The sequence below is a fragment of the Triticum aestivum genome, chromosome 5B, assembly GCF_018294505.1.
Source record: "Triticum aestivum cultivar Chinese Spring chromosome 5B, IWGSC CS RefSeq v2.1, whole genome shotgun sequence".
In the NCBI taxonomy this organism is placed as follows: Eukaryota; Viridiplantae; Streptophyta; class Magnoliopsida; order Poales; family Poaceae; genus Triticum; species Triticum aestivum.
This window is the reverse complement of record NC_057807.1, coordinates 682935526-683007614: the sequence shown is the minus strand read 5'-3', so window position 1 is coordinate 683007614 and position 72089 is coordinate 682935526. Positions and strand designations below refer to the sequence as shown.

At 44.9% G+C, this 72089-nt stretch overlaps 2 protein-coding genes across 2 annotated transcripts; one reads left to right on the top strand and one right to left on the bottom strand.

Annotated features, from left to right (window-relative positions):
• Positions 1-7621: 7621 nt before the first annotated feature.
• LOC123117638 (transcription factor btd-like) lies at positions 7622-9015 on the top strand. The gene is made up of 2 exons (XM_044538353.1): positions 7622-8782; positions 8872-9015. The coding sequence occupies exons 1-2, from the start codon at positions 7677-7679 to the stop codon at positions 8918-8920; spliced, it is 1155 nt and encodes a 384-aa protein (XP_044394288.1). The 5' UTR covers positions 7622-7676; the 3' UTR covers positions 8921-9015.
• A 38520-nt stretch (positions 9016-47535) lies between these two features.
• LOC123115276 (transcription factor bHLH18) lies at positions 47536-49841 on the bottom strand. Its single transcript, XM_044536475.1, has 3 exons — positions 49371-49841; positions 49047-49298; positions 47536-47622 (listed from the first exon to the last, which is right to left on the bottom strand). The coding sequence occupies exons 1-3, from the start codon at positions 49839-49841 to the stop codon at positions 47536-47538; spliced, it is 810 nt and encodes a 269-aa protein (XP_044392410.1).
• Between the last annotated feature and the right edge of the window lie 22248 nt (positions 49842-72089).

The window sequence follows — 72089 nt, the reverse complement described above, 5'->3', positions numbered from 1 at the left end:
CCCCCCTCACGTGTGACTCCCTCAGGCCTAAATGTGGACCTACAGTGGGATGCAATTTAATTGCACTAGCCGGGTCTTGAACTCGAGACCTCTTGGCTCTGGTATCATGTAGAAGTGCATGCTCTAGCCAATGCAACCAAAAGACCGATCTGATGAAAGAGACTAGGCAGCACATTATACATCAACAATAAGTATAACACAATCGTTTTAGCTTGTATAACATGTGCTATAGTTAGGGCGGCTAGCTAGTGCTCCAACCTATCGGCTTCCCAATATTTTGCATTCCAGATGATTTAGATGATATTTTCCAATCAAATGCTACCACCTTTCGGCCAAAATGACCAAACGTCTATACATACAACAAAAAATAACGAGGAAACACATTATCTTTTGCAAGGAAATAACGCGGAAACTGTGTCTGCAGTTCTTGCAATGATACGTGCATGGATCAAGCATGGCAACTTCAGCACGTAGATACTCCACTATGTAAATTTTATATACACATACATTTCAGCTACGTGTGAACAATGCTTACGTACGAGAGAGTAGCTGCTCACAACGTGATGTGTACGCAAGAATCCTACTAGCTTAGTATATCTACTAGGATGTAAAGGGATGCTTCTGTAGCTATCTAGTATAGGATGTTACGTCCTTGTCAGCTGCAAGCAAATTGATGACCGTGCATGGCAGCAAAATAAATGCATGCTTGCTTACAGAAGAAGGAGAAATTGTCCATTGTGGAAATTATTCCGAAAAAGGGTTTCCCCCGCTTTAGATTATAAAACAACCAACATCCACAACCAAGCCATCGATACAAACGCACATCACACACACCCAAGACGAGATACAAGGATGCCGGGCACCGACACACACCCTCAACGACTACCACACACCCACAGGATGCCCAATGAACCGGGAAGAAGTGTGACGGACCACGCCGGACCGAGGGCTCCAAGACGATGCCTCCAAGAAGGGGTACGACCACGGAATGTCGCCACCGTCCGATCTGAAGATCAAGCTTTCACCCGGAGCTAGAAGGAAGGAGAAGGAGCACCACGACGAAGCCTACAGGGAGGAACACGACATCCGCGGACGCTATCATCGTCGGCCAGAGCGCGTACTGGGCAAGTGATGTACTCCGGTGCTTCAACTCTTCCGTCGCCTCCCCGGTCCGACATCCACCCGCAGCTAAGCCACCCGAGCGGCCATAGATGCCCGCCCGCATCCGAGCCGCGCAGTCCGTCCACGACCACCGCGTCTCCCACCGCCAGGGCCGCCGCCCTGCCACCAGACCACCGCGAGAACTCCCAAAGGACACGACTTTGACCAGATCCACGCCCCCAACCGCCTCCTGGAGTCGCCGGCGGGCGCTGCCTCGAGACGAACCGCGACAAGACGCTGCCCGGGGGAAGGGGGAGGTGGGGGAACGGCCAATGGCCAAAGACGCTCATCCCCCAACCAGCCTCCCCCCCGAAACCACCTGTTTCGCCCCCTAAGCCGAAGGGCCGGACCCGCCGGAGAGCAGCCACCGCCACCCGATGTCGAGGAAGACGGATGAGATGGCAGATATGCCGCCGCCGCAGCCATGGGAGGCCATCAGGGAGGTCTTCCCGCGCCGAGCTCCGCCGTCCAGCCGCAAGGGCCCGACTGGACGGGGGCGCCCACCACCACCGCTGCCGCGCCGCCCCTCCACCAGAGAGCCGCGGCGAGAGGGGCCGCCCGCGACCCGGTCGCACACGACCCGCAGCGCCAAGGGAGGCTCGCCGGAGCTGCCGAGAAGCAACCGCCGCCAAAACCCGCCCGCCGGCCTGCACCACCACGCGCCTTGCCACCCATCACGCAGCCGCCACGCCACCGTCGTCGGCCCCCGCCGGAGCGCCGCTGCGCCGCCGCGCCCGACAACCAGCGCCGCGTCCCGGCACGCGAGATCCGGCCCGCGCCGAGATCCCCGCGCGAGGAGATGAGGGGGACCCCGCCGCCGCCGGCGACGACCGGGCTTCGCCCGCTCGCGCCCCTCGGCCGCGGCGAGGGGGAGGGAGAGGAGGGGGGGAGGAGAGGCGGCGGCGCTAGGGTTTCCTCCCGGACGCTCGCGGGAGCGTGGCGGGAGGAGGGGAGGAGGGGGACAAAGCTAGGGACCAACGGAACATCCATTGTGGAAATTATTAATCTGGACGTGTCCAAATGCGCCGAGCCCTCCTTTTGTGCATAGCTGACTTACTTCTAAATTTCAAAAAACAAATGTGAAAGAAACTTCATGCATACGAGTATTGTGTTGAAATTTGAAACAAGGCACTCTTCCAGGTTTCACACAAATTTTTATACTATACTTTGAAATCCCAGAATGATTATACAACATGAGCTACAGTAGGTATAAGTTGCCCAACTTGCACTCTGAGCGCGCGCGCGCGCGTGTGTGTGATTTAGAGCCATGCGATATACTAGGTTCACAAGCTAATAAACATCGCATGCCATTCACGTATAATCGGATGGATGATGTATTTGACCAATTCAGTTTTCGAGCATGCCATTAAATAATGAGCTTCCCAAATCAGTTCATTGATAGTCCACGAACCAGGATTTTCTAACGGCTACTACCTTGGAGAGCAGGAAAAGAACCATTGAGGCTCGGCGACGCCAGGGGCATCAAAAACCCTAGCCGCCAGCCCACATTTGATCCTTCCCCGGCTGCCGCTGCCGCCGGCAACGGCCGCGGTGGCAATGGGCCCGGTGCCAAAGGCTCTTGGGCAGGTGGTCGCGGCGGGATCTCGCATGAGGTGGAGGGGGCGTTTCATGCGGGGATGTCGGAGGCAGTAGATAGGGTGGCGCCCCTATTGCACGGCGGCGATCGAGGCTCCATTGTAGGCGGAGTGGTCGACTTGGAGATAGATGGTGGCGGTGGCGGCGCTCCATTCACCGAGGTGCCTATGCATGCAAATTGGCGGCAACGATGGTTGCGGATCCGGTGCCCCACCCAGAACCGTCTTGGTGTGGCTTTGGCCGGCCGGTGGCGCGAGGAGGGACCTTTGAGGGGTGGCTAGAGGCTCCCTACCAGTGTGCCGACAGCGGCTTCTGTCTTCATGGTGACGCTCCGTACAGTTCCAGTCAGCAGCGGGACTGGGGGGACGCGACTTCCGGTGAAAACCGCGCCGACTACGGTCATGGCGGACGATGGCGGCGTATGTGACGTTGTTCCCTTCTCGAGGCATCGTTGTTGCAGGTTGCAGAACCATGCTCGGGGTGCTCCAGGGGAAACCCTAGATCTGGGTCTTGTCTTCCCAGATCAGATGATGACGGCATCTCCAATGTCGTTTTCCCTCCTGGGTGCATCGTTTTGAAGCGGGTGCTGACGAGAGGGACCCAGAGGTGGATCAGTGTTACATCTTCTGCATCAATGACGGGGATATCGGTGGCATGGCGCACTGGAGTCTCGGCGTCTGATGCGTGTTGATGGACTCGTGTAGGAGGAGGGTGTTGTCTGGCGTCATTGGTGGCATCGATGGCGGAGAGGCCTGGCAAGGTCGTAGCAGTGATCCCTCCTGAAGATGGAGTAGCGGAAGGTGGCGGCAGCAGGGCGCATGCGGTGTGCACTGAGCGTCTATTACAAATGGTTGGTTCTCTAGACTCGTCGGCTGACAGTTTGGGGACGCCATCGGATTAGATGGTGCTTTGGCGCGAGGTCAGGAACTTCATCAAGCTTGTCCATATAACCCACAGAGGTTGTCAAATAGGTGGCTTTGGGTTCATCAATGTATTTGCTTTGTTAGACTATGTTGAATAAGTTAATAAAAATGGCTCTGTGCATCCTTTGGTGCAGAGGCCGGGGGTTTCAACCTCCCTTTCGAAATAAAAAACCATTGATGTTACTCACTTTGAGCTTGGTGAGGTATTTGGATATTTTTCCAATACAATGCATTTAAAAAGCTATTTTAGGAAATACATATAATATCAAAAATAATATATCGATGGTTTTTAGATGTATTTTAAAAAAAAATATAAGAAATTTAATGACTTGAAAACAAAAAATAAAATTTAGAAATTGTGAAAAAGTCTGAACTACTAGTTTCCCATTTTTAATAATATGATGTAATATAAATATTTGTCTGAAATAATTGAAACTTGTGTGAAATTTTTCAATAATGTATTAAACTATGAATAAAATATTTGGAATGTGGGGAAAAATGAATTTATATTTGTAGGCTGCTAGAAATAATGAATTGTTTTTTCCTATATGAAATGTTTCTGAAATCTTTTGAATAATATGACTTGGCTAGTTGAAATACGTGTCAAATGTTTCAGAAATTGATTTAAATATGACTAAAATAATTGAGATTCATGTGAAATGTATGTTGAGTGTTTTTGAAATTATCTTCAATATGTTTAAATGTTTATAAAATTGATGTGAACCATCATTGATTCTCAGTAGAGAAGAAAGAATGAACTCATGTTGGAATATTCTTTGAAAGTGGAAATTAATTGGAAGAGTGAGATGATATTTGATACCTACATGAAGAAAAAGATTATGAAAGTTGAACTTTCAATATAAATGCATTTTCTATTATTTTTTTTAATATTTGTTTCTTGAAGCCTTTGGGGGCTTTTGTGATTTTGAATTCTTTGATTTTTTTTGGCAAAAAATATTTGGATTTTACTAAAATATTATTTTTGGTATTTACCTATCTACTAATACAAAATCCAAAAAATAGAAAATTTGGAAATACTAGGAATACTGAATTAGATGAAAAGATTCCCCGTGAGGACATCCACTGTCTAGCACCTTCTTTTCGGCCCTTCGGATAGATACATACGTTACAATGCCTTTTTCCCTAGTTTGTACAGATATCCACTAGTAGCCAGAGAACCCGTACGTGTATATAGCCAATCATTCAATCAGCAATTAAGTAGAGGGCACACGCAGGGATGGGAGGGACTGCACTTGAAGGCTCGATGATATAGACCATTGATCATCTTTTTATAGCCAAAGTTCGTTCGTCTTCTCTGTCAATGTCAATGGGTCCATGAAAGGGTTGAAGAAATCATGCACGTCTATACCTAGACCACCTGTACTATCTTCACGTGGTTGATTGATGGGTCTATCGCTTTACCGAGTCAGTTTTTGCAGCAGGACAAAGGAGTTGGCCATATTTGAAACGACCAGCATGTATTTGACTTCCTTTGCGTCCACGTGCTAATGCATGTATTATACTTGGCTTTGCATATGTCCATGTGCAAATGTTTATGGCTACTACATGCATGCTACTCCCTCCGTTCCTAAATATTTGTCTTTCTAGAGATTTCAACAAGTAATTACATACGGAGCAAAATGAGTGAATCTACACTCTAAAATATGTCTATATACATCCGTATGCGATAGTTCATTTGAAATCTCTAAAAAGACAAATATTTAGGAACGAAGGGAGTAGATGCATGTTCTGGTCTCCCCGCAAAAATAAAAAATAAAAGCATGATCTTATTTTTTAGGAAAAAATGCATGTTCGGGTTTTGATGTAAATTTTCTTCTCCTTGTTCCAACAGTCGTACTAGAACTTCCAGAAGAAAAAAAGGCAGTGTAAGCAAATTGAGTTGATATGTTTGAATTTTTGTTGTGGTTTTGCTGAATAAAAGTGACTTAAAATATTATTTATGTTTATGGTACATGTCCCGAAGAGCCGTATGCCCTGACCATTTTGACGTAAGAAATCTTATAGTACTAGTAAACTTGTATGTACCTGCACCATTTTTATTTTTTTTTCTTTTGAAACGAGGCAAAAGACTTGTCATTTTTATTAATTAAGAAGAACAGAATTGCCCGGTTAATTAACGGAAAATCGGGCTAAAACCGATACAGCCCAATTCATATGACATGGGTACCTCCGGCCAACCTGGCCACCGACATGAAACACGAAGCTGCAAAGAAGAAAGACATCCGCCGAGGAGTCGCGAGCATCATCGTCATCATCGGTTGCCTCGAACGGGCGACTCCGACTTCATCGTAGAGCTCCATCATCGAAGCCACCCACAAACAGCTGTCGAAACCATGGCGGCACATGCCAACAAATGGCCATACGCGCAAGCGACCGACAGCTCCGACTTTGACGACGAGCGTCGCAAGGGAAATATGCAGGACTTGAGCCGAACGTTCCTCCGCAAACCACTGAAGAGCACCTTGGACACACCGGGAAGAGCCGACTACCGAAGTCCAAGCCGCGACCCAAGCTCCTCGCGACGCCATCATCGTTGCCAAACAGAAACCAATGCCCCGCCTCAGCAAACCACGCAGCGAAGATGCCGCCCATCCACGGCGAAGATGCCGCCTTCCACCGGTCTCCCAGTCATAGCCGGCTCCGAGACGATGCCCCCAAGGAGGAGAAAGACACGAAGATGCCTCCATCGCCCGATCCAGCGGATCTGAGGTTTCCCTCCGGAGCCAAAGCCGTGTGGAGGAGGAGCACACCTCCACGGTGATGCTTTCGAGAAAGATCATGGCACTCGCGGGCGCGTCGTCGCCGGCTCCGAAGAGGACCGGAGCAAGGATTTCTCCAGGAGATGACCACCTACAGCCACCGACCGCCGCCCATCGACCACCACCTGTGAGGCCGACCTCACTCCGGCCACGAGATCCCACGATCCACCATGACCAGACACACTCACCACCTCCCTGGCCGTAGCCGCCGTCCACCACCGCAGCACCACCGCGAGCACCACTGCGAGCACCACCACCGCAGCCACCAAAGCCGCAACGCGAAGTGCGGCACCTAGATTGAAGAGCTAGTTCACACTAGATCCAGATCGGAGCCGCACCAACAGAGCAGCAGCGCAGACGATCAGCTCCTCCATCGGCAGCGCACCTCGCGCTCTAGAGCAGCACACTCGCCACGCCCGCCGCGCGCGAGCTGCTGCCGCGCCCCACACACGCATCCGGAACCGAGCGCCGCTGCGCGCACACACGCCGTCCACGCCCAAGCCACCCTCGATCCCGGACTGAGGCCGCCGCACCGGAGTCCCATCCGCCACCCGCAGCCGACGCTAGCACCACATGCCGCCCGCCATCCGTCGCCCTCCGCTGCGAGCTCCCCCTCGCGAGAGACGGCACGGGAAGAAGAGGTCCCGCCGCCACCGGGTCCGCGCGGGCTTCGCCCGGCGGAGCCCCCCGGCAACAGCGAGGGGAGGGGAGCGAGGAGGGGGAGCGGTGGAAGGAGACTGCGCCGCAGCCCGTGTCGCCCTGGGGAGGGAGCCACGCGAGGGCTGGATACCATTTTTATTGTCGTAATGTTGAACAGCCAATGTTGCAATATCATTGTCCTCCAACGTTAGCATACCTCTTTGACCTTGAATGCCAAGACATATTACACATTTATCCCTTTGATGTGGGGTAGACTTTCCCTAGACTTGTGTAAGAGTCAATGCTATTCAAGTACCAAAACGATGACCCACAGTTGTGGGTGCTGCCTTCTCTAGCTACACTATATGCCAACCTACCTAGCTACCATGCATGCATATGCATGACATGCATTGCCAAAGGGATAGCATGGCATCCTAACAATCTGCAAATGCTTTAATCCAGTACCACTCTATATATATCATCCCCATCTCCCTCCCCCTACCTTCCCATACCCCTCCATGTTCCCTTAGGAAGGAAGAGAATCTATCTCACCATCTAGAAAGAGAGAAACAAAGAGATGAGGAACCAGAGGCTAGCTCCTATCACTTGCTCCTCTTCAAAGACCAACAACACCAAGCGAGAGGAGCCACACCTCTCCGGGGCTTACATTAGGAGCCTTGTGAAGCATCTTAGCTCCTCATCTACGGCGAGATCCAAAGACCACCATCACATCACCATGGGCTCCAAATCACACCAAGAAGAGCAACAAGCCCCACAAACCACACCATCATCTCTACAGCAACAGCAGCCACACAAGAAGCAGGTGAGGAGGAGGCTCCACACGAGCAGGCCATATCAGGAGAGGCTACTCAACATGGCGGAGGCCAGGCGAGAGATCGTCACCGCTCTCAAGATCCACAGAGCCTCCATGAGAGAAGCCAAGGAGCAGCAGCAGCATCAACAACTTGTGCAACAATTGCAGCATCAGCAAGAAGTCCAGGTAGTGCAAGATCATAGGGTAGCTTTTAGTGCACCCAACATGAGCTCATATGGTTCCTTCTCAGATTACTTGCACAATAGTTACCCATTCGAACACTCCACAGCACCAAGCAACAGTGGTTGCTCATATTATTCATCTCCTCCACTCCTCCCTTACCACACACCAGTCGTTGCACCCATGGTTCCCATGGTAGATGCTTTAGATCAGTTGCTGTCGCTGCCTACGCAGCCACTAGGGCTCAACCTGACATTCGATGGCTTCAATGGTGGTGTTGCTGCCGAAGATGCCAAGAACTGCACTGCTACTAGCCCCTTTGATCCTCCTTCGTTGGTCCAACAACCATCACCTGCCTCCTCCTACTCTGTCTACTCCTCTCCACCGCTGGCGACGATGGTGAGCCAGGACATGGCGTCCGCTGCTGCCGAGAACACCTCACAGTTGCTGCACCGGGTGCTGGACGAGGAGGAGATGGCGGCGATCCACTCGGCCGGGGAGCGGCATGACATCGAGTGGAGCGACACCGTGAACCTGGCCACGTCGGCGTGGTGGAGCAGGCTACTCGAGAGTGTGGAAGGCGGTGAAGACGATGATGGGGCCGCGGCGGCGCAGCAGACTAACACGGTGGACGCCATGGGGATGCATCTGAGTGATGAGTGCTACGGCCAAGACGTGTCCTTTCCATGGTAAGCTAGCTATAGTGAGGCCCCAAATTAAGTTAAGGTGCAAAAAGTTGTCTAATAATGAGGGGGTGTTAATTTTTGATTTTTTGCAGTATGGACATCGGAGAGATCGAAGGATGGGACGCCGAGTGGTTCTCATGACATGCCGTCCATCATATTTTAGGGGAGAATTAACAGTTCATCATTTCACTGTACCTCAAATAATTGGAAATTAACGCTCCTATTCAGATTGCAAATACTTTTGCTGCGTGGATGCAAACTGTTTTCTTCTTGCATGTGTTCTTTTCTGGGTAACTTTTGGATGTCTATAATTTATGTGTTTGCTAGTATGACTTTATACCATACTTCTGTAGAATCTCGTCACGGAACGACTAGGTATCTATGTCTGCAGGGACCGATGCATGCATCTGTGCTAATGTGTGCATATATTCAGATTGCAAATAATTTTGCTTCGTGGATGCAAAATGTTTTCTTTTCTGCATGTTCTGGGTTAACTTTTGGATCTCTACAATTTCTGTTTTTGCTATGACTTTACCTTAGTTTGGTAGGATCCTGCCACCGAACAACTAGCTAGCTAGGTCTGCAGGGACTGATGCATGCATCTGTGTGCTAATGTGTGCATATTATGATCAATGCAAGGATTGTCCACTCTAGCCGGCACTCAGCTAGAGATCTACTACTAGGATTCATGCAAATTTCTCGACTTTACTGCAACGAATCGAAGTTACAATTTGAGCCCAAACATAAGATACTACCTCCATGCATAGACCCTAGAGGAGCAGACTGGCAGTCACAAATATTGGTCTTAGCCTGACATTGTATGCATGCTTCAGCGGAGAAGTGTGAGCTGCAGCATGCATGCAGCCATGTAAGGCCTTAATTGGGCAGTACGAGGAGGTGGCCAGGTGTGATCAGGTTCACTTCATCTCGCCTTCACTCTCTCCGTGCATTTTTGTGATTCACCTCTGTGATGTACTCCCTCCATCCCATAATATAAGACGTTATTACATCCAATATGTGAGCATATTGCATGTAATAACGTCTTATATTATGAAACGGAGGGAGTATATTGGTTCTCTACGTAGTTGTGTCCGAGTAGAGTTTCAGGATCGTTACCATAGCGTGCTCACCCTGTGGTGGGGCTAACGCCTTTTTTCCCCAAATGATAAATATCACACGTGTGGCACGAACAAGTTGTAAAAAGGTTTGGAATTGTCATGTGTTCGTGCATGTTCGTACCACACGTGTGGCACTTATCAGGATTTTGCGGGTAGGGGCTACTGCTTTGTTAAAGCTCATCTACCCAATTGTAGATGATGTGCTACACCTTCTGGCTTCTGACCATGCCATGAGAGATCGAACCCGGGATGGCAACACGTCGACTTCAGCGGTGTTGTGAGGCTCCTCCCTTGCGTCTGCTGTTGGTGACCTCTGGTCTACCTTTAGTGGCGCCCGGGCACCTTGGCAACAGTCAGACTGATTCCCCCGGGCCGACCGGTGGCTAGGTTGACCATGTCAACAACTATGTGTGGCAGTTCATGACCACTCCATCCTGCGGTGTAAGCCTCACCGCGGATTGCGTTTACTATGGACGAAGTCTTGAGGCAAAGGAATGGTTGTGCAGCAGTAGCGATCATATCGCATGTAGCTGCTGGCATCGTGGAACAGTTGTGATGACAACACATGAGTGACTTCAGTTGTGGTACTATTCAAGGACCCTGTATCGAGCTCTGGGATGGAACCCTTGGTCTGCCCCGAGTCGGGTATATCTGGCAATGACGATGTTTTTACATTGTTATCTTGTTGAAGGCATTGCTCGGAATGCTCAAGCTGATTTTCAAGGTGAAAACCTAAATTCTGGCCTTAGTTGGTTGGATCCGGTGACGGCAACGCTTGAGCGTCGCTCCCTTCGTGAAGGTGTTACTGTTGAAGAACGTCGTCGTCTGTGTGGTGTCATGAGATGGTCGGTGCGGATATGGTCATTGTTATAGATTACCGATTGTGGATCTGGTTGCTATATTTTTTTCCTTGCCTACGCATAGCTTTGGCCTTATATGACTTTGCTATTTGCCGACGTGTTTTTGTCGGCATGCGTTGGTATTGGCTGTGTGCATCCTAACTATACGAAGACCGGGTGTGTGCTCATTGTGTTTGTATCCTCTTGATGCTTTATTTTGAGCCAATAAAATCTACCCTTTATCGAAAAATGTGTCTAAATTAAATATTGTTTTCAAAAGTTCATGTTTTAAATGCTTATCACTAGAAAATAAATATGTTACATACCATTGGTGGCGCACCACGGCATTTATAGAAATATAAAATTTACTATAAAAATATTGTTTAATATAAAGTTTATAGTTCATTATAAAAAAACAATGTAGAATATTACTGGCTCGAGACATGTCAAATAATTTATTAAAAACAAAAGATAAATAGAAAAGGAAATAAATGAGATGAAGAGAAGAGTTTATTTAGAGAAAAATTGATGTTTAAAGCTGGTGGTACTTAAAACACATGATCACGTGTCTGCTCGCTGCAACTAATGAATTCACATTTTTTTAGAAAGGAGTTCACATATATTTTGTGAGAACATATACAATCTTTAGAGGTCTTATGGTTTTTAAGGACGTGGTGAAATGGCTCGCAAACTCATCTGCTCCCTCGGGTGAACAGTAAAATAAAGAAATAGTAGGAAAGTAAAAAAAATCAGATTATTATTTTGGATGGAAGATGTTCGAGTGCGTGATGTGCATGCCAAATTTGGTAGTGTTAGGACATCTGAGTAGCTATTAGCAAAATAAAAACAAATTTGAGGTATGTGAGAAAGTTTGCTGTTTGTGCATTGTTCGGACCGAATTTGCCTTCTTTTTTGCTGAGAGCTACTCTGATGTTTCAAACCCCAGAAAATTTGGCACAAACATCACACACTCAAACATCTTCCATGCAAAAAAAAAGAAGAAAATCAGATCTTTTTGAATTTTTCTAGTATTTTTATTTTACTATTAATTGAGATCAGATGAGCTTGAGTGCAGACTTGGATATTCGGTTTTTAAAGGCTTACACATATTGATTTTTTTTGAGGGAAAGCTTACACATATTGATACATGACTTATATAGTGTGGGAGCTATGTCCCGCTTATTGTGAGAGGTAGCTCTTCCTAGCATAATGCAAGACGCACACTCCCCTTAGTGAGCCAACCCATTGCAGCGGTTAGAACGTCCATGTGGTTATTTCTGTTTCCCTGTTTTCTGTGTTTTTATATCAGTTTTCTTGGGTTTTGTCTGTTTTATCTTTTTTCCTTTACTAAGTGCATGTGTACATTTTAATATAGCTTATATATTTTTCAAATAATTTTTTACTGAACATTTTTTCAAATACTTGATGACATTTTTTCTAAACACATGTTTGACTATTTTTTTTCTAATACGTGTTAAATATTTTTCAGAAACACATTCAATATTTTTTTGAATTATACGGTTTTTAGAAAAAAATATGCGAAGAAGTTTCTATATTATATTTAAAAAATCTAATATTCCATGAACATATTTTTTAAATGTGATTTTTTTAAATGGTACGAAAATAAAATGAAATTCGACAAACATTTTTTTACATGGATAATTTTTTTTGGAAATTTCACTAACACATTTTGGAAACGCGTAACATTTTTTAATGTCATGAATAGTTTTTGGGATGATACGAAATATTTTTTTCTAAATTACACAAACAGTTTCTTATTAATTTTTTCTAAAATGTCATCAACATATTTTTTTTGAAGCAGCGAATAACATCACAACGTAGTTTGGATATTGTCATTATTTTCTAAAACTTGCACAAACATTACTTTACACTGCATGAACACTTTTTAAATGTACGATGAATGTTTTTAAAAACTTTTTTAACATATTTTTCCATTCCAGAAATATAAGTAAAAATAACAAAAAAAACTAGCAGAACATGATGTGCACTAGCAAGCCAGCGCTCTTCCCATGCTAGCCCGTACCGTTCATTAAACGCCAGACAAGCGGTTGCTTTCCTCTCGCAAGAGGCCCCTAATCTAGAGGCGTACACAGCGGGAGCTCCTACTCCGCGCCTTCAGCGCCATCCAGCCAACTGGCGCTCGCAGCAGATTCTTGCTGGACCGGCCCAGGAGCGCGTAACGCAGCGAATTTTTTTTATTGAAAAATAGTTGCAGCGCACAGGATTCGAACTCACACCTTTGAGTTCTAAATAAACCCGCTAGGCTAACCACTAGAGCAACTTAGTACTTGTGATTAGTATGACCTGGACAGTAATTAAGGAGTATACGAGCTGCGCAGTTCCAAAAAACTGAAAGTTCACAGATTAAGAAAAGATTGTGATTGTTTTTTAAAAAAGAAAAGGCTCGCGTATTCATAAAAGTTCACAAATAATGAAAAAGTTCACGTGAAACAAAAGAAGTTCAATAAAATTGAATAAAGTACACTAATTTGAGAAAAAAGTTCACGAATTTCAAAACAATTTCAGCATTGTTTTAAAAAAGTTCATCATATTGAAAGAAAGTTCATTGTTTTTTAAAAAAGTTCATAAAATTTGAAAAAAAAATCATCATATTTGAAAAAGTTCATCAATTTTGAAAAATGTTCGTCAATTTTGAAAAAGTTCGTTGATTTAGAAAAAGTTCATCGAATTTGCAAAAAGTTCATAAAAGTTCAGAAAAGTTCATCCAATTCAAAATAAGTTCACCGAATTTGATAATAAGTTCATCGATTCTGAAAAAGTTCATAGATTCTAAGAAAAATTCATCAAATTTTTAAAAAGTTCATCTATTTGGTTAAAATGTCGACGGATTTGAAAAGTTCATAGAACAAGGAGGAAGGAGATATTTTTTTTCCTGTTCGTACAAAGAATAAAAAACAGAAGAAAAAAACCATTTAGAATAAGGAAAGGGAGAAAATAGAAAAAAGGAAAAAAGAAATAGAAAAAGGGGGGAATCTAAGAAAAATGAATGGAAGAAGCACTACCTGAGCAGCTAACAACGAATGGTGGAATGGTTTGCGCTTCGCTTCAGCAAGCGTGAAGTTGCAGGATCGAATCCCAGTGACCTCGCTCCTTATATTGTTTTTTGGGTGTACAGCAGGAATAAAAAGGGAGGAAATGGGCCAAGCCCAGCCAAAGCGGCTGCAGGCGCCCGTTAGCGGAATACACATTAACGGGTGCCCGCAGCGCTAAATAGGAAATGCCGTACACAGCACACCCCCAATTTTATTTCGCTCGATTTGGTTTGCCGGCCCATCTAGAGCAGGTTTCTATGAAGCTCTCAACCAGTTTTAGGAAGCTTCAAGCAGCTTCTGGTCAGATTTATATTGGTCCCTGGTTTTTTGGGTCATGTTTTGGCTGGGTTTTTGTTTTGCTGTTTTTATTTATTTTGAAATTCGTGATTTGTTTAGAATCTATGAACATTTTTTAAAGTCATGAATTTTTTCAAAATCTGTGTTTTTTCAAATCCGTGATTTTTTTATCTCACTTCTTTTTGAAGTTGTGATCCTTTTAAAAATTTGGGCGCTTTTCTAAATGCATCAAAAGTCATCGTTCAATCGTCAATTTGTCAGCAGTCAATGGTCAGTAGTTAAACAGTTAGTGGTCAAGTGGCCTCATGGGCCATGGTCATCCAGCGCGTGCTTGAGTGCAAGCTACCCTAACACGCGCTATAAGCATGAAGGAGGAGCTCTTCCTAATATAACGAAATCACTAGTTAAAGGGGTATCTCTTATAAAGGTCACTCTTTATCTTTCTAGGTTGTGACAAATGGCACACTGTCACTTGTCACAACTGGAAATTTTTCTTTTTTTCGTAGATTTGTTTATTAAAAACGTATTATCTCTTAAATCGAGCATCCAAATCGCGAATCGTTTTCACTGTTAGATTTCTCACGTCGAGATATTCAAATCTAAATATCATTTTAATAGGTTTCGGCGAACTTCTTTTTCACAAAAAAAAACCTGAAAGAAAAAAAATGAGCGGAAGCATGATTTCCCCCCAGTTTTTCCCCTTTTGCAGGAAGCACAACTGTGCCTCCATGCGAAGCAAATCTGTACCTCTCGCAGAAGAAAAAACAATATTTTTTTTCTCTTTTCGAGAAGCACAACCAGTACCTCCACAAGAAGTTAATTTGTGTCTCTCTCAAAAGAAGAAAAATACGTTTTTGCCCAAAAAAGACAATTTTTTCAAAACCTACGGGAAATTAGGGAAAACCCAAACATTAAGAAATAAAAAAACATAAAACCCAAAAACCTGACAGATAACTAAAAATAACAAAATCCCAAAGGAGTGCGCAACACCCGACACATGGTGGTGGCTGAGAGCACACCTAATGACGTGCTCTGAGCCCACCAAAGGTGACACTAGAAGGGCTCCCGCAAGGAGTACCCCTCACCAATCATACAAGTGTGTAACTTTGCACATATTGCATAGTATTTATGTGTATACATTTATACTCATCCAACATCTGAAAAATACCTAAAAAACCTTCAAATAATGAAAAAAGGGACAAACAAACAAAATAGAATAACAAAAAAAAACAAAAGGACAAAGGGGCTGGGAGGTACAGATAATGGGTTTTAGCCCAATAGCAACTCGATTGACGCAAATATATGATCGGTCAAACAAATAGCCCAAACCAGCTCATAGAACAACCCAGGAAAAAACATAGCATGAATCTTAGAACAAGAAAACGGGCAAGAAAGCTCCAAAGATGCACTGGGGCAGGATGGATGCTGAGAAGCTTGTGACGGACGCGCCGCCGCGGGCAACGAGTATCGCACACCCGAGATGTATGACAAGGGTGTCCTGAAGGGTGCCCGCATGATTGCGGGTGAGTGCTCCAAAGATGTAATATTTGATTAGACTCGCATTTTGTTATCCTGTGCGCCGAAAACTTTGTTCGTATGCGCTAAGCAACGCTTATTGATTTAAAATATTATCTTTTGTGCGGCCGTTTATCAAATCTGAGAGATGGCAAGTCGTCGGCTTCAGCCCACATGCCATGAGTACTGGGGTGTTTGGGATAAACTTGAGCGCTCTTGTTCCCATTTTTGGGTCCATCTAGCGAGGCGGTCAACACAACGAACAAGGCAACCGGACTTATAGTGCTTGAACACTCTCACTTAGCCATAGAATTCTATAATTTTAAATTTCGGGGAAGCCCCTAGTGTTCGGAAGGCCGAATTCGGGGCGCTATCCACGCCTGGGCCGGACAAAGCCGGTTCCTCGCTCTAAGCGTCATAAGTCTTTAGGGACTCGAAAAAACCTCTCGAACAGCGACCGGCTCTCGCCTCATCATGACGGTCAGTTTTAGCTTTCTCCATTGAGGCGCTCGCCCAGCTCAACTGGGGCGCAATCGCAGTGGTTCTCCCAGCGCTACCTTAGCCGATACAACGGAACGTAAGGTACCAAAACATGGGAGCCGGGCAAACCCAACTATTGACCCAAGACATGATTCGGAGCCGATGCATATAATGCTATAAGTTCGGGGTGCCGCACTTGTGAAAGTGTTCGGACATATCACACCATAATATGGGGAACTTAAGCCCCTGGTGTATTTAGCCGTACCAAAGTATACGGATGCAACATGTCATAAATGAACATATGTATAAGAAAGGAATGCAATTATAAGCAAAAGAGCGATGCATTGTTTATTCAAGAAATACTGCCATGAATGCAGAACGATACAAATAGTGCGGTAAGCAAGGGATGGGACTATTAAACATGTCCCCCTCCAGGGGTGGGCTGCGGAATGGTGTATAAAACAGATTTAGTGCTCGTAATGGAGACCACCTAGATACTCGTCGTAGCCTTTCTCCTTCCCTGGCTGTTGCATCGTGAGTTCCGCAGGTCTACTGCCGGACAGGGCCTCTGGTGAACGGATTCCTGTGGGTAAGAAAAAAATAAAAAGGAAAAAAAAAAGAGAATGACGCACTTGGGAGCCCCTGGTGTGGTTAAGCCGCATTCTGGGCCTGTCGTGGTCGTGCCCCTCCCCCTGTGCCCATGGTATCTCTAGAGCGTAATGATGTACGCGAAGGACCGGTCTTGCAATTTTGCAAGGGATGGGGTTGGGGCCGCATTGCTACGCGTTCTTGGAACGTGCCAGGTGGTCTTGTTGTAGGTTACACCGGGCGCGTTTAGCCGTGTCCGGTCGCTTAACGGCCGGACTCGATAATTGCCTTAAAAGGCTGCACTGTACTTCTGCCGCGAGAGCCGCTGTATGTTCCTCCGTTTGGAGAGAGCGTTCAGTGTTTCCGTTGATCGTGATGACTCCTCGAGGGCCTGGCATCTTGAGCTTGAGGTATGCGTAGTGCGGCACCGCGTTGAACTTTGCAAACGCGGTCCGTCCGAGTAGAGCATGATAGCCGCTGCGGAACGGAACTATGTCGAAGATTAACTCCGCGCTTCGGAAGTTATCTGGGGATCCGAAGACCACTTCCAGTGTAACTGAGCCTGTACAATTGGCCTCTACACCTGGTATGACGCCTTTGAAGGTTGTCTTTGTGGGTTTAATCCTTGAGGGGTCTATTCCCATCTTTCGCACTGTATCCTGGTAAAGCAGGTTCAGGCTGCTGCCGCCGTCCATCAGGACTCTAGTGAGGTGAAACCCATCGACGATTGGGTCTAGGACCAATGCGGCGAACCCGCCATGGCGGATGCTGGTGGGGTGGTCCCTTCGATCAAAAGTGATCGGGCAAGAGGACCATGGATTGAACTTTGGGGTGACTGGCTCCATCGCGTATACGTACCTGAGTGCACGCTTCCGCTCCCTTTTGGGTATGTGGGTTGCGTATATCATGTTCACCGTCCACACTTGTGGGGGGAAACCCTTCTGTCCTCTATTGTTCGGCGGTCGGGTCTCTTCCTCGTCATCGCTATGCAGCCCTTTGTCATTGTTTTCGGCAATTAACTTGCCTGCCTGCTTGAATACCCAACAATCCCTGTTGGTGTGATTAGCTGGTTTTTCGGGTGTGCCGTGTATCTGGCAAGAGCGGTCGAGTATTCGGTCCCAATTGGACGGACCTGGAGTAGTTCTTTTGAATGGCTTTTACCGCTGACCGGGTTTGGAGCCTCTGAATCCGGCGTTGGCTGCCATATCCTCAGTGTTATCGCCGTTAACGCGGCGTTTGTTCTTGTTGCGACGCGACCTGCCATTGCGGTCCTTTATATCCGGATTGCTAGAATTTTTGCTGAGGTTGTTGCTGCGGGCTAGCCAGCTGTCCTCTCCCGCGCAGAAGCGGGTCATGAGTGATGTGAGGGCTGCTATGGATTTTGGCTTTTCCTGTCCTAGGTGCCGGGCAAGCCACTCGTCGCGGATGTTATGTTTGAAGGCTGCGAGGGCCTCTGCATCCAGACAGTCGACGATTTGATTTTTCTTTGTTAAGAACCGTGTCCAGAATTGTCTGGCCGATTCGTCACCGCGGCTTCCCGGTCCTCCCAACACCCAATTGATTCTGCTGGCCCTTTAAGCCAATACCGAGCTGTTCCTTTAAGCTTGAGTGGGAGATATTTGATGGCGTGAAGATTGTCACCGCGGGCCATGTGGATATGAAGGAGATAGTCTTCGATCCAAACCGCGGGGTCTGTTGTGCCATCGTAGGATTCAATGTTCACGGGTTTGAACCCTTCGGGGATTTGATGATCCATTACTTCATCTGTGAAGCATAGTGGGTGTGCGGCGCCTCTATATTGGGCTATATCACGACGTAGCTCAAGCGAGCTTTGTCTACTGTGTTCGGCCCGGCCGGAGTTGCTGTATCCGGCGCGACGGTCGTCGTCGTGCATCGTGGGGCGCTCACGCGATCCGTAGATCGATCTTGATTGTCTTGCCTTATCCTCCAATATGTCTCGCAAGTCCGGCGCATTCCCTCGTGGCTTCGTACTTTTTGAGCGATGTCGGGGTATGGCTTTAGTGGAAGGCCTAGAGGCCTCTCTGTCGCGGCCACGAGGTGGCCGGTCGGCCGTATTGTGCGCTGGTGATGTAGGTTTATATGCCTCCTCCTCTAATCAGGGGAGCAGCTTGCGTTTGGGGTAGCTTTTGGAGGGGCGTTCGAGTTCATACTCTTCGGCCGCAAGGACTTCAGTCCATCTGTCGGCTAGCAAATCTTGGTCAGCTCTAAGCTGTTGCTGCTTTTTCTTGAGGCTGCTTGCCGTGGCCATGAGCCTACGTTTAAAACGCTCTTGTTTGACGGGATCCTCAGGCACGACGAATTCGTCGTCGTCGAAGCTTGCCTCGTCTCCGGAGGGAGGCATGTAATTATCATCCTCTACCTCTTCGTCTGCCGCTCTCTCGTGAAGGCTGGCTTCTCCGTCCTCCTGTGCTGAATCTTGTTGGAGGGGGTTGTCTTCGGCACTGTCAGGGGTGTTATTGTCTCCGGTGCCGGAATCTCCATTCTTGCTGTGGCGGGATTTAGAGCAGCGCCGCTGACGCCGGCGCTTAGGCTGTTTCTTGGAGGAGTCTTCCTCCACTGTTTCCTCGCCATTCCCATCCTTTGGGATGTCCACCATGTATATGTCGTATGTCGAGGTGGTCTTCCAGTGCCCCGTACGCGCTGGTTCTTGGTCGGCTCCGGCATCGTCGTCCATACCGTCGATGTCTTCGGAGTCGTAGTCTAGCATGTCTGTTAGATCATCGACAGTGGCTACAAAGTGGGTGGTGGGTGGGCTTTTAATTTCTTCGTCGTCCGCATCCCAACCGTCCTGACCGTGACCCGGCCAGGGCTCTCCTGATAACGAGAGATACTTTAGCGAATTCAGGATGTCGCCAAAAGGCGAGTGCTGAAAGATGTCCGCAGCGGTGAACTCCATGATCGGCGCCCAATCAGATTCGATTGGTAGGGGCGCAGGAGGTTCGGAGTCCGGCGAGGAGTTCGGCACCTCGGAGTCATGAGCTTCACAAGGGACAAGGTCGATATTCGGCTCCATCGCCGTAGATGTAGCAGCCCCGAGGCGGTGTCTAGCCACCCATCCTCGATCTGCGCAGTCGGCTCCGAATTAAGGGTTGGAGCGGACTCGTGTGCGGCCTCCAGGGCACTGTCCGGCAGCAGAGCTAAATCATGCCCATTGAGACAGTGCGGCGCGCTCGGCTGTGGCTCGAATCCGTCGAAGATCAAGTCTCCGCGGATGTCAGCCGTGAAGTTCAGACTTCCAAATCTGACCTGATGGCCAGGGGCGTAGCTTTCAATCTGCTCCAGATGGCCAAGCGAATTGGCCCGCAGTGCAAAGCCGCCGAATACGAAGATCTGTCTGGGGAGAAAAGTCTCACCCTGGACTGCGTCGTTGTTGTTGATGATCGAAGGAGCCATCGAGCCTATCAGTGACGACACAGAGGAACTCTCAATGAAAGCACCAATGTCGGTGTCAAAACCGGCGGATCTCGGGTAGGGGTCCCGAACTGTGCGTCTAGGCGGATGGTAACAGGAGACAAGGGACACAATGTTTTTACCCAGGTTCGGGCCCTCTCGATGGAGGTAAAACTCTACTCCTGCTTGATTGATATTGATGATATGGGTAGTACAAGAGTGGATCTACCACGAGATCAAGGAGGCTAAACCCTAGAAGCTAGCCTATGGTATGATTGTTGTTCTTCTGTCCTATGGACTAAAACCCTCCGGTTTATATAGACACTGGAGAGGGCTAGGGTTACACAGAGTCGGTTACAATGGTAGGAGATCTACATATCTGTATCGCCAAGCTTGCCTTCCATGCCAAGGAAAGTCCCATCCGGACACGGGACGAAGTCTTCAATCTTGTATCTTCATAGTCTTGGAGTCCGGCCGATGATGATAGTTCGGCTATCCGGACACCCCCTAGTCCAGGACTCCCTCAGTTGGGCCTGGTGACGCGAGTGGGTCGAAAATGTAGTGTTAGAGTTGTGTTGAATATTATTGTACAAGGTAGGTTACATTTGGATTTTGAGTCATATGGTGTGTAGATAGGATATGGAGTCGTGTCTAAGTAAGACATTTGTATCCTAGGCCTCTTATATAATGAGAGGATAGACACACGATGTAACCTATGCCAACAGAACACGCACGCAGGGGAGCCGGCGACGTGTGCCGACGCCCGGGCGACCGGGGTGCGGTATTATAGCAGTGTCATGTGGAGGTGCGTCCGTAGTCGGGCCCCGTGGATCTAGCCATATCGGTGAACCTCGTTCACAAATCTCGGTGTCGTGCTTGTATGATTGTTTGGTCCTCGATAGATCGACTATGCGCCTCAGATTTATTCTATCAGTTCGTGTGGAGAGAAGAATGAAGAATGAAAAAGAAGGAAGAAAGAAAATAGAGAGACTTCCATGTCAGGTATAGTGCATTTGAGGAGTTTAGTTTAAGGCCTTGGCACGTGATATCAGTGTATCGTGGTGACCTGAGACTTTCCCTAATGTATGGTGCTACTGTGCCATGTTGGCTTTATCTATAAAGTTGAACACTGATGTCTTTTCTTTAAAATATATGGCAAACACATTGGCATGGTAGGATATCTAGGTCATGGACAGACCGTGTATGCGTAAAATAGCATAATCAATTAATAAGAAAGATTTTTTTTAAAAGAGAAATATATTAATATCGTGAAGATACCAATTACAGCTAGCCTCTGCACCTACAAGATGGCACAAAGACATCCAGGATGCACACCGCCATAGGAGAAAATAAAAAGAAAGGAAAAAGTAAGGTCCTGCCACAGCAATCGACTCCTCTCAACAACAGCATACCTACCACCACCTAATACAACACCCAGAAAACATAAAAGGTCTCCAAAAGCAACGCCTTCAAGAAGGGAATAGTGCACAAGCGCCATCATTGCCCGATCGAAGATCTTAGGTTTTCACCCTAGAGAAAGTCTGCGCTCTCAAAACAATTCCTTCAGCAAGGCAATCGCCAGGCACAACCAATGAAGGTCAGACCTTAGGTTTTCACCCTGAAAGTCACGACCCGACTCTCGAGGAGTACCACCAAAAATGACATCCGCCAGTGTTGCCGCCTCACTTATCATTGCTGCTCCTGAGAGTTATCTGACACCCGGCTGACTCCATCGCCTCCCAGGCTCCATCCGTTTAACTAATCCTCCGATCTCGGCCGCCATGACCTTCTCCACCGCTATCTTCACCATGGAATTGAGAAGCCGACATGTCCCAAGATGTCATCTACCAATAGAGCTTCGTGCCACACCCTCAGGACCATGTAGGCTGATATGGGTGTGCACGACCGGAATCTAACCGATCCAGATATCATGAGCAAGATCTCCGGCGGCCGTCCCGGAACATGTCGATGGCCAGATCGAGGAGGGCCGATCATGCAGTCCGTTGCTGTGATGCGAGAAGAGTACGAGGACCGACACCTTAATCATCACGGCAGCAGGCCCCCACGCTACCTTGATCTAGCCTGCAGCCGCCGGGGGAGTCCTGGACTAAGGGGTCCTCGGGCGTCCGGGCTATGTGATATGGGCCGGACTAATGAGCCGTCAAGATATGAGATTAAAGACCTTTCCCCATGTCCGGATGGGACTCTCCTTTGCGTGGATGCCAAGCTTGGCATTCGGATCACGCACCTTCCTTTCTCTGTAAACCTACTATGTACAACCCTAGATCCATAAGGTGTCTATATAAACCAAAGGGTTTAGTCCATAGGAGGGAGAACAATCATACAGGCTAGACATCCAGGGTTTAGCCATTACGATCTCGAGGTAGATCAACTCTTGTAACCCCCATACTCATGAAAGTCAATCAAGAAGGAAGTAGAGTATTACCTCCATTAAGAGGGAACGAACCTGGGTAAACATCTTGTCCCCTGCCTCCTTATTACCTTCGATCCTTAGACACACAGTTCGGGACCCCCTACCCGAGATCTGCCGGTTTTGACACCGACATTGGTGCTTTCATTGAGAGTTCCACTATGTTGTCACCAGAAGGCTCGATGGCTCCATCAGTCATCCACCACAATACCGCCTTGAGGGAGACTTTTCTCCCCGGCCAAATCTTCATATTCGGCGGCTTCGCACTGCGCGCCAATTCAATTGGCCATCTGGAGCAGATCGACAGCTACACCCCTGTGAAGGAAATATGCCCTAGAGGCAATAATAAAGTTATTATTTATTTCCTTATTTCATGATAAATGTTTATTATTCATGATAGAATTGTATTAACCGGAAACATAATACATGTGTGAATACATAGACAAACATAGTGTCACTAGTATGCCTCTACTTGACTAGCTCGTTGAATCAAAGATGATTAAGTTTCCTAGCCATAGACATGAGTTGTCATTTGATTAACAGGATCACATCATTAGGAGAATGATGTGATTGACATGACCCATTCCGTTAGCCTAGCACTTGATCGTTTAGTATGTTGCTATTGCTTTCTTCATGACTTATACATGTTCCTGTAACTATGAGATTATGCAACTCCCATTTACCGGAGGAACACTTTGGGTGCTACCAAACGTCACAACGTAACTGGGTGATTATAAAGGAGTACTATAGGTGTCTCCAAAGGTACATGTTGGGTTGGCGTATTTCGAGATTAGGTTTTGTCACTCCGATTGTCGGAGAGGTATCTCTGGGCCCTCTCGATAATGCACATCACTATAAGCCTTGCAAGCAATGTGACTAATGAGTTAGTTGCGGGATGATGCATTACGTAACGAGTAAAGAGACTTGCCGGTAACGAGATTGAACTAGGTATTGAGATACCGACGATCGAATCTCGGGCAAGTAACATACTGATGACAAAGGGAACAACATATGTTGTTATGCGGTTTGACCGATAAAGATCTTCGTAGAATATGTAGGAGCCAATATGAGCATCCAGGTTCCGCTATTGGTTATTGACCGAGAATAGTTCTAGGTCATTTCTACATAGTTCTCGAACCCGTAGGGTCTGCACGCTTAAGGTTTCGATGACAGTTATATTATGAGTTTATGAGTTTTGATGTACCGAAGGAGTTTGGAGTCCCGGATGAGATCGGGGACATGACGAGGAGTCTCGAAATGGTCGATACATAAAGATTGATATATTGGACGACTATATTCGGAGTTCGGAAAGGTTCCGAGTGATTCGGGTATTTTTCGGAGTACCGGGGAGTTACGGGAATTCGGGGGAAGAAGTATATGGGCCTTTTTGGGCTTTAGGGGAGAGGGAGAGGCAGGCCGCGCGCCCCCCATTGACTAGTCCGAATTGGACTAGGGGGAGGGGCGGCGCCCCCTCCTTCCTTCTCTTCCCTCTTCCCCTTCCTTGTCTCCTACTCCTACTACTTGGAAGGACTCCTAGTTGGACTAGGAAAGGGGGAATCCTACTCCCGGTGGGAGTAGGACTCCCCTAGGGCGCGCCATAGAGAGGTCGGCCCTCCCATCCTCCACTCCTTTATATACGGGGGCAGGGGGCACCCCATAGACACACAAGTTGATCTACGGATCGTTCCTTAGCCGTGTGCGGTGCCCCCCTCCACCATATTCCACCTCAGTTTTATCGTCGCGGACTTTAGGCGAAGCCCTGCGCCGGTAGAACATCATCATCGTCACCACGCCGTCGTGCTGACGGAACTCATCTCCGGAGCTTTGCTGGATCGGAGGCCGAAGATCGTCATCGAGCTGAACGTGTGCTGAACTTGGAGGTGCCGTACGTTCGGTGCTTGGATCGGTCAGATCGTGAAGACGTACGACTACATCAACCGCGTTGTGCTAACGCTTCCGCTTACGGTCTACGAGGGTACGTGGACGAACACTCTCCCCTCTCGTTGCTATGCCATCACCATGATCTTGCGTGTGCGTAGGAAATTTTTTGAAATTACTACGTTCCCCAACAGTGGCATCCGAGCCTAGGTTTTATGCGTTGATGTTATATGCATGAGTAGAACACAAGTGAGTTGTGGGCGATATAAGTCATACTGCTTACCAGCATGTCATACTTTTGTTCGGCGGTATTGTGAGATGAAGCGGCCCGGACCGACATTACGCGTACGCTTACGCGAGACTGGTTTCACCGTTACGAGCACTCGTGCTTAAAGGTGGCTGGCGGGTGTCTGTCTCTCTCACTTTAGCTGAATCGAGTGTGGCTACGCCCGGTCCTTGTGAAGGTTAAAACAGCACCAACTTGACGAACTATCGTTGTGGTTTTTTGATGCGTAGGTAAGAACGGTTCTTGCTAAGCCCGTAGCAGCCACGTAAAACTTGCAACAACAAAGTAGAGGACGTCTAACTTGTTTTTGCAGGGCATGTTGTGATGTGATATGGTCAAGACGTGATGAGATATAAGTTGTTGTATGAGATGATCATGTTTTGTTGAAGTTATCAGCAACTGGCAGAAGCCCTATGGTTGTCTCTTTGTTGCATAAAGATGCAAGTGCCAAATAATTGCTTTACTTTATCGCTATGCGATAGCAATAGTTGCAAGAGCAATAGTTGGCGAGACGACCATGTGACGACACATTGATATAGATCAATATGATGAAGATCATGGTGTCGTGCCGGTGACGATAGAGATCATGACAGTACTTTGGAGATGGAGATCAAAGGCGCAAGATGATCATGGCCATATCATATCTCATATTTTGATTGCATATGATGTTTATCTGTTATACATCTTATTCTGTTTTGTTTTACGGTAGCATTTTAAGATGATCTCTCACTAATTATCAAGAAGTGTTCTCCCTGAGTATGCACCATTGCGAAAGTTCTTCGTGTTGAGACACCACGTGATGATCGGGTGTGATAGGCTCTACATTCAAATACAACGGGCGCAAAACAGTTGCACACGCGGAATACTCAGGTTAAACTTGACGAGCCTAGCATATACAGATATGGCCTTGGAACACGGAGACCGAAAGGTCGAGCGTGAATCATATAATAGATATGATCAACATAGTGATGTTCACCATTGAAAACTACTCCATCTCACGTGATGATCGGACATGGTTTAGTTGATTTGGATCATGTGATCACTTAGATGACTAGAGAGATGTCTAAGTGGGAGTTCTTAAGTAATATGATTAATTGAACTTAAATTTATCATGAACTTAGTCCTGGTAGTATTTTGCAAATTATGTTGTAGATCAATAGCTCGCGTTGTTGCTTTCATATGTTTATTTTGATATGTTCCTAGAGAAAACTGTGTTGAAAGATGTTAGTAGCAATGATGCGGATTGGATCCGTGATCTGAGGTTTATCCTCATTGCTGTACAGAAGAATTATGTCCTTGATGCACCGCTAGGTGACAAACCTATTGCAAGAGCAGATGCAGACGTTATGAACGTTTAGCTAGCTCAAAATGATTACTACTTGATAGTTTAGTGCACCATGCTTAACGGCTTAGAATCGGGACTTCAAAGATGTTTTGAACGTCATGGACCATATGAGATGTTCCAGGAATTGAAGTTAATATTTCAAGCAAATACCCGAGTTGAAAGATATGAAGTCTCCAACAAGCTCTATGGCTAAAATATGGAGGAGAATCGCTCAACTAGTGAGCATGTGCTCAGATTGTCTGGGTACTTCAATCGCTTGAATCAAGTGGGAGTTAATCTTCCAGATAAGATAGTGATTGACAGAGTTCTCTAGTCACCATCACCAAGTTAGTAGAACTTTGTGATGAACTATAGTATGCAAGGGATGACGAAAACGATTCCCGAGGTCTTCGTGATGTTGAAATCGACGAAGGTAGAAATCAAGAAAGAGCATCAAGTGTTGATGGTTGACAAGATCACTAGTTTCAAGAAAAAGGGCAAAGGGAAAGAAAGGGGAACTTCAAGTAGAATGACAAGCAAGTTGTCACTTCCACGAAGAAGCCCAAAGTTGGACCAAAGCCTAAAACTGAGTGCTTACACTACAAAGGAAATGGTCACTGGAAGCGGAAATGCCCTGAATATTTGGTGGATAAGAAGGATGGCAAAGTGAACAAGGGTATATTTGATATACAGGTTATTGATGTGTGCCTTACTAGTGTTTATAGTAGCCCCTGAGTATTTGATACTTGTTCGGTTGCTAAGATTAGTAACTCGAAACAGGAGTTACAGAATTAACAGAGACTAGTTGAAGGGGAAGTGATGATGAGTGTTGGAAGTAGTTCCAAGATTGATATGATCATCATCACACACTCCCTATACTTTCGGGATTAGTGTTAAACCTAAATAAATGTTATTTGGTGTTTGCATTAAGCATGACTATGATTTGATCATGTTTATTGCGATACGGTTATTCATTTGAAGTTAAAGAATAATTGTTATTCTGTTTACATGAATAAGACCTTCGATGGTTATACACCCAATGAAAATAGTTTGTTGGATCTCGATCGTAGTGATACACATATTCATAATATTGATGCCAAAAGATGCAAAGTTAATAATGATAGTGCAACTTATTTGTGGCACTGCCGTTTGGGTCATATCGGTGTAAAGCGCATGAAGAAACTCCATAAAGATGGATTTTCGGAATCACTTGGTTATGAATCATTTGATGCTTGCGAACCGTGCATTTTGGGCAAGATGACTAAAACTCCGTTCTCCGGAACAATGGAACAAGCTACTGACTTATTGGAAATAATACATACCGATGTATGCGATCCAATGAGTGTTGATGCTCGTGGCAAGTATCGTTATTTTCTGACCTTCACAAGATGATTTGAGTAAATATGGGTATATCTACTTGATGAAACATAAGTCTGAAATAGTTGAAATGTTCAAAAAAAATTAGAGTGAAGTGGAAAAATCATCGTAACAAGAAAATAAAGTTTCTGCGATCTGATCGCGGAGACGAATATTTGAGTTACGAGTTTGGTCTTCAATTAAAACAAGGTGGAATAATTTCACAGCTCACGCCACCTAGAACACCACAACGTTATGGTGTGTCCGAACGTCGTAACCGCACTTTATTGGATATGGTGCGATCTATGATGTCTCTTACTGATTTACCACTATTTTTTGGGGGTTATGCATTAGAGACAGTTGCATTCACGTTAAAAGGGCACCATCTAAATCCGTTGAGACGACACCGTATGAACTATGGTTTAGCAGTAAACCTAAGCTGTCGTTTCTTAAAGTTTGGAGTTGCGATGCTTATATGAAAAAGGTTTTCAACCTGATAAGCTCAAAACCAAATCGGATTAGTGCGTCTTCATAGAATACCCAAAACTGTTGGGTACTCCTTCTATCACAGATCCAAAGGCAAAACATTCATTGCTAAGAATGGATCCTTTCTAGAGAAGGAGTTTCTCTCGAAAGAAGTGAGTGGGAGGAAAGTAGAACTTGATGAGGTAACTATACCTCCTCCCGAATTGGAAAATAGTTCATCACTGAAATCAGTTCCAGTGATTTCTACACCAATTAGTGAGGAAGCTAATGATGACGATCATGAAACTTCAGATCAAGTTACTACAGAACCCCGTAGGTCTTCCAGAGTACGGTCCGCACCAGAGTGGTACGGTAATCCTGTTCTGAAAGTCATGTTACTAGACCATGATAAACCTACGAACTATGAGGAAGCGATGATGAGCCCAGATTCCGCGAAATGGCTGTAGGCCATGAAATCTGAGATATGATCCATGTATGAGAACAAAGTGAGGACTTTGATTGACTTGCCCGATGATCGGCAAGCCATATTGTATAAATGGATCTTCAAGAGGAAGACAGATGCTGATAGTAATATCTACAAAGCTCGACTTGTTGTGAAAGGTTTTTCGACAAGTTCAAGGTGTTGAATACAATGAGATTTTCTCACTCGTATCGATGCTTAAGTCTGTCCGAATCATGTTAGCAATTGCCACATTTTATGAAATCTGGCAAAAGGATGTCAAAACTGCATTCCTTAATGAATTTATTAAAGAAGAGTTGTATATGATGCAACCAGAAGGTTTTGTCAATCCTAAAGGTGCTAACAAAGTGTGCAAGCTCCAGCAATCCATCTATGGACTGGTGCAAGCATCTCGGAGTTGGAATATACGCTTTGATAAGTTGATCAAAGCATATTGTTTTATATAGACTTGCGGTGAAGCCTGTATTTACAAGAAAGTGAGTGGGAGCACTACAACATTTCTGATAAGTATATGTGAATGACATATTGTTGATCGGAAATAATGTAGAATTATTCTGCAAAGAATGAAAGGATACTTGAATAAGAGTTTTTCAAAGAAAGACCTCGGTGAAGCTGCTTACACATTGAGCATCAAGATCTATATAGATAGATCAAGACGCTTGATAAGATTTTTTAATGAGTACATACCTTGATAAATTTTTGAATAGTTCAAAATGGAACAGTCAAAGAAGAAGTTCTTGCCTGTGATGCAAAGGTGTGAAGTTGAGTAAGACTCAAGACCCGACCATGGCAGAAAATAGAAAGAGAATGAAAAGTCATTCCCTATGCCTCAGTCATAGGTTCTATAAAGTATGATATGCTGTGAACCAGACCTATTGTATACCTTGCTCTGAGTTTGACAAAGGAATACAATTTTGATCTAAGAGTAGATCACTGGATAACGGTCAAAAATATCCTTAGTGAGAACTAAGGAGATGTTTCTCGATTATGGAGGTGATGAAAGAGCCCGTCGTAAAAAGTTACAACGATGCAAACTTTTACACCGATCCAGATGACTCTAGGTCTTAATCTGGATACATATTGAAAGTGGGAGCAATTAGCTAGAGTAGCTCTGTACAGAGCATTGTAGACATAGAATATTTGCAAAATACATACGACTCTGAATGTGACAGACCCGTTGACTAAGCTTCTCTCACGAGCAAAACATGATCACACCTTAGTACTCTTTGGGTGTTAATCACATAAGCGATGTGAACTAGATTATTGACTCTAGTAAACCCTTTGGGTGTTGGTCACATGACGATGTGAACTATGGGTGTTAATCATATACAGATATGAATATTGGTGTTAAATCACATGGTGATGTGAACTAGATTATTGACTCTAGTGCAAGTGGGAGACTGAAGGAAATATGCCCTAGAGGTAATAATAAAGTTATTATTTATTTCCTTATTTCATGATAAATGTTTATTGTTCATGCTAGAATTGTATTAACCGGAAACATAATACATGTGTGAATACATAGACAAACATAGTGTCACTAGTATGCCTCTACTTTACTAGCTCGTTGAATCAAAGATGGTTAAGTTTCCTAGCCATAGACATGAGTTGTCATTTGATTAACAGGATCACATCATTAGGAGAATGATGTGATTGACATGACCCATTCCGTTAGCCTAGCACTTGATCGTTTAGTATGTTGCTATTGCTTTCTTCATGACTTATACATGTTCCTGTAACTATGAGATTATGCAACTCCCGTTTACCGGAGGAACACTTTGGGTGCTACCAAACGTCACAACGTAACTGGGTGATTATAAAGGAGTACTACAGGTGTCTCCAAAGGTACATGTTGGGTTGGCGTATTTCGAGATTAGGTTTTGTCACTCCGATTGTCGGAGAGGTATCTCTAGGCCCTCTTGGTAATGCACATCACTATAAGCCTTGCAAGCAATGTGACTAATGAGTTAGTTGCGGGATGATGCATTACGTAACGAGTAAAGAGACTTGCCGATAACGAGATTGAACTAGGTATTGAGATACCGACGATCGAATCTCGGGCAAGTAACATACCGATGACAAAGGGAACAACATATGTTGTTATGCGGTTTGACCGATAAAGATCTTCGTAGAATATGTAGGAGCCAATATGAGCATCCAGGTTCCGCTATTGGTTATTGACCGAGAATAGTTCTAGGTCATGTCTACATAGTTCTCGAACCCGTAGGGTCCGCACGCTTAAGGTTTCGATGACAGTTATATTATGAGTTTATGAGTTTTGATGTACCGAAGGAGTTCGGAGTCCCGGATGAGATCGGGGACATGACGAGGAGTCTCGAAATGGTCGAGACGTAAAGATCGATATATTGGACGACTATATTCGGAGTTCGGAAAGGTTCCGAGTGATTCGGGTATTTTTCGGAGTACCAGGGAGTTACGGGAATTCGGGGGAAGAAGTATATGGGCCTTTTTGGGCTTTAGGGGAGAGGGAGAGGCAGGCCGTGCGCCCCCCCATTGACTAGTCCGAATTGGACTAGGGGGAGGGGCTGCGCCCCCTCCTTCCTTCTCTTCCCTCTTCCCCTTCCTTGTCTCCTACTCCTACTACTTGGAAGGACTCCTAGTTGGACTAGGAAAAGGGGAATCCTACTCCCGGTGGGAGTAGGACTCCCCTAGGGCGCGCCATAGAGAGGCCGGCCCTCCCCTCCTCCACTCCTTTATATACGGGGGCAGGGGGCACCCCATAGACACACAAGTTGATCTACAGATCGTTCCTTAGCCGTGTGCGGTGCCCCCCTCCACCATATTCCACCTCAGTTATATCGTCGCGGAGTTTAGGCGAAGCCCTGCGCCGGTAGAACATCATCATCGTCACCATGCCGTCGTGCTGACGGAACTCATCTCCGGAGCTTTGATGGATCAGAGGCCGGAGATCGTCATCGAGCTGAACGTGTGCTGAACTCGGAGGTGCCGTACGTTCGGTGCTTGGATCGGTTGGATCATGAAAACTTACGACTACATCAATCGCGTTGTGCTAACGCTTCCGCTTACGGTCTACGAGGGTACGTGGACGAACACTCTCCCCTCTCGTTGCTATGCCATCACCATGATCTTGCGTGTGCATAGGAATTTTTTTGAAATTACTACGTTCCCCAACACCCTGGTCATCAGATCAGTTTCGGAAACCTAAACTATGTCGCTGATATCCGAGGAGACTTTATTCTCCAAGGGTTCGCGGCCTTAACCGCTTCTCCGGCCTTAGATCCGGAACACCTCACCGAGTCCGAAGACAGAAGTTTAGAGCCTGCCGGACTCTCCGCAGCCGTAGAGCTCAACACCGAAGATACGGAGGGGATCGTTTCACGGGCAGGACCGGAGTCATACCAAACTCCCTTCATCAACACGAAGCCGGACTCATCCCCGAACACCAGATCCGAACTTTTGAGGTCCGTGTTATGCGAGCTCGGCCGGGGAACTCCTATCCCGCCCTGCTCTATGGACTCTCGCTTCCCTGTCCAAACCTCACTTTTAAACGAGGCCCTGGACCTAATGCGATCTCTCGCCATTACAGAAGGATCGCTGCCGAACTACGCCACACTAGGGGCTGAGAACGGGGAATTTTATGTCCCACCCGCCACCCACTTTATAGCCACTATCGAGGACTTAACCGACTTGCTCGATTACGCTTCCGAAGACATCGACGGCATGGACGACGATGCCAGAGAAGAGCAAAGCCAGAACCCGCCGCTTACCGGACGCTGGACGGCTACTTCCACATAGGACATGTACATGGTGAACACACCTAAAGAGGATGACTATGAAGGTGGGAAGGACCCAGTTGAGGACAAGCCTCCCGTGGCACCACCAAAGCGTCGTCGTCAGTGGCGCCGCTCTAAACCGCGTCACGAAAAAGACAACAATACCGACACCGGAGACAAAAATACTCCGGATAACACCGAAGACCAAGAAGCCAATACCGAACCAACATCCGAGCATGATGATTGGGAGGATGGGCAAGTCAACCCTGACGATCCCATTAGGAACGAGGGCTCAGAGGATAGTAATTACGTATCGATATCCGAAGAGGACGAGAGCCTCAGCGACGAAGAATTCATCGTGCCAGAGGAACCCTTTGAACAAGAGCGCTTTAAGCGCCGGCTAATAGCCACTGCAAGAAGCCTGAAAAAGAAGCAGCAGCAGCTTCAAGCTGATCAGGATCTGCTCAATGACAGATGGACTGATGTCCTGGCAGCCAAGGAATACGGCCTCAAACGCCCAACCAAGAGTTACCTGAAGCGCAAGCTGTTACCCCAATTCGACGACGAGGCCCCATAGCCTATACTGCCCACGTGTAACGCTGCTGACGGACCTGACCGACCACCACATGGCCAGGACAGAACGACAACTCAAGCCAAACACCAGCCTGCACCACCCCGCCATAAAGGCAGAGTGACAGTGATACGTCTCCAACGTATCTATAATTTTTGATTGTTTCATGCTATTATATTACCTGTTTTGGATGTTTATGGGCTTTACTTTACACTTCTATATCATTTTTGGGACTAACCTACTAACGGAGGCCCAGCCCGTATTGCTGTTTTATTTGCCTATTTCAGTATTTCGAAGAAAAGAAATATCAAATGGAGTCCAAATGGAATGAAACCTTCAGGAGCGTGATTTTTGGAACGAACGTGATCCAGAGGACTTGGAGTGCAAGTCAAGAAGCAGCCGAGGCGGCCACGAGGGTGGAGGGCGCCCCCCCTACCGGGCATGCCCCCTATCTCGTGGGCCCCTCGGGCGTCCACCGACCTACTTCTTCCTCCTATATATACCCATGTACCCCGAGAACATCAGAACAAGCCACGAAAACCTAATTCCACCACCGCAACCTCTTGTATACGCGAGATCACATCTTGGAGCCTTCGCCAGCGCTCCGCCGGAGGGGGAATCAACCACGGAGGGCTTCTACATCAACACCATAGCCTCTCCGATGAGTTGTGAGTAGTTTACCACAGACCTTCGGGTCCATAGTTATTAGCTAGACGGCTTCTTCTCTCTTTTTGGATCTCAATACCATGTTCTCCTTGATCTTCTTGGAGATCTATTCGATGTAACTCTTTTTGCGGTGTGTTTGTCGAGATCCGATGAATTGTGGGTTTATGATCAAGTTTATCTATGAGAAATATTTGAATCTCCTCTGAATTCTTTTATGTGTGATTAAGTTATCTTTGCAAATATCTTCGAATTATCAGTTTGGTTTGGCCTATTAGATTGATCTTTCTTGCAATGGGAGAAGTGCTTAGCTTTGGGTTCAATATTGTGGCGTCCTTTCCCAGTGACAGCAGGGGCAACAAGGCACGTATTGTATTGTTGCCATCGAGGATAAAAAGATGGGGTTTATATCATATTGCATGAGTTTATCCCTCTACATCATGTCATCTTTCTTAATGCGTTACTCTGTTCTTTATGAACTTAATACTCTAGATGCATGCTGGATAGCGGTCGATGTGCGGAGTAATAGTAGTAGATGCAGGCAGGAGTCAGTCTACTTGTCACGGACGTGATGCCTATATACATGATCATGCCTAGATAATCTCATAATTATTCGTTTTTCTATCAATTGCTCAACAGTAATTTGTTCACCCACCGTGATACTATTGCTATCTTGAGAGAGCCACTAGTGAAACCTATGGCCCACGGGTCTATCTTTTATCATATAAGCTTTCAATCTACTTTTATTTGCATCTTTACTTTTCCAATCTATATCATAAAATACCAAAAATATATTTATCTTATCATACTGTCTCTATCAGATCTCACTTTCGCAAGTGGCCGTGAAGGGATTGACAACCCCTTTATTGCGTTGGTTGCGAGTTCTTTGTTTGTTTGTGTAGGTGCGTGGGACTTCTGAGGAGCCTCCTACTGGATTGACACCTTGGTTCTCAAAAACTGAGGGAAATACTTACGCTAGTATTGATGCATCACCCTTTCCTCTTCAAGGAAAACCAACGCAAGCTCAAGACGTAGCAAGAAGGATTTTTGGCGCCGTTGCCGGGGAGGTCTTCACTCAAGTCAAGACATACCAAGTACCCATCACAAACTCATCTCCCTCGCATTTACATTATTTTCCATTTGCCTCTCATTTTCCTCTCCCCACTTCATCCTTGCCATTTTATTCGCCATCTCTTTCCCAATCTCTTCTCTCTTTCGCTTGCCTTTTGTTTGCTTGTGTGTTGGATTACTTGTCGTGATGGCGCAAGATAATACCAAATTGTGTGATTTCTCCAATACCAATAATAATGATTTCCTTAGTACTCCGATTACTCCTCTTAATGATGTTGAGTCTTGTGAAATCATTACTGCTTTGCTGAATCTTGTTATGAAAGATCAATTCGCCAGCCTTCTTAGTGAAGATGCCGCTACCCATCTAAATAATTTTGTTGATTTGTGTGATATGCAAAAGAAAAAAGATACGGATAATGATATTGTTAAATTGAAGTTATTTCCGTTTTCACTTAGAGATCGTGCTAAAGTTTGGTTTTCGTCTTTGCTTAAGAATAGTATTGATTCTTGGAACAAGTGCAAAGATGCTTTTATCTCTAAGTATTTTCCTCCCGCTAAGATCATCACTCTTAGGAATGATATTATGAATTTTAAACAACTTGATCATGAGCATGTTGCCCAATCTTGGGAAAGAATGAAATTGATGATTCGCAATTTCCCTACTCATGATTTGAATTTATGGATGATCATACAAAAATTTTATGCCAGATTGAATTTTGCTTCTAGAAATCTTTTAGATTCGGCCGCGGGAGGCACGTTTATGGAAATCACCTTAGGAGAAGCTACAAAACTCCTTGATAATATTATGGCTAATTATTCTCAATGGCACACCTGTGACGCCCTCGATTCAATCGTACACTAATCATACACGCAAATGTGTACGATCAAGATCAAGGACTCACGGGAACATACCACAACACAACTCTAGACACAAATTAAAATAATACAAGCTTTATATTACAAGCCAGGGGCCTGGAGGGGGCTCGAATACATAAGCTCGAATACAACGAGTTAGCGGAAGCAACAATATCTGAGTACAGACATAAGTTAAACAAGTTTGCCTTAAGAAGGCTAGCACAAAAGCATCTACGGTCAAAAAGGCAAGGCCTCCTGCCTGGGAGCCTCCTAACCACTCCTAGTCGTCAGCGGTCTCCACGTAGTAGTAGGCACCGGCGGTGGATGGTCTCCACACACGGCCATCACCGGCGGATGGCTGCCACGCCTCCCCCGTCTCCTGTAGCGAGAGGGAGAGGACGAGTGGGGTGGCTGGGCCGGTTTTAGCTTAATGGGCCAAGGGTCCAGTAGTTTAGGTCCTTTTTTTGTTTTCTCTTATTTCCTCTCGTTTCTAATTCTTTCTGCTAACAGTTGAATTTTGTTAAAAATGAAAATTGCCGCATAAATATATTGCAATACAGCAGAGCTCCACAAAATGTTTTAGGCCATATCAGAAGGTCTAATAATCTATTTATTTTTGAAAAGGCCAATTTAATTATTGTTGGACCACTTCAAATATTTCTAGGGGCATCTGGGAATCCGAAAGAGGTTGGTTCCAACATGACAAATAAGCAGAGATTATTTTCCGCACTTTGAACATTTTAGATTTTTCATTTGAAAACTTTTATTTTTGACATTAATTTAAATTTTGAATTTGGACCAGATTCGAACCAACGCAGGCAGGAGGCCTTGCCTTTTCCGATCAATGTTGCTTTTGTGTTAGCCTTCTTAAGGCAAACTTGTCTAACTTATGTCTGTACATATTGTTGCTTCTGCTGACTCTTGTGTATTCGAGCCCTTGAGGCCCCTGACTTGTAATATAAAGCTTGTATTATTTTAATTTGTGTCTAGAGTTGTGTTGTGATATCTTCCCATGAGTTCCTGATCTTGATCGTACACATTTGCGTGCATGATTAGTGTACGATTGAATCAAGGGCGTCACAACACCGAAAGATCTACTAGCATAAAAGTGCATGCTATAGAAGAAATTAATGTTTTGAGTGGAAAGATGGATGAACTTATGAAATTGTTTGCTACTAAGAGTTCTCCTATTGATCCCAATGATATGCCTTTGTCTACTTTGATTGAGAATAATAATGAATCTATGGATGTGAATTTTGTTGGTAGGAATAGTTTTGGAAACAATGCTTATAGAGGAAACTTTAATCCTAGACCATTCCCTAGTAATTCCTCTAATAATTATGGAAATTCCTACAATAATTCTTATGGTAATTTTAATAAGATGCCCTCTGATTTTGAGAATAGTGTGAAAGAATTTATGATCTCTCAAAAGAATTTCAATGCCTTGCTTGAAGAAAAATTGCTTAAATTTGATGATTTGGCTAGGAACGTTGATAGACTCTCGCTTGATGTTGATTCTTTGAAACTTAGATCTACTCCTCCTAAGCATGATATCAATGAGTCTCTCAAAGCTATGAGAATTTCCATTGATGAGTGCAAAGAAAGAACCGCTAGATTGCGTGCTAAGAAAGATTGCTTTGTAAAGGCGTGTTCTTCTAGTTTCCATGAAAATAATGATGAAGATCTTAAAGTTATTGATGTATCCCCAATTAGATCTTTGTTTTGTCATATGAATCTTAATAATTATGGGACTGGAGATGAGTCAACTTTAGTTAAAAGGCGTGTCAATGATTCGGAGTTTTTAGATCTTGATGCTAAATTTGGTAAAAGTGGGATTGGCGAGGTCAAGACTTTAAATAGCACTGAACCCACTATCTTGGATTTCAAGGAATTTAATTATGATAATTGTTCTTTAGAAGGTTGTATTTCCTTGTTGCAATCCGTTGTGAATTCTCCTCATGCTTATAGTCAAAGTAAAGCTTTTACCAAACATATTGTTGATGCCTTGATGCAATCATATGATGAAAAACTTAATTTGGAAGTTTCTATACCTAGAAAACTTTATGATGAGTGGGAACCTACTATAAAGATTAAAATTAAAGATCATGAGTGTTATGCTTTATGTGATTTGGGTGCTAGTGTTTCCACGATTCCGAAAACTTTATGTGATATTCTAGGTTTCCATGATTTTGATGATTACTCTTTAAATTTGCACCTTGCGGATTCCACCATTAAAAAGCCAATGGGAAGGATTAATGATGTTCTCATTGTTGCAAATAGAAATTTGGTGCCTGTAGATTTTATCGCTCTTGATATAGATTGCAATATTTCATGCCCTATTATTCTTGGTAGACCTTTCCTTAGAACGATTGGTGCGGTTATTGATATGAAGGAAGGGAATATTAGATTCCAATTTCCATTAGAAAGGCATGGAGCACTTTCCAAGAAAGAAAGTCAAATTACCTTATGAATCTATCATGCGAGCTACTTATGAATTGAGTGCCAAAGATGGCACAACTTAGATATACCCTCGCTTTTATGCCTAGCTAGGGGCGTTAAACAATATCGCTAGTTGGGAGGCAACCCAATTTTATTTGTGTTTTTTGTTTTTGTTTCTGTTTAGTAATAATTTGATTCTGGTGAAAAACAGAAACTTTGCACGCACGAAAATAATTTTGTTAATTCACAGAAACATGCTTTTGTGTTGATTCTTTTTGTTGTAGATCAATAGACAAATTGCCCAGGACTTCCTATTTTGGTAGGATTTTTAGAGTTCCAGAAGTATTCGAGGGTTACAGATACGCCTAGTTGATGTGAGACTATCTTCTCCTTTTTTGTCTTCTCCACAACCACCATTCTATTCCACATATAGTGCTATGTCCATGGGTCACGCTTATGTATTGCGTGAAAGTTGAAAAAGTTTGAGAATACTAAAGTATGAAACAATTGCTTGGCTTGTCATCGGGGTTGTGCATGATCAAATACTTTGTGTGATGAAGATAGAGCATAGCCAAACTATATGATTTTGTAGGGATAGCTTTCTTTAGCCAAGTTATTTTGAGAAGACATGATTGCTTTGTTAGTATGCTTGAGGTATTATTGTGTTCATGTCAATATGAACTTTTATCTTGAATCATTTGGATCTGAACATTGATGCCACAATAAATAAAATTACATTGAGAAATATGATAGGTAGCATTCCACATCAAAAATTCTGTTTTTATCATTTACCTACTTGAGGACGAGCAGGAATAAAGCTTGGGATGCTTGATACGTCTCCAACGTATCTATAATTTTTGATTGATCCATGCTATTATATTACCCGTTTTGGATGTTTATGGGCTTTACTATACACTTTTATATCATTTTTGGGACTAACCTACTAACCGGAGGCCCAGCCCAAATTGTTGTTTTCTTTGCCTATTTCAGTGTTTCAAAGAAAAGGAATATCAAACAAAGTCCAAACGGAATGAAACCTTCGGGAGCGATCTTTTTGGAACAAACACAATCCATGAGACTTGGAGTGGACGTCAAGAAGCAGCCAAGGCGGCCACGAGGGTGCAGGGTGTGCCCCCCACTCTCGTGGGTCCCTCGTGGCTCCACCAACCTACTTCTTCCTCCTATATATATCTACGTACCCCGAAAACATCTAGGAGCACCACTAAACCCTATTTCCACCGCCGCAACCTTCTGTACCCGTGAGATCCCATCTTGGAGCCTTTTCCGGTGCTCCGCCGGAGGGGGAATCAATCATGGAGGGCTTCTACATCATCACCAAGGCCTCTCCGATGAGTTGTGAGTAGTTTACCACAGACCTTCGGGTCCATAGTTATTAGCTAGATGGCTTCTTTTCTCTCTTTGAATCTCAATACAATGTTCTCCTCGATCTTCTTGGAGATCTATTCGATGTAACTCTTTTTGCGGTGTGTTTGTCGAGATCCGATGAATTGTGGGTTGATGATCAAGTTTATCTATGAGAAATATTTGAATCTCCTCTGAATTCTTTTATGTATGATTGGTTATCTTTGCAAGTCTCTTCGAATTATCAGTTTGGTTTGCCCTACTAGATTGATCTTTCTTGCAATGGGAGAAGTGCTTAGCTTTGGGTTCAATCTTGCGGTGTCCTTTCCCAGTAACAACAGGGGAAGCAAGGCACGTATTGTATTGTTGCCATCGAGGATAAAAAGATGGGGTTTATATCATATTGCTTGAGTTTATCCCTCTAAATCATGTCATCTTGCCTAATGCGTTACTCTGTTCTTATGAACTTAATACTCTAGATGCATGCTGGATAGCGGTCGATGTGTGGAGTAATAGTAGTAGATGCAGAATTGTTTCGGTCTACTTGTCGCAGACGTGATGCCTATATACATGATCATGCCTAGATAATCTCATAACTATGCACTTTTCTATCAATTGCTCGACAGTAATTTGTTCACCCACCATAATACTTATGCTATCTCGAGAGAATCCACTAGTGAAACCTATGGCCCCCGGGTCTATCTTCCATCATATAAGTTTCTGATCTACTTTATTTTGCAATCTTTACTTTCCAATCTATATCATAAAAATACCAAAAATATTTATCTTATCTTTTTATCTCTATCAGATCTCACTTTCGCAAGTGGCCGTGAAGGGATTGACAACCCCTTTATCGCGTTGGTTGCGAGGTTCTTGTTTGTTTGTGTAGGTACGAGGGACGTGTGTGGAGCCTCCTCTGGATTGATACCTTGGTTCTCAAAAACTGAGGGAAATACTTACGCTACTTTGCTGCATCACCCTTTCCTCTTCAAGGGAAAACCAACGCAGTGCTCAAGAGGTAGCAAGCACATGGGGAAAGGGTCGCCCAGCGAGGATAACGACAAGGAGCCTCGCCCACCAAACACAGGGGGACAGAAGAAATTTCCCCCCGAGGTCAAGACGGTGAACATGATATACGCTACTCACATCTCCAAAAGGGAGCACAAGCGTGCGTTAAGGGACGTCTATGCGATAGAGCTAGTCGCCCCAAAATTTAACCCATGGTCAGCATGCCCGATCACTTTTGATCGCAGGTACCATCCGACCAGTAACCGTCATGGAGGTTCAGTCGCATTGGTCCTCGACCCAATTATCGATGGATTCCACCTCACGAGAGTCCTCATGGATGGCGGCAGCAGTCTTAACCTGCTCTATCAGGACACAGTCCGGAAAATGGGTATTGACTCATCAAGAATCAAACCCACCAACACCACCTTTAAAGGAGTAATACCGGGTGTAGAGGCCGTTGCACGGGCTGAATCACATTGGAGGTTGTCTTCGGTTCACCGGACAACTTCCGAAGCGAAGACTTGATCTTTGACATCGTGCCTTTCCGCAGTGGCTATCATGCACTGCTCGGACGAATTGCGTTTGCCCGCTTCAATGCGGTCCCGCACTATGCTTATCTAAAACTTAAGATGCCAGGACCACGTGGTGTTATAACAGTTCATGGAAACATGGATCGCTCCCTCTGTATTGAGGAACACACCGCGGCCCTCGCAGCGGAAGGGCAGGTCGGCCTTATCAAGCCAAACTCCACATCGGCAGTCAAGCCCCCGGACTCAATTAAACGAGTCTGGACTACCCCGCAGAATGATAGTCTCGCTCGTCAGGAGCTCGATTAGCAATTCAGCCTCTGTCTTCGCTCCAACCGAACTGCAACATATGTACCGCGTGCACATAACTACGCACTAAAGATACCATGAGCGATGATGGAGGCATATCAAGGATAAAGTCCACAATACGGCTTGACCGTACTTCGACCTCCATATCTACCCTTTTCTTAAACTTTCTTTTTTAGGTTCCCTACAACCCACATCACCTTTTTATGGTGCCAAGGGCCCTTTTACCGGCCCCTGAGGAAAACCTATACATTAATGTTCTCAAAGGATCACACACCAAAACGAAAAGCAGCATAGATGTACGACAGAGTACCTAAAGGATCTTCACAGATCACCTACTCCCCTTTTTTAGCACCTGTACGCAGCTTTCTCTTTCGCTCGACATGTAAAATAGCCTTGATGCTTATAGCATTATCCGTACAAATACGTTTTGATGTATCAATCAGAATATAATGGAAACAGTTTTTCGGCCAAACTATTTGGTACTGGCTTATTTCCCAATCCGTATCCCCTCTTCTTTTTCGTCTGATTGTCATGTACACCTCGGCACGACCTAAATCACCAGGGGCTCCATTTAGCCACATACATTTCTTAAAAATAACATAAGTCCGAACACTTTTAGAGTGCAACTCCTTGTCCCGAATCTAGCATTATATGCATCGGCTCCGAATCATGTCTTAGGTCAATAGTTGGGTTGCCCGGCTCCTGTGGTTACTACCTTACGTTCTGATTGTTCGGCTAAGGAAGTAAAGGGAGAACTACTGCGATTGTGTTTCTGGTTAGCCGGATAAACACCTCAGTAGAGAAAGCCGAAAACTGACTGTCATGATGCGGCGAGAGCTGGTCGGCTATTCGGTGACTCAGTATAAATCTCTTGCGATTTTTTCTGTGTCACACGAAGTACTGGTTTTTACCTGGTCAGGTGTCTACAGCAACCTAGTTCGGATAACCGAACAATACCATGGGGTGCGCCTACAATCTTATTGTCAAACTCTTATGGCTAAGTGAGAGTGATAAAGCCACATAGTCTGATTGTCTGGTTTGCCGCACTAGCACCTCCTTCAAGGACCAAGTCGTTGGGATAAGTGTGTTTTTGTGCTGTTCCGAACACCCTCGTACAACGCGAGGGGCTGAAGCCGACGACTGGCCAACTCTCAGATTTAATAAACGGCCGCAATGGAGGGTAAATAATTTCAGACGAAACAAGACTAATATTTTACAAACGCCTTGTTTTTTTAATACAAAGTTTGGTCAGCACAGATACATTCATTCAAAAATGATGTCCTTCGAACACATGCCCTCTATAATGCAGGATCCTTCAAGGACGTCGTTGAAGTATCGCTTCGGCGTACGGTGCTCCTTGCCTGTGGGGGGTCCCTCGGTTGCAAGACTGGTAGCATTCATCTCCGCCCACTGCACCTTGACACGGGCAAAGGCCATCCAGGCACCTTCGATACAGACTGACCGCTTTATAGCGTCAAGTCGTGGGCAGGCATCGACTAGCCACTTCACAAGCCCAGAATAGCTACTGGGTATGGGTTCGGCTGGCCACAGACGGACTATAACATCCTTCATGGCCAGTTCGGCCACCCTATGTAGCTCGGTCAACTGTTTCAGCTGATCACTGAGGGGCACAGGATGCTTTGGCGCAAGGTATTGCAACCAGAACAGCTTCTCTGTTGAGCTCCCCTCTTCGGCTTGGAAGAATCCGCAGCATCAGCAATACTTCGGGGAAGATCTGCAAATGCTCCTGGAGAACTCCAAATGCGTGTCAGTAAGGTGTACTCTCTCCTGACAATTTTGCTCTTCATGTTAAAGGCCTTACCCGCCACGATTTGCTTAGCCTCTCGGATCTCCCGGCAGGCGCGCCTTGGGCTTCAATCCGGGCCTCCTTTGCACTTTGAAGCGCCGTAGCAAGTTTGGAGTCTCGATCTGACACCTCACGCTCCAAAGACTCACATTTGCTTATAGCATCAGTGAGCTCTTGTTGGACTTCCTCCAACCTCGCTTCATGTTTTTGGCGGGCGGTTCGCTCCTCGTCCGCCTCCTTCTTGGCCTCGGCCAGAGCACTCTTGAGGGCCTCGACCTCAGACGTGTCACCTACGAGTGTCATCATAAAGCTCATTAAATAGCAAATTGGAACTCATATCATTTCAGATATTCTTCGGTATGACATACCTTGTTTTACCTCCAACTTCCGCTTTAGTTCGAAGACTTCGGCAGCATGTGAGGTTGCTGCTAGCCTCGCAACCTATTCATCCAAGGATACATATATGTTAGCTCCTGTGAAGTATTATTTGATCCTCTGTTCGGCTTTTCTTTGCAAATGCCGAACAGAGCCTCAGGGGCTACTATCTATATACAGGCATTCCTTATGCAAATAGCCAAAAATATATTATGTCACATACCTCAAAGCCTGTTGGAAGGCTGGTATAGGCTTGGTTCAATCCGCTCTTAGCGGACCAAACCTTTTCAACTAGTGTACCCATAAAGGTACGGTGTTCCTCCACAATGGAAGTACTCTGAAGCGCTTCCATCAGAGTGTCCGGCGCCTTCGGATTGATAGAAGACGCCGGTGGAGACGGAGCGCCCCTTCCCTCGAAGAAGGCTGCTGGTCTGATTCCGGAGCTTTATGAGTCTCCGGCATAATATTCGGGTGGGGGCCAAATTGAGCATGGCCCCCGGCGCTGGTCTCCATGGGGGTGGATTTCCCCCTCTCTTCGGCAACAGAGGTATTACCCTCCGTCGCCACCTTCACGGCCTCCTGCACTTCCCCGTGACCGGGAGAGTTTTTTCGGGACAACACTTCGGTGTTATCCGTAGCAGTGGGTGGAGAGATCTGCGGAGGCGACTCACTCTCCATCGCGTTCGTCCCTAGCGAAGTCCCAGATGACGATGATCGTTGGGGGAGATCGCGAGCCGGGCTGCAATGCACAATTTAGTATGTTAAAATAATAAGGCATAAATTTGGATATGTGTACGATGTCTTCGGATACTTACAATCCAGCCAAGGGCTTCGGCTTGGGGTGCCACTCGGGGATGGCATCGGCATCCGCTGCAGAATCGTCCGAAAGGGAGGGTTTCCCCTTCTTGGGAGCCTCCGCCTCCAGATCCGTGGAAGCCGCCCTTTTCTTCTTCCCCCTCTTAGGGGGAGAGTTACTCTCTTCCTCCTCTACATCTTCGTCATGGGAGGAGGAGGTCTCGGTGTCTTCGGACATGGCGTCCGAAGCACCCTTACGACGGAGGCCACCTCTGGCCTCCTTGCCCTTCTTCTTGGCCTTCTTCTTCGGCGCCTGATACAACGCCGGAACCAGCATCTTCGTCAGCAAGGGGGTGGCCTGGTCCTCGGACAGCGGAGCTGGACATTTGATCTGCTCCGCCTTCTTTATCCAGCCCTGTGAGAGTAAGAAAGTTCAATATACTCCTTGGATTTGCAAATAAAAGTTATCGTAAAACTTACGGGAGTGGCCGGACGTGCGCAGTCAAGGCCGCGGTCTCCGGTTGTCTCCGGCCACGACTTTTGAGCCTTGAAGAGCAGCTTCCATATGTCTTCGTGTGTCGTGCCAAAGAACCGCTGCAGGGTCTGAGGACCGGCCGGGTCGAATTCCCACATATGTTGAGTCCGGTGTTGACAAGGAAGAATCTGGCGAAAAAGCATCACCTAGATCACGCTGGCAAGGCTGGTATTCTTGTTTATCATGCCATTGACGCGTCTCTCCAGCGTCGTCACCTCGTCAGGCGACTCCCAATCTAGGCCCTTATTGAGCCAGGATGTAAGCCGCATCGGGGTCCCAGACTTGAACTCAGGAGCAGCGTCCCATGTGGTATCGCGGGTTTCCATGATGTAGAACCACCCCTGCTGCCATCCCTTGACGGATTCCACAAAGGTCCCCTTTGGCCAGCTGACATTGGGGAGTTTGCTCACCATGGTGCCGCCGCACTCCATGTGTTGGCCTTCGACCACCTTCGGCTTCACATTGAAGACCTTGAGCCATAGGCCGAAGTGGGGGAATGCCTCGCACATGAAGATAAACGCCGAAAGGTTGAGGAAGGAATTTGGGGCCAGATCATGAAAATCTAACCCATAGTAAAACATGAGACCGCGGACGAAAGGATGAAGGGGAAACCCTAGTCCGCGAAGGAAATGGGGGATGAACACTACCCTTTCATTAGGCTCCGGAGTGGGAATGATATGCTTTTTGGCAAGGAGCCGGTGGACTATGTCCGTGGTCAAGTACCCAGCTTCCCGGAGCTCCTTGATGTTGTCCTCTGTGACAGAGGAAGCCATCCACTTGCCCTGCGCTCCAGATCCGGACATGGCTAGGAGTGTTTGGTGGCGATGGAAAGGATTGAGACATGGGCGCTGGAGCTCGAATGGCAGATAGGCTGAGGAGGAAGAAGGCGTGGGGTGAAAAGATGGATATTTGTCTTCTTTTAAAGGTAGTGGATATCAAGCGTCCCCTCTAGAGCCTTAAATCTCGCCTATTCCCAAGGGAACGTGTGAACAACACGGTTGGATTACCCAAACCCTTGTTGATAGGAATCCCGTGATAAGGGGACACGATCCCTGCTTTGACAAGATGTGCCTATGACCGTGCCTCGAAACACGAAGCGAGGGCTGTAAAACAGGTCAGAATACTAACAAGGCCAGGACTTAACACCTCGACGGAAAAATCGCCTATGGACGTGACTTTCTTTGTTTTGAATATTTATTGCCCTTATAGCTTAAAGTTGTAATTATTAAACAGAGCCGGATACAGCTATCATGTGTGAAGGACTTCTTTGGAGTATTCAGAGAAGGAACCCTCCTTGCAATGCCGAAGACAATCTGCACGACGGATACGTCGTCATTGAAGCCTGGTTCAGGGGCTACTGAGGGAGTCCTGGACTAAGGGGTCCTCGGGCGTCCGGGCTATGTGACATGGGCCGGACTAATGGGCCGTGAAGATATGAGATGAAAGACCTTTCCCCGTGTCCGGATAGGACTCTCCTTTGCGTGGATGGCAAGCTTGGCGTTCGGATCATGCACCTTCCTTTCTCTGTAAACCGACTCTGTACAACCCTAGATCCCTCCAATGTCTATATAAACCGGAGGGTTTAGTCCATAGGAGGGAGAACAATCATATAGGCTAGGCATCCAGGGTTTAGCCATTACGATCTCAAGGTAGATCAACTCTTGTAACCCCTATACTCATCAAAGTCAATCAAGCAGGAAGTAGGGTATTACCTCCATTAAGAGGGCCTGAACCTGGGTAAACATCATGTCCCCTGCCTCCTTGTTACCTTCGATCCTTAGACACATAGTTCGGGACCCCCTACCCGAGATCTTCCGGTTTTGACACCGACAGCCGCCAGCCGGGTCGGCACCACCACGATACTTAGCAGCCGGCGTCGCCAGGCACCACCGTGCCAACCTGCAGCCACGTCCCAGAGGCATCGATACGCCCAAGCCCATCCGAGCCGCGCGAGATCGGTGCTAGGAGATGGTGCAGACCTCACTCCAATCGACACCACCACCGGAAGACCGCCGCAGGCACCATCCACCACCTCCACACCCACCGCAAGGGGCAAGTGCCGCACCACCGAGACGAGGATGGCCACGAAGGCAATCTGAAGGCCGGGGGCGCCCAAATCTGGACCACCAGCCCCGACCGTCAACGCTCCATCCCCGCCATGCTCCTGAGCATCCTCGTCGTCGTCGACCCTTGCCAGAAGCCCGCCGAAGACCTCCGCCCCACCCTGCTGCCAACCCATATAGATCGGGAGTGCACCACCGAGCTGCCGCCACACGCCATCGAGGCCAAGAGAACGAAAGCGGAGGTTGCCCAGGGGAAACGCCCCGCCGGCGCCATCATTGGATCCGCCCGGGCTTCGCCTGCGGCGGCGAGACGTGGAGGATCGAAGGAAGGAGGCCCCCAGTGATGTACAGGAGTCGCCCCCCGTGTCGCCAGAGGAGGGCGGCGTGGGGGTGGGCTATTGGGACCCACGGATTCCCTAATAAGAAAGAATAGATCGAACAACTAAGGATGTCAATAAAGACTGCCACTTAATCTGGCTATATAGGATAACAAAAAATGCTACACCTACGCACACTTACTTTCCCACCTTACGTAAACTTCCTAACTATTCTCTTCACCCCCTGATTTCAACTGGATGGGGCCCCCTCCTCTAATTTCGCCCAACAAAAAAATGCCACCTGGCCTATTACGTTAATTACGTAAGATTGATTACGTAGATGTAGCATTGCTGATAGGATAATCTATAGTTTAAGACACACCTGATTGTATGAATTAACTCTTCATAATCGTGGATGAACCAAAGAGTACGAACAAGATGTGTGGCCTATACTTGCTTATTAATTCTTAATGTTGTACTAACAAGTACGGATACACCCAATCCAATCAGTAACCTAGCTACTAATTAAAGATGCCAGAGATTCTCATTGTCATTTTTTTCTTGAACTCACAAAGCACGGCTACCGGAAGTAGAAAAACTACCTCGTGGTGCATCCGTTGCACCACTACAACTTATTGGCATGATGAAAGAGCAGTTCCTCTTCGCGTTTGCTCCAAACACACTAACACACATTTTATGTGATGTTTGCTGCTTCTTCGTTCTTAATTAACATCTTCATGTTCATTTGATCCTCGATATTATTATTTGCCGATATGGTGACATGGTCTCAATGCAGAGTGGAGCTTGCATACAATGTCCTCCACTGTGATGTTGAAGCCTTCGTCCACCTGAAAAGAATATAATTTCGACTGGTTGGTACAAAATACTATTTATTAGTTTGATCTTTCTCTGTTAAAAATATAAGAAGTATCTTCCAGAGAAGTTTAAGAATTGTCCGATAATTAAATGTAGGTTACTAAATTTTAATCAGAAGTTATATTCTTATGGCTGCAATTTTGTAACGGTAATCGTACTATTTATTAGTTTGATTTTTCTCTGTTAATTGTACGATAATTAAATGTATATGACTCAAGGTTGGCACTGTTGATCAATTTTTATCAGAAGTACATTCTTATGGCTGCAATTTTATAACTATTATTGAATATATATTTAGTGCAAGGATTATCTTACACTTTCCTCCGAAACTATTTCAGCGAAACTCCGATTTGCTAACAAATGTGCAGGTTTTATAATTAGTGTTACACGTAGCATTTGTGACAAATTTGCTAGCGACATATAGGTAGTCCTCTATTTTTTTATCTTTCCGATTTTGCTTTCTTAGCCCATGCATAATTTAGTAGGTCCGTGCTTAGGGGCAACAAGATTGTTATCACTAGTTTAGCAAGAAATGTAAAATAGTTTATTACTCCTACATCTTAATATCAGATAAAAAATATATTTGACTCAGCAGCAAGTGTAGTGTATAAATAAAATGTGTTGATTAAAGATACTCAAGTTGTCTTTCCATGATGTTGATATGGTTGTTGATCAATTTTAATCAGAAGTTATATTCTTATGGCTGCAATTTTGTAATGGTTATTGGATATGTGTTAGTGCAAGGAATACACTTTGCTCCCAAAACTATATCGGTGGAATTTTGCCACCATAACTATCAAACAATGTAATATCCAGTATTCATAACGAAAAGCTAACAAACTGTCAAGTTTGTATAATCAATGTACTCCCTCCGTTCCTAAATGTAAGTCTTTTTTAGAGATTTCACTACAAACTACATACAAATGTATATGGACATATTTTAGAGTGTAGATTCACTCATTTTGCTTCGTACGTAGTCCATAGTGAAAGCTCTAAAAAGACTTACATTTAGGAACGGAGGGAGTAAGACGTAGTAGCATTTGCGGCAAAATTACTACTCCAGCTCTATTTATTTTTCCAATTTCGTTTTCTTTGCCCATTCATATATAAATTAGCAGTCCTTCGTATGTAGGGATCAAAGAATTGTTATCACTAGTTTTCGAAGAAATGCATCACATATTCAAACAAATATAAATTTAGTAAGTAACGAGTATAATATCTAAATAAGAAAATGTGCAGATTAAAGTGATGAAGTTGCCTTTGCCATGAGGTTTATGATGAGAGTGGAGGCCGGGAAGGACATGACATTGGCGTGTGTGATGGTAAGATGGAGCCCCTCGACCTCTGCGAGCAAGGTGACAAGGACCCTCTTGCCGTCCTCGCAGTGGATCTTCACCATCACGTTCCCCTCCAAGATCCTTGCATCGATCTCCGGCAGCAAGGTCTTTTTTGCCAGAGTCGGACTTGTTCGAGCTACTGCTGATGGCGGTGGTGACGGGCTACCATGATCGACATTGGAGATGCACGGCCTCTTAACGAGCACGACCGAGTCGATGATCCTCTTGTCGCGGTCCTGGAGTGCCTTGAGCTTCTCTTGCTGCTCCTTGACGTACCTCACCGCGTCGGAAAGGATGGTTGTCTTGTCCATCTGAGGGTTAATTAATTAATTGAAAAAAAAAGACAGCTGAACTACTGAAGTGAGTGATTTAATAATGGGGACCTTCTTGAGGCCGGGTATGACAGTGGAGTGCTCGATGAAGTGGCGGTTGAGCTTCTCCCGGCGTTTCCGCTCTGCCATGACGTGTTCTTGCCCGGTGGACGCCGTCCCGTTATTTGAGGGGGAGGATTTCCTCGACGGCGGCGACCTGTGCGCCGGCTCCGGCACACCGTGGCTCGGAGGAGCGACCGAGCCCGAGGTGAAGTTCGGGCTCACGGCTGGGTAGTTGGTGCTGCAGTTGGACGACCAGCCGTTGTTCTCCTTGGCCAGCGCGGCGCCGCTGTTACCTGAGCTCCGGCTGTCGTCGGTGGCTCCGTACCGGTGGGCCGCCATGTCCGTGCCACTCTGTAGCGCCGCCGAGTGGTGGGGTTCTAAGAATGGCGATGACGAGAATGCGTCTCCGGCAACGGCAGCGTCCTGCCCCTGCCCCAACGCCTCCATGGCCCACTGGATGAAGATGCTCGAGTCGTCCATGCTTTGCCCGATCTCCAATGGCCGGTTGGTGGTTGGTGTTCTAGCTAGCTATGTTCTTATGGTAAACGAGATGTAACATATAACATCACCTCGGCAGGGTCTCTTTTAAGCATATGATTTGTCCCATTGTGTGAAAGCATCTAGTAGAAAATTTACTCTTTTAATTAGGTGCAATGAACACATCAGGTTTATCTAGATGAACCACGTACTCACGTGTCGCATGAGGTAGAGGACAGCTAATTTGTCCTCGGAGGACTTCCGGTGGTGGCCTACCATGGCGACTAGCTTTAGAGGAACGGACGCCAGGGTGCCACGACGAAGGTGAAAACAAGTCATCTGAAGCAAAGAATGTGTCTGTCCTATTGAAGGCATTGTCATCGTGCTTGAAGGTTGGTTAGACTGAATAGGCCAACATTAGCTTCTTCGTCCGTGATTGACAGGCAGATTGATATTCCTTTTAGGTGGCGGCTCTAGTCTGAGCTGTAGGCCCAGTGACCTTTGAAAATTTACTTATTCCCGCGACAATTATTCCAAGATGCTATTTTGACAAGATTTAACATGAGAAAAACGACGGCTGGTTCCCTGTGTGCACCTTCCGTGAACAAACTGAAACTATGCAAGGTCCTGGGATCTGTGCTAACTACTTGTTTTCATACTCTGTGACAATTATATACCTGGTTTCATGCTTTTTTTTTGTTACTTTTGGTGATAAATTCCATAAGGCTGCCCTTTGCTGGGGATATGGACTGTTAGAAAAGTTATATGTGTTGAGATCTCCTTTGGAAGTGGTCTGTGGTATGTGCATGTTAATCTGATCCTGGACAGATTGGTAGAAGGAGGAAGGCAAGTCGACGTTTTTTCCCTCTTTTTGCGAGTGGAAAGGTGTTTTATTTCATTATAACAGGGTTACAATCGAGAGACAACAATGCTACTCTTCATACACTATACGACGCTAACCGATCTATCACCCTATTTTGCTCACGTTTAATTTTCAAGGGAATGAACTCTCTACCTTTCATAAGGCAAGTCGAGCTGATGGATGGTGCTACGAATTTGATAAGCAAGGCGCTACCAATGTGTGGTGAGTCTAGGAGACCGTCTAGACTCTACAGATGGTCATGACCCATGACCGGCCTAACGATGACATCCCACTTCTGCTTTCTGGAGCATAAAAGGATGTTCCTTGTGCTAGTGTGTTCCATGATAGTTTTCACTTGCTGAACTTTTGTTGTTATTAGTACTGCTACTACTAGTAGTTTTTTTGCCCTGCGGGAGATGTGTCGAGTGCGACCACGGACCACCACTAGCGAATTTCCTGTTAGTGCCCAAATGGCCCCTTCATTCTCATTCCCTCTTATCTGGTAATCAACTTCTTTTTTCAAGAAAAACTTCCAGTCTATTCATCGAGGTAGTACAAAGAACACGAGAAGTAAAAAGTACATCCAGCTCCATAGACCACCTACCGAAGACTACAAGCACTAGAGCAAGCCAAATGAGCGCCGCTGTCATCGCCCCTCCCTTATCGGAGCCAGACAAAACATTTTGTAGTAGACAATCAGAAAATCGTCGTGCTAAGGCCCTATACGACCAGCGCACCAGAATACCAACCGCCGCCGATGAAGAGAAGCATAGATAAGAAGGATCCAACCTATAGACACATAAACACAGACGAACAAAGACCAGATCCATGTGAATCCACAAACGACGAACGCCGATCGAATCCCATGAGATCTAGCGGAGATAAACCTCCACACGCCCTCTGACGATGCTAGAAACAACGACGGAATAGCGGCTAGGTGGGGAGGACCTTATTTCATCTATAGGAAGACACAACCGCCAAGCATCTCTGAGGAGGATACAAACCCTAACAAAACTAGAAAAAAAATGTTAAAAAAACGAAGCCCTCCCGCAGGCAAAGACCAGGATCCACGGCGCCACCATGGTCCCAAGACCATAGGAGATGAGGTAGACCGGTGGCAGTGGCAATGGGAGGCAGGAGAACTCTAGCACGTTAAGTGCACGGTAGCGGCCGCCGCTGTGCGTGGTTCCATATAGGTAGCCTTATCTGGTAATCTAACTAGTATTTATTTATGCAACATTTTTTTGAGAAATCTCGCCCACTTTATTGATTCAAAGCAGTGTTTAGAGGTACAAGATTTGGGTCATGAAGATTGCCCAATCAAATATGTCTACATATGCCTAGATTACAAGTAAACTTGATAAGATTGTGAGCCTCGAAGTTGAAGTTTCTACGCTCATGAATAAAAATACAAAATAAAACTAGATTTACGTTTTATGATTTCATGCACAACCATTGCATTTGAACTTCCCGTCCCCTGGTTGATATCATTCACCAATCTTTGGCAGTCCCATGCCACCACCATGTTCTAGATAGCCAGATCCCCGGCAAGTGATAATGCTTCCCTTGCATGTGTATGTTTTCAAAACCATGGGATCATTAATACCCTGAAACACCACTACCAAAGAACCCATATAAATGCCATTGTGATCGCGACATAGAGAAGCCACTGACCCCCCCCCCCCCCCCCCATGTTTATTCCTCGTTACCTCCCCATCCACATTCAGTTTCATGACACCTTTGATGGGAGCAACCAGTGCTGAGTTTCGACAGAGGGTGATGTCCACGTGGTCACTCGAGCTCCTTCCCTTGTATCTGATCCACTTCACTAAGATAAGTGTTTACAAAGGGTGTGGGCTTTAAAAAATTGCCTCATATATAGCTTTGCGCTGAGCATACCAAACCGACCATAGCGTCACCGCCATCTTTGTGGAACTAACATGATCCAGTGTATCATAAAGCTCAAACAACCAATTCTTTACACTTGACTCTATCTTCTTTGAAACATGTGATACTAGAGCCTCATCAGATAACACCCACATGCCCCTGGACATAGTACAATACATGAGAGCATGCCGCCATGAGTCCTCACACCCGCATAGTGGGCATGCGTTTAGGTGTGACATATTTCTCTTATGCAGGGCGCCCGTAGTTGGCAGCGTGGTGAGCCAATCTCCACAAAATACCCTGATATTAGATGGAGCTTTAAGATTCCAAAGTGAAGACTACAATTTCCCGTCTCTTGCATCATTAGATGACATGCCTCTACCATCAAGCCACTCTTCCCTTTGTTGATTAGTCTTGACCATGAATTTATATGCCAAACTTACTGTCAACCTCCCAACAAATGGGGAGGTGGTTAGTGTTGGGATATCCTCATGTGTGCTATGAGGAGGTGATAAAATGAAGCCTTCTAGGCCACCCAAAAATGTGGCAAAGCCCACTATCCATTAGGGTTGGAACGTTGTTACACAGACGACAGTGGTCACCCGATTTTTGCACGATCCCATTGATCCAATCATGCATGCATGGGACAAAATGAAGCACACCCACTGGATGTAGCACCTTCCATTGATCACCCACTGACTATCAGTGGCACAGTAGCTTCGTTAGGGTTATGACATAGGGTTTGCAAGAAAGCAAAGGGAGCCCTTCCTCATACTTGTGAAGTCTGGATCCACTATCTTGTCTCCTTGAAGTTGCGATTCCACCATCTTTTGTAGGATCGTTCCAATCCCTAGCTCTTGAGCCCATATTCTTATTGTATGAGGGCCTCTAGTGCTATCTAGAGAACAAACATGTTGTATCCAGATGTCCCGTAAGACCAGAGTGTTGTAGCACTTTCACGAATTTTTATTGGTTTCAATGTATTGTATTTTCCTCAGTTTTTTGGTTTTTGCTTTTCTTTTTCTTTTTTAATGTTGAAACTTATTAACATGGTTCTACTTTCAAAGATCTTGACGCGAGAAATCCAATGGTGAAACAGGTTTGGAATTTGGACGCAGTGTTCAAAATATACGAAAATAAGGAAAAACTTCCAAGGTGCTAGTGCGCCACTTGTCAATGCCTAAGAAGGTGGGAGTAGCCTTTGCAAGGGTAGCCCTTAGCTACAATTTCATTCGTTCGGGTTCACTGGGTTTCGTTCGGTGTTTTCTTCTGGGTTTTTTATCCGTGTGGGTTTCTTCTCCAGTTTTCAATGTTGGGGTCCAGTTTTCTTTCCTTTTGTTTTATTTTATATTCTCTTCAGTTATTATATTTCTCCACATGTTTTCTTGTTCTCTATTTTCTTTCTATTAGATATTCTTTGATTTCTTTCTTCATTTTTGTTTTTTTTGCATTGTTTTCTCCGGTTTCATTGTTTCATTTTTCTCTTTTTTTTCCTTAGTTTCTTTCTTTGGTTTTTTTCTTTTCTATTTTATTTATTTTTCCTGGTTTTTTCTTTTTTTAGTTTTTTTGTTTGTCTTGTTTTGTTTTTCTGGCGCTTGTTTGTTTCCTCATGGGCTTTCTTGGATTTCTACATGTTTTTCGTTTTTCTTTGTTTCTAATGTATTTCTTTTTTTTCTTTCGTTTCTTCGGTTTTGGTGACTTCTCTTCTTTTTTCTTCAACACATGTATATAGATCAATAACATTTTTTTATAAATGTTTAACATTTTCAATATACATAATTAACATTTATAACAACTGATATTTGATTACTACTTTTTTCATACAGATTGTACGGTGTTTATAAATATAAGGAACATTTTTTTAATACTTTCTTAACATTTTATAATTATATCATAATACTTTATATACACAATCAACATTTTTAAAATTATATGTATTTATATTCAAATTTCGAATACACGTTCCACATTTTTTGTATACGTGAGAATCAAATTTTTACACATTTTCAAATAGACAGTTAACATTTTTGAAAATATTAAAATATACAATTAGCATTGATTCAAATATTTGTGATTAATGAGTCCTTTTTTCATACACATTGTCCTTTTTTTTATACATTTCAGCAACATTTGTTTATACATGGTTGATATTTTAAAATATATGATCAACATTTTCAAAAATTTATATTTTTAGGTTCAATTTTTGGTACATATATTACAGTTGTGGTATAAACCAGGTACATTTTCTGATATACATTTAGTATTTATAGAATAGATGACTAATTGTTTTTTGAATACGTGATCAATATTTTTCACAAATATTGTAATTTTTGTATTAATGACAAACATTTTTCTGTGCACATTTAGCATTTCACAAAGGCTCGAATAACATTTTTCAAAAACATTTATCTAGATAATTTTGGAGTAAATATTATTTAGACCATTGGGAAGTATTAAAAAAACTAGAAAACTTATGAAAAAAGCGAAAAACAAAAGTGTAAAACGTAGAAAATATGAAGCTGATAATCTGCCGCGAGCTGGGCTGGCCCAGTGTTGCGCTGTGCAGTGCGAGGCTACCCTAGTTGTCGCGTTAAGCAGGACATTGGCTAATAGGAATCGCCTACGGACGGACAACTACGGGCCAGGCCATTATCTGTTTCATTCGTACTTGATTCCTAATAGGAAAAGTCTACGGGTCCCTGTCTTCGGTCGGTTCATTTTTTTTTTCTTTTTTCGTTTCCTGTTATTTTTTTCCTCTGGTTTTCTTTGATTTTTTTGCTGGTATTCTATTGTTTTTATTTTTCCATTGTTATACTTTCAAAAAAAATTACTCAACAATTTTTTTTACACTTTGATTTTCTTTCTTTCATTTTTGGATTTTTGAATATTTCTCTTTTCTTTTTGTTTCTTTGTTATTTTTTTTGCATGGCTTTGCCATTCTTTTCAGTGTTTGTTCTTTCAACACATGTCATCTTTTTCATACATATTTTACATTTTGGATACAAGTTTAATATTTTTATACATGTTTACCATTTTTTAATACATGCTTAACATTTTTCCTAATACATGTTTGACATTTCTTAAATGTTCTGAATATATTTTTCATCTACGTATTAACAACTGATAAAAAAATTTCAAACAATTTCTGAAATATAAAATATTTTTTTCAAGTATGCAGTAAATTGTACACATTGCACAAACATTTTTTGTAAATGTCACGAAGAGTTTTAAAAAAACTTGTGAAGATATTTTGCAATGTACTCCCTCCGTTCGAAAATACTTGTCATCAAAATGGATAAAAAGAGGTGCATCTAGAACTAAAATACGTCTAGATACATCCCCTTTTATCCATTTTGATGACAAGTATTTCCGGACGGAGGCAGTATTTTTCATTTTTTTTAATATTGAAACATTTTTATTGTATTACACAAATAGTTTTTGACATTGTATAAACGTTTTTTAAAATAACACATGAATTTTTATTTTGAAATTATCACAAATATTTTCGTACAGACATCTAACAGTTTTTGTATACATGACTAACATTTTCTACTATTTCCATCCACAATTGTACATTTTTTCATATAGTGCTGAAACATTTTACTAACTGTCAACATTTAAAAAATCTACAGTATTAGTAACTATAAACATAATGAAAAAACAAAATAAGAAAATGAAAACGTGAACGACAAGTGAGAAAAGACGCATCACGCACCATGATATCAGCACAGGCTGCCGCTGGTTACTGGGCCGGCCCAGTTCTGGTTGGCTGCGACGAGCCTTTCCTATGGGTTGCAGCGGGCAGCACATAGCATCGGTTGTATTGTTGCTCAAAAAAAAACATCGGTTGAATTCCGTTTTGCTGCACCTTGGCCGTAAGCCATCTCCAACTATGTGAATCAGATTCAGACAACTTAACCTTTTTCGGACACAACTACGCCGGATCATATATGCTGCACACTGCCTATGGACGCAATATCTCACGCGACGCGGCATATATGACCCATGGCGGCCGGTTCCAGGGAGTGACAGTGATGCAGGGCAGGCCGAGATGCTCCACAGGATGGCCGAGGAGCGCTTCCACGCGGGGTGCGTCGTCGGGTCGCTCCGGGTTGCCAAGGAGGCCAAGGCGCACTGCGGGTCGCTCCAAGGCTTCCATGCCCTCGCCCCTATGAGGTCCACGCCGCCGTGACTGTCAGGAACTGGTACGGTGTCCTTGGCGCTAGCTCTCGCTACAGGGTCATGCACGAGGACATCAAGCGTCCGTACCACCGGCTCTGCCTCGTCTTGCACCCTGAAAAACATTTTTTCTATGGACATTTAGCATTTTACAAAGGCTAGATTAACATTTTTCAAAAAAAATATGTAGAGTATTTGGTGTAAATATTCTTTAGACCATTGGGAAGTATACAAAAAGCTAGAAAACTTAAGCAATAAAAGAAAAACAAAAGTGCAAAACATAGAAAATATGAAGCTGATAATCTGCCGCGAGCAGCGCTGGTCCAGTGTCGCGCTCCGCAGTGCGAGGCTACCCTAGTTGTCGCGTTAAGCGGGATATTGGAGCACGCCAGCGCTATATCCCGCTCCTACCGATTCCTAATAGGAATCACCTACGGACGGACAACTACGGCCCAGCCCGTTATCTGTTTCATTCGTACTTGTTCCCTAATAGGAAAAGTCTACGCGTCCCTATCTTCGGTCGGTTCAGATTTTTTCTTTTTTCGTTTCCTGCTGTTCTTGCCTCTGGTTTTCTTTGACCTTTTCCCGGTATTCTGTCGTTTTTCTTTTTCCATTGTAGTTTTAAATTTTTTGTTTTCTCCATGATTTTTTCCTTCACTTTAACTTTCTTTGTTTCATTTTTGGATTTTTTTGGTATCTTCTCTTTTCTTTTTCTTTCTTTGTCATTCTTTTCGTTGTTTGTTCTTCCAATATATGTCTATTTTTTCATACATATTGTACATTTTTAATACATGTTTAACCTTTTTATACATGTTTAGCATTTTTAATACATGTTTAACTTTTTAAAAAAGTTATATATTTTTCATCTATGTATAAAAAAATTATAAATATTTTCTCCAACAATTTTTGAAGTATAAAAACTTTTTTCAAGCATTCAATCATTTTTGTACATTGCACAAACATTTATTTTAAATTTCATGAACACTTTTTTCAAACTTGTGAAGATTTTTTGCAATGTAACTTACATTTTTTATGTTGAAACATTTTTATTGTCTTACACAGACAGTTTTTACATTGTAAAAACGTTTTTAAAATAACACGTACATTTGTTTGTGAAATTATTACAAATATTTTCGTACAGACATCTAACAGTTTTTGTATACATGATTAACATTTTCTACTTTTTACATTTATAATCTTACATTTTTTCATATAGAACAGAAACATTTTCCTAACTTTTAAAATCTTTAAAAATCATGTAAACACAAAATAATAAAATGAAGACGTGAAGAAATAAAATGAAAAAAGGCGCACGGGTGGTCGCTGGTTACCCTGCCGGCTCAGTTCCGGCTGCCTGCAGCGAGTCGTTCCTATGGGTTGCAGCGGGCGGCACATAGCATCGGCTGTATTCCGTTTTGTTGCACGTTGGCCGTAAGCCATCTCCAACTGTGCGAGCCGGATTCAGACAACTTAACCTTTTTCGGACCCAACTACGCCGGATCATATATGCTGCACGCTGCCTATGGACGCAGTATCTCACGCGACGCGGCGTAGAAGTCGACGTGCACCCTTCCCATGGCGGCCGGTTCCATGGAGGCCGAGAAGCTCCACAGGATCGCCGAGGAGCGCTTCCTCGCGGGCGACGTCGCCGGGTCGCTCCGGGTTGCCCGGGAGGCCGAGGCGCGCTGCGGGTCGCTCCAAGGCTTCCACGCCCTCGCCGCCTACGAGGTCCACCGCCGCCGCGGCCGTCAGGAACTGGTACGGCGTCCTCGGCGTCGGCTCTCGCGGCCGCGTCACGCATGAGGAAATCAAGCGGCGGTACCGCCGGCTCTGCCTCGCCCTGCACCCGGACAAGAACCGCTCCGCCGCCGCAGACGGCGCGTTTAAGCTGCTGCAGGAGGCGTGGACCGTGCTCTCGGCCCGCCACCCGCCCCTCAAACCGCGCTCTGCTCCGTCGCAGTCCCCGCCCGAGCCGTCAACCACCACCGGCGCGAGACGACCCCGGTCGCCAGATTCTGCCGAGAAGCCCAGTAATCAGAGTCCACCGCCACCGGCTGCCTCCGACACGTTTTGCAGCAGGAAGCCTCGACGGGGAGCACCGCCGCCGCGCACGTTCCGGAGCGTCTACTGCGGCCACTGCGACCGGGAGTTCTACGCGGCAGACGACGACGACGGGAAACAGAAGGAGTACTGCGTCCTGTGCGGCGAGCAGCTGAGCGACCCCAGGCGTCCTGCTGCAGCCCGCACAGAGACGCTGCGTCGCCGGCGCCGGGAGAACGGCAGCTTCTCGTCCCCAGGGCAGTGCCCGCGATGCGGCAAGCGGGACGTGTACAAGCCATGCATGGTGTCCGTCCTCATGTGGCAACTCCGCTGCGTGTCCTGCCAGCATCAGGGGCCGCAGACGAGTCGGAGCGATCTGTATTAAGCTAGTACTATATCAATTACTAGCTTGGTTCACCTCCATCAGGGGCCAGACATCTTTCAGCTAGGCACATAACAATTTTTTTCCGAATGATAACAAATCATATTTGTATCCACGTATTATACATTTTGTATTTGATTATGTTTGCTTTGTTGTGCTAGATTAACTGAACAACCATGTACAAACATAACTATATTAGTACAAAAAGACTATTCAGAATAGATGTGTCATTAGCTCGCTTATCCATTCTCTGACTGTCAGAGGTTGCCCAATTTTCTTTTTGGATTTTTTTTTTTGAAACGAAAGGGGTTTCCCCCCGCCTCAACTTTTATTAAAGCCAAGGCAAAATCAAAACATGCGGACAGTTAACAGCGCTCAGCGACAACCCGAGAGTAGCTGCCATAGAAAGAAACAACTAGGGTTCCAGGACTATCCCTATTACAACAGTTTAGTGCATCAAAGCAGTTTTACGGGAGGGTACAGCAACCGGGTTAGAGATGTGATAGCACAGAAGATCAAAGCTAAGGATAGGCAATCCATCAATATAAACCCCGCGTTCCAGGTGCTCATTGACTCTAGACGATCCTAAGCAACTCCCCTCTTCAGTGGTCCAAAAGCCTTAAGCTCTGGAGAAGAAGCACACCCTGAGCCTCTAAACATGTGATTTTCCACCGTCTGATCATTGCTCCCAACAGATCCAAAGCACAGCGTATACTTCGCCATCTTCGCCCCTGGAAAACAAAATCATTTTGCAGACGCCAGAAGCTCCACAAGGCAGCAGAAGTAGTGATGTTCAAAGCTTCACAATGTTTTCTCTTCTTCCAAAAGGAAGAAAGCGAGACAAAAGAAACAGGTGCAGAAATGTTAAAGCATTCAGCAATAAACTCCCACATTTGCTTAGCTACAATACAATCAAAGAAAAGATGTTGTATTGTCTCCAATTCGTCACGAAAGACACAAGTCTTGTCTTCCACATGTCTGCGTTTGGCTAAATTATCTTTGGTCAAGCTTTTGCTATAGTAGATCAACCATAGAAATATATGAATGTTGGGGGAACTTTAATTTTCCAGATATCATCTTTAACCTCAGAAGGGACCCCCCCCCCCCCCACACACACACAAAATTGATCAATTTGTAAAATGACTTGACAGAATATTGGTTGGAAGATTCCAACATCCATATAGGCTGGGCTGGAGTATCAGACAGAATGACATGGCTAATTGTTTTGATGAGGGCATCCCATCTAGCCATAGCCCCCTCATCAACACATCTCCTAAGAGTAAGTTGGAGTTCTCCTCCAACTCAGACCTATGCAAGAGTAGCCTCCTGCTGTTGACAGATGTCAAACAGGTCCCAGAATGCAGTTTTTAAAGAGCAATCCCCAATCCAAATGTCATGCCAAAAGGCAATGTTCTTGCCATTCCAGGGATCCACGAGTAAAAACATTTTGCTGCTGTAAGGGCCCAAGAGATGCTTTTCAGGAATGGGGAGCCCAAAGCAGTACTATTATTAAAGAAGTTAGGGTTATTAGTATTATATTTGAATGCAATAATCTTCTTCCAGTCACTATCTCTTCCATCATAAAATCTTTTCCCCCAAGATGCCAAAAGGGCCATGTTAAAATCCCTAAGATTGGGAACCCCCAAACCACCAAATTCTCTCTTTCTAGATATGAGCCCCCAATTGGCAAGATGATACTTATGGTTTTCCCCCACATTGCCCTAGAAGAAGTGGGACATCTGAGAGGAAATCATATCAATGGCCCATTTGGGAAATTTCACAATAGACATCAAATATGCAGGGATGCTAGCAATACAGGTAGTGAGAAGGATCAATTTGCCCCTGTATGAGAGATATCTCCCCAGCCAACCAGCAATATTCCTAATGATTCTATCTATAATTGGCTAGAGATCCTCTCTTCTAAGATGTTTAAAATGCAGAGGAACTCCAAGGTATTTAAAGGGGAAATCCCCAAACTGACAATTGAAGACTCGAGCAAACTCTTTAGACAATTTTTCAGAGACATTAATGGTATGCAAATCACTCTTATAAAAATTAATCTTCAAACCAGAAAGTTTCTCAAAACAAGTTAGAATCCATTTCAAATTTTTGGCACATTCTAAAGAATTGTCAAGGAAAAGAATTGTATCATCAGCATATTGTAGGCTCGCCACCCCACCAGGAATGGCATGAGGTAGGAGCCACAAATTAAACCTCTATTGACAGCTTTATGTAGCATCTTAGAAAAGACATCAGCCACCAAGTTAAATAGCAAAGGTGAATGATGATCACCTTGTTTCAAGCCTTTCCCCCGAGCAAAGTGGGGGCCATTAGTATCATTAATTCCGACTTGAAAAGTCCCTTGATGGATACTGGAAAGGACTCAACTGACCCATTTACTACCAAAACCCCTAGAGAGAAGTATTTCTTCCAAGAAATTCCAACTGACTCTATTATAAGCTTTCTCATAGTCAAGCTTAAGGATCAAGCCACTAGAATCAGACCTATGAATCTCATGAATAACCTCATGGGCCATAAATACACTTTCCAGTATAAATCTCCCTTTAATAAAGGCATTTTGATTAGAGGAAATTAACTTGTCACAAAGGGGGGAAGCCCTAGATGTCATAGCTTTAGAAAAGATCTGAACAACACAATTGCTCAAACTGATTGGTCTGAAATTTTTCATGTGTTTAGCATGAGGCACTTTAGGTATAAGAGTAATAATGGCATAGTTCAGTTTATATATACATATCTGGGGTGCCACTCTCAAAGTCTCTCACTATCCACATAAAATCATTTTTGATCAGCTGCAAAACAGTTTGGTAAAATAAGAAGGATAGGCCATCTGGGCCTGGAGCACCACTAGCATAAGAGCTCATAATAGCTTGTTTAATTTCATCTTCAGAAAAAGGTCTCTCTAAAAGTTCTCTCTCTTCAATACTAACCATTTCATCAATGGACCAGAAATCAGCATCCAAGTGGATGTCAGGCTTAGGTTCAAATGCAAATAAATCTTTACACTAGTAGAAAACCACCCATTAGACCCGGTTCGTAAGGGCCTTTAGTCCCGGTTCATGAACCGGGACTAATGGGTCGTTACTAATACCTCCACCCATTAGTCCCGGTTCAAACACGAACCGGGACCAATGTGCCTCCACGTGGCCCTGTGCGCCGAGCCCAGTCAGGGGGCCTTTGGTCCCGGTTGGTGGCTCCAACCAGGACCAAAAGGCATCCACGCGTCTCCATTCCAGTGGCTGGGGTTTTTGTTTTTTTTTGAAAGGAGGGGGTAGGGGGTTTGGGGGGGGTTAATTTAGGTGTTTCGTATATTGTGTTAGCTAGCTAATTAATAGAGAGAAGTGTCCTCTCTTATGTCCGTGCTTGGTCGACGCTACGTAGTATATATACATAAGTGATCGAGAGAACCATTCAGTACAGAAGTTCGTCATGCATACCGAGAGAAGATCGATCGACCTCTCCTTCTCCGAGAGATTGGTCGAACAACAAGTTTTTTACTGGCTACATACATGTATAAGATCTCTTAATTACAAACCCCTAGCATTTGAAATCAAGTTCCACATGGTATTCTCCGGCTTTACTGATAACGTGTTCAAGAAAGAATCCCGCCAATTCCTCTTGAATTGCTTTCATGCGATCTGGTTCTAGGAGTTCATCCCGCATCTGCCACGTCTAATTTGAAGAAGGGGGTTAATTAATACATATATATGAATGAAACTCAACAGAAATGATGGTGTAATAAAATGAAATTGTGAATATTATTGCTTACGCACTTCATATTGTCTTCTAGAGTAGCCCCGCTTTGTTTTTCAAAGTCGCGTTGTGGATGAACTCGCACACGTAGTATCCACAGAAATCATTCCCTTCCTCCTGCCACAAGCACTTTACGAGAAATAGAGGTCAATCAAACTGATAATGAAGCATTATAAATGGCATTGATGAAAGTATAGCTATAGAATCAACGGGAGATGCGCGCAACTAGCTAGCCAGTAGTACTTACTTTCGGGTATACATATCGCAGCTCCTTCGGCAGTCCCGGAGCTTGTGCGGTGAACTGTTTCCAAACCCTGCAAGACAAAGAAAATAATTATTATTACTTGAGATATCAGGAAATGAACAAAAAGTTGCCGATATGGTGAGATAATGATCGATTGAACTTACTTGCTGAGCATTTCAGTGATGTCCTCATAGTTTTCGGGATCTTTCCGTCTCGAGTCTAAGACGGTTACTAGTCCATGCTCAAGCTTAATCTCCAGAAGAATATAGTGGTACCTGCGCACGCATGCATAACTCATCAATTACATTACTATAACCTCGCTCGAGTAATAAGGGAAACCGAATATGCACACGACAGTAACACTCACGGGCCGTTGTAAGGAAAGAGTATGGTATCTTTGTTTTGATTTTTGATCAACGATTGTAGCAAGTTGTCCTCGGCCTCTTCGACGTGCTTTTTAACCAGAAATACATCTATGATATTTGTGTTAATGAACCCAATATCATAGATTTCATTTTTTTTGCACTCAACGATCTTCAATCTGCATAATATATTGAGGATAATTACTTATAAATACATGCAATGAAAGAGCCGAGCTATATATAGAGACTTAATGACAGAAATAGTACTTACATGCAGTAGCAAAAGACCATTAATTTATCAAGGGCCTTTTGATTGAAGAACTCGAAGAACTCCTCAAATGGAACACACAACAGATCATTTGAAACGAGGTCGTGCTCCTCTTTAATGTTCAGATACAAACTGTTCTTCCCCTCAGACTCTCTGCAGGTTTTCATGTACCAACTATGGAATCTTCGCATCATTGTTGTCAGAGATTTTTCATCTTTGACGAGAGGCTTCCCGTACTCGTATCTAAATTCGTCCACCTCCATGAAATCAGGAAGTGCATCGTCAGGCAGGTAATCTTCAAGATTGCCATAACCGGCCACCGTCCCCGGAGGATTAGACACATTGAGCGGGGGGCACGATTGCTGTGCTTGTTCGCCGAGCTGGGCAATTTTTTCCCCTTTGCTCGTTGTTCTTTTAACCTTTTATCACTGACAGTAGTTCCCGAGCGCTTGGCTTGGAGATATGTCTGTTCAGTAATGCGCTCATAGTTGGTTCTCGGCGGAGACTTTGGTGGTTTCCTCAGGGCATCGAGAGTGCGCTTTGCTTTCACCGGATTTACCTTCTCCTCCGGAGGTGGATGTCTCTTTGCTTTCACCCCTTCAAAGAACTCCTTCACGTGGGCCTGCACGATCGTATTGTTTTCCTCCTTGGTCCTCTCGTACGGTAACTTCTCTAGAGGCTTTAGAGGTGGACCGTATCTGTATTGCCTCTCTCTTCTTGTGCTGCTAGACGCCGGAGCAGACGGAGTGGCTACGGCGTCTGTCTTCTTTCGTGCTTGCTTACGAGGCGGAGGAGAAGGACTACGACGCGCCGGAGCAGCCGGGGCGGCGGGTGGTCTCTTCCGCCCTTGCTGGCGAGGCGGAGAAGGAGGAGGCGGAGTGCCTCCATGCGCCGGAGAAGGAGGCGGAGTGCCGCCACGCGTGCCCTGATCGTCACTCGCTGGAGGAGGAGGCGGTGGAGGAGGTGGAGTGCCCTGACTCGCCGGAGGAGGAGGAGGAGGCGGAGGCGTCCAGTTCAGAAGGTTGATGAGCTCCTTCCGCCATAGGCATGGAGTCTTCAGAGCAGAACCCAGCCTAGTCTCCCCTTCATCGGTAGGGTGCTCAAGCGCGAGGTCCTCAAATCCCTCCGTTATTTCATCCACCATCACCTTAGCAAATCCTTCTGGAATCGGCTGACAGTGATAAGTTGTGTCGGGTCCACTAGGATAAACTTGGCCAACAGCCGCCTTGACCTTCAAAGTCATCCATCGTGCCATAATGTGGCAATTTTGAGACTCCGTGATACCATCCACGGGATAGCTGGTAGGAGCCGTCAAGACATGCTCCGACTGAAGCAGCTCGGTGGAAGCCACGCTGCTTCTCCGCTGAGATGGCGGGGTAGCTTCGGGGGAAGTTTCGGCAGGTCGTTTGTGGCGATCTGCTGCTTCTCGTTCCTCTTCTCGATCCTCTAGCCCCATTACCCTTCCAAGCAGCGCCTGCATTTGGTCCTGCTCCAGTTTCTTCCTCCTCTCGTGGGTTTTGTAACCCCCTGCGTCCGGAAAACCAACCTTCCACGGAATGGAGCCTGGCGTGCCTCGTGTCCGTCCAGGGTGCTCGGGATTCCCAAGGGCCATTGTGAGCTCGTCCTTCTCCCTGTTTGGAAGGAACGTCCCTTGCTGTGCTGCATCGATATAGTGTCGAAGGTTCTTGACTGGTGTTTGCAGTTGCTCGTCCGTCCACGGACACTTCCCTGTTACAGGGTCCAAGGTTCCGCCAGCCCCAAAGAACCAAGCCCGGCAACGGTCTGGCCAGCGCATTGTCTCTGGTTCGATCCCTTTTTCAAGCAGATCATGCTCAACCTTGGACCACTTAGGCCGGGCTTTGAGGTAGCCACCTGACCCCGTGCGATGGTGAAGCTTCTTCTTCGCAACATTTTTCTTGTTTGTCTCCAACATCTTCTTACTCTTTTCCAATGTCTTGTGGGCCACAAATGCGGGCCAGTGATCTTTGATCTTCTCATATTTGCCGATGAATTCTGGTGTCTTTTTTTTCTCGACAAACTGGTTCAGCTCTTTCCTCCACCTCCTCATTAGGCTTGCCATTTTCTTAAGAGCACAAGACCTGATTAATTGCTCTTTAACTGGCTTCTCCAGATCCTCCTCTAGCGGTAGGGTGAAATTTGCCTTCAGCTCAGTTCAAAGATCTTCTTTCTGCATATCATTGACATAAGACACCTCATGGTCTTCATCCTTAGCAGGCTTATACCATTGCTGGATGCTGATCGGGATCTTGTCCCTAACAAGAACCCCGCACTGAGCAAAAAATGCCTTCCTTGTCCGGATGGGTTCAATCAGTTCGCCGTCGGGCGCGATTTCTATGATCTCAAACTTTTCATCCGAGCTCAACTTTTTCTTCGGGCCTCGTCTCCTTACCGAAGTTGTGCTCGATCCGGAGGGCTAGAAATTATAAGGAAGAAAGACGACAGTAATTAATATGTGTACATATACCAAAACAATGGATGCATCAATTAACTAGTCAGCACGGGCTTAACTAATATATATATACCTGGCCGAACTCGGTTCGGTGACCGGAACAGTCAGCACGGTCTCCTTCTTGTACCTCCATTGTGTCACCGGAGGCATCATGAACATACTCCTCCTCTTGTACCGGCATTAATGGGTCGAAGCCATCATAAACATAGCCCTCTTCTTCATCCAGTCCTTCCACCTGACCATCGGTGTCGATGAGAAATGACGCAACATCATCACTTCCATTTGCGATTATGTCCCCCAACATCGCTTCTGTTTCTTCGTCTCGGGAGTGCTCCATAGTTTCTGCAAATATTTACAACATGTCAATTATTATTCAAACATGGTACAGATGGATATATATATATATATATATATATATTAGTGGCAAACGTAGAACTAGCTAGCTAATCACAATAAGGAATCATGTTAGTGGCCTCGACTCTGCTTCTCTAGGGTTTGGGGTCACCTCGATACAACGCTTCAAGGGTTTGGGGTGGCCTCGACGACAACGCCCTTTTAACGTGATAAATTTGGGTGGCCTCGAGAGAGTTAATTTGTCGGGTAGGGGCGCGGCGGGAGGGGGTAGGAGACCAACATCGTTTTCTCTCTAGGGTTTGGGTGTCCTCGAGAGTTATCGGGGAGGGGGTATCGGTACCACCCCCTAGCTCGTGTTGAAGTTTCTTCTTTCTCCTCTATTCCTTTCTTTCTTCTGCTCCTCTTCTTTTTCTTCTTGTCCCTCGAGAAAGGAAAATAATTAAGGAAAAGGAAGAAAAGAGAAAGAAGGAAGAAGGAAGAAGAAGAAGAAGAAAAAGAAGAAAAAAAGAGGAGAAGAAGAAAGGAATAGAGGAGAAAGAAGAAAAAAATAGAATTTCTTCTTTCTCCTCTATTCCTTTCTTCTTCTCCTCTTCTTTTTCTTCTTTTTTCCTCTTCTTATTTATTTCTCCTCTTCTTCCTCTCCTCCTTTTCTCCTTTCTTACTCTTCTTATTTTCCTTTTTCCTCTCATTCTTTTAGTATTGCTTGTTTTAAAAAAAATGTTCAAATAGAAAATATCGAAAAAAAACAAAGGTTTTGCCTAATGCATTGTTCATATGAATATACAAACATTTGCATATTATACAATAATTAATATCACCAAAAAAATCTATGAACAGAAAAAAAACCTAACTTTTCTAAAAATCTATCATTTGCATATATGAAAACATTAATACACATATGAACAATAAATACATATATGAACAAAAACATGCTCTGAACAATTTTTGAACATTACATACACATAGCCACATACATACACATATACATTATATATATATATATATGAACAAACAAACTAAACTAATAAAAATGAAAAAAAATAGAGCCGCATATATATATATAGCCACATACACACACACACACACACACATATATATATATATATATATATATATACATTGAACAAAAAATTAAACTAATAAAAATGAAAAAAAACAGAGCCGGTGCAGCGCGGCGGCTCACAGCGGTGGCGGCGCGCGGGGGCGGGCGACGGCGACGGGGCAGGGGCTCGGGGCGCGGCGCGCGGGGGCGGGCGACGGCGACGACGGCGGGCGCGGGCTCGGGGAGGACGGCGCGGGCTCGGGGAGGCCGGCAACGACGACGGGCGCGGGCGACAGCGACGGTGACGGCGGGGGCGGCGGGCGGCGTCGGGGCAGCCTGGCGGCGTCGATGTGCTCGGCGTCATCGGGGGGCAACTGGTGGCGATGAACTCTGCAAAACTGCGAAGTGCTACTTATATACAAGGAGCATTGGTCAGGGTTGGTGGCACCAACCAGGACTAATGCCCCCTTTAGTCCCGGTTGGTGCCACCAACCGGCACCAAAGGCCTCTTTTCGGCAGCCCAAAGGGCGGGAAGCTGCGGCCTTTAGTCCCGGTTGGTGGCACCAACCGGGACTAATGCCCCCCCTTAGTCTCGGTTGGTGCCACCAACCGGGACCAAAGTCCCCTGTGCTGCCCGCATCGGGGCCAAAGTTTAGTCCCACCTCGCTAGTTGAGAGGGGCACGCAGCGGTTTATAAGCCCCACTGCCGCAACCCTCTCAAGCTCCTCTCCATTGCAGGCTTACGGGCCTACTAGCTACTGCTTTGCCTGATGGGCCTTCTGGGCCTTCTGCGGGCCTGAATCCTGGCCCAAAGTAGGGATTCAAGTCGTATTCTGGCCGTGTGGGCCCAGTAGGTGGCCTTTTTTTGTTTTTTTGTTTTCTTTACTTATTGTTGCTATTTTTAATTTTTTTCCGGTTTTTTTTGTTTTTTGCTTTATTTTTTTAATTATTTTTGCTTTTAGTTTTAGGAAAAATATAAACTTTCTGTTAGTGCCATTACTTTTCAAATTTGAAAAAAAAAAATTTTTGTTTTCTTTCTTGCTTTATTTATTTTATTTTGTTTCTACTTACAACAAAATACTTATTGTTGTTTTTTTTGTTTTGTTTTTTGCATTATTTATTTTCTTTTATTTTTTGCTTTATTTTTTAATTCTTTTTGCTTTTAGTTTTAGGAAAATTATAAACTTTCCACTTTTTTTTGTTTTTTTGTTTTCTTTCTTGCTTTATTTATTTTATTTTGTTTCTACTTACAACAAAATACTTATTGTTGCTATTTTTAATTATTACGAGGGCCGAACCATAAGACATTAAAGCATTTCAAATGAACTCTGAAAAAGTTGAAAGTTGGCATGGTATCATAAATTGACCCACACATAGCATGTGCATGTACAAAACGGACAATGGTATCATACTCGTCAGTTACAAAGTTGGCATGGTATCATCATAATAGTTGCGGGAGAAAGTCTTCACTTTTTCTTCGCTTGTGTCATTTGCTTATTGCGCCGTAACCATGGATAATCTTCATCGTTTATCAGGATGCTGGGGTCAGCCTTGACTTTAAAGAGAGGAATTTCATGAAACTTTTCATAATCTTCAGACATGTCTGTCTTGTCCTCCACTCCCACGATGTCCCTTTTTCCTGAAAGAACTATGTGGCGCTTTGGCTCATCATATGATGTATTCGCTTCCTTATCTTTTCTCTTTCTTGGTCTGGTAGACATGTCCTTCACATAGATAACCTGTGCCACATCATTGGCTAGGACGAACGGTTCGTCAGTGTACCCAAGATTTTTCAGATCCACTGTTGTCATTCCGTACTGTGGGTCTACCTGTACCCCGCCTCCTGATAGATTGACCCATTTGCACTTAAACAAAGGGACCTTAAAATCATGTCCGTAGTCAAGTTCCCATATGTCCACTATGTAACCATAATATGTGTCCTTTCCCCTCTCGGTTGTTGCATCAAAGCGGACACCGCTGTTTTGGTTGGTGCTCTTTTGATCTTGTTCAATCGTGTAAAATGTATTCCCATTTATCTCGTATCCTTTCCAAATCAATACAGTCAAAGATGGTCCCTTGGATAACAAGTACAACTCATCACAAACAGTGTTGTCACCTCTGATACGTGCTTCCAACCAACTGCTGAAAGTCCTGATGTGTTCACATGTAATCCAGTCGTCGCACTGCTCCGGGTGTTTGGAGCGCAGACTGTTCTTGTGTTCATCGACATACGGGGTCACCAAGGTAGAGTTCTGTAGAACTGTGTAGTGTGCTTGAGACCAAGAATATCCGTCCCTGCATATTATTGAGTCCCTTCCAAGCGTGCCTTTTCCAGTCAGTCTCCCCTCATACCGCGATTTAGGGACACCTATCTTCTTAAGGCCAGGAATGAAGTCAACACAAAACCCGATGACATCCTCTGTTTGATGGCCCATGGAGATGCTTCCTTCTGGCCTAGCGCGGTTATGGACATATTTCTTTAGGACTCCCATGAACCTCTCAAAGGGGTACATATTGTGTAGAAATACGGGGCCTAGAATGACAATCTCGTCAACTAGCACTAGTAGAAAAAGGGTCAAATGTGCAGCACATTAGTGCCGGTTTGTATTAGAGCCAGCACAAATGTATACATTAGTGCCCGTTCCAACGGCTAGCCGGGCCGCTCTCATTAGTACCGGTTCGTGGCTAACATTTAGCACCGGTTCGTGCCACGAACCGGTACTAATGAGGGTGGTGGCAGGATGTTGTCAGTCTGGGCCCCCTCCAGCACCTTTAGTACCGGTTCGTGCCACGAACCGGTACTATAGGTCCTCCTGCATATAAACCCTTCGTCCAGCTCGCTCTGTTCTTCCCCCTTTCCCCTCTCCTCTCCTCTCTGTTCTTCCTCTTCCCCTCGAGCTCATCACACATTTTGCCCAAAATTTGTCAAGATTTGAAGGCCCCCATCCATTCAAGTGATCACAAAGGTTAGCAACTTTGTCCTTTCATCTGTCATTGCTAGATTAGCTCTTGTAATGCTTTATATAGTTACTAATTTGTGAGTTTAGTAATTTGGGAGGAAATATATATATGTGCTAGTATTTGATTTATATGAAATTTGAGGTCAAAAATAACACTTAGTTTGCATATGTAGGTGTGGTTTACTTAGTGCCTTCTAAATCTCCGTCGTAACCACCGTAGATCGCCCGCACCGTCCCGTCGTCGGTACCACCTTGTGGTGAGCCTCTTGTTCATGAAATTTTATATAAAAAATTGATATTTGTGTGATTTGGATATATAGTTAATCATGTAATAATTATCTTACCCGTACGTTGTTTGTTATACATAGTGCCATGGTTTTGATATCCGTCCCCATCGGCCCTCGTCCTTGTTATGATTCGGATGTGGTATATTCTCTTTTAAAACTATTTGTTGCATTTCGTGTTTATGACAAATTATGCCCATCAAGTTGACATAGATATTTTTATCTAGGAGGTATGTGAACCGGAAATTCCAACCGACCCTATTGTCGAGAGGTTAAATTTAGTTGAAAGAGAAAACGAGTACTTGAAAGAAAAATTGAAAAGAATTGAGGGGGAGAAGATGGAATTGGAGTTGCATGTTGCCGATGTCGTCGATGATCACAAGATCAAGATGGAGAAAATGCGCTTGAAGAAAAGAAAGATTAGAAAATATGCCATCGATAGTGAGGCTTGGTATCATTATGCTGTTGGATCAATTGTTACCTTAGTTGCGATCTTGATTGCATTTATTGTTACATTTAAATGCTTTAGCTAGAGAGTTATTTGTTTGTTGCATTTAAGTGTTGTATGAACTTCATGTATGAACTTGTATTAATTTGGTCTATTTGGTGTTGTGTAATGAAGATGAGCCGGAAATGGATGTACGATGACCGATGCTCTCCCCAGTTCGTTGAGGGCGTGCATACTTTTCTGCTTGCGGCTGAGGCAAACAAGCGGGCGGATGGTTTTATGCCTTGTCCATGTGCTGGCTGTAAGAATGGTCACAATTACTCTACGTCAAGAACCATTCGCGTCCACCTGTTTGAGTCCGGTTTCATGCCCCACTATAATGTTTGGACCAAGCACGGAGAAAGAGGGGTTATGATGGAAGACAATGAAGGAGAAGAGGACGACGACAACTATCCTGGCCATGGGTTCCTTGAATACGATGATACAACAATGAGGGAAGAAGCTGAGCCGGTAATGCGGGAAGAAGATGAAGAAGAGCCATCAGATAAGCCCGTTGATGATCTAGGTCGGGCCATTGCCGATGCAAAGAGAAACTGCGCAAGTGATTTGGAGAAGAAGAAGTTGCAGCGCATGTTAGAGGATCACAAAAAATTGTTGTACCCGAATTGCGTAGGTGACAAGAAAAAGCTGGGCACCAC

Bases quoted from the DNA above. Each gene is read 5' to 3' on its own strand.
- LOC123115276 (XM_044536475.1), bottom strand. From the start codon at position 49,841: ATGGACGACTCGAGCATCTTCATCCAGTGGGCCATGGAGGCGTTGGGG. The intron at 49,299-49,370 runs GTCCCCATTATT...ATTAACCCTCAG, and splicing joins TCATACCCGGCCTCAAGAAG to ATGGACAAGACAACCATCCT. The intron at 47,623-49,046 runs GTGAAGATCCAC...TATTCTTTTCAG, and splicing joins TCTTGGAGGGGAACGTGATG to GTGGACGAAGGCTTCAACAT.
- LOC123117638 (XM_044538353.1), top strand. From the start codon at position 7,677: ATGAGGAACCAGAGGCTAGCTCCTATCACTTGCTCCTCTTCAAAGACC. The intron at 8,783-8,871 runs GTAAGCTAGCTA...GATTTTTTGCAG, and splicing joins CAAGACGTGTCCTTTCCATG to TATGGACATCGGAGAGATCG.